Raw genomic sequence first — 72,089 nt, forward strand, 5'->3', positions numbered from 1 at the left:
CAATGCAATATTTTGCTGAAATGTTACCACAAGCATGTTTCTCCCAGAGCCTTGGTTGATCATTATTTACACTGAGGCAGAATCAGGCTTCCATAAGAACCAGAATCAAACTCATAGTCTAGATCTAGACTAACATCAGTTAACAAAAAAACAATAGAAAACCAGAAGTTCGTCTGTAAGCGAGATTTGCTTTGACATCTGACAACAATGAATTAATCCAATCGTTTCATGTAACATGCGGGGGCAGTACCTTAGTCTGCGAGCAGCATGCTGATGATTCTCTCAGTGTCTGTTGCTGCCTAATGAAACGAGATGAAAATGAGTTTGTTTTTGGCTCGAGATAACAGGCCGTGTCATTCACATGCAAACCTCCTCTGAAACGTCAAGTCTCTTTGATCCTAGACATGAAACAAAAACTACAACAGGGAGACGTTCACTTGTACCAGGAGATGAGCTAATTTGGTAACTCTTTTCATGTCTACTCGAGTGCGTGCGAGTTTGGAGACGAAAGCTTGAAAATATTAAGAAAGTCACTTTTAAATGATCAAATAACCATGTGAGACAAATTATCAGACAAAGCAATGGGCAATCATAGTCAAGTCCTCTTCCTAACTACACATGCACCTTGTCAGCAGTGCTGATACAGTGCTGAATAATGACCTGTTTTGAGGCAGGTTTTAGCAGAGGGAGCATAGCAACTGTGTTGGGATAAACGTGTCGGTTGATTTGCTTCTGCCGCTGTAGCAGTGCAAAATCCACAGGTGGCCGACTTGGATTACTCGGATTTACACCTAACCAATGAAGTGCATATGGCATGAAGTAGGTACTGCTTTTTTTAACAAAATATGCACATGTATCTTTGAATTACAGAACCGCTGATCCAACACAATCCAACCACCGTTGGATTTTGGTTTATCAGGGCACTGCAACTTGCCAACAGTTTGTTATTATACTTTTTAAGGGCAAAAAGTGTAATTCATGTCCACATCCAACTGGGTCACTGCACTAACTCACACATCCTCATATCTTATTTGATCATGTTTCATATCTGACCTCATCTGGCACATTTTTTCAGTCTGGGCACTTTATCACCGGAGACTGGAGATCAGAACTGCTGCCAAACATACTTGACCTTGGCAAAGCAGTGGGCAGCGGACAAGCATGCCTGCCTTTCGCGGCTTCCTTTGGCTTCGCTCCATGCCTGACACTGTCCTAGATTGGCATGACAGTGCCCTGCTTGGCACAGATAACATGCTACAGGGTGGAAGTTCACCGTGCCATGCCACAGATCCTGTGCCAATGTGGTTCCAAACAAGCTTGGATTATTGTGTGTGTCAAAGCATGTACACAGGAAATTAAGCAATTATGATATGAAACAAGGACTACAACACACTGAAAACAGTCATTTAAAAATACAAAATGAAAAACCCAGGACAACAAAACTGGCTTATTCAATGTTTTTAGTGTTAGTGCATACCTAATAGCTGACACAATTATCTTATCAGTGTTAGATCATACCTAACAGCTGACAAAATTATATTTTAGGATTTAAAAAAAAATATTATTATTATTATTTATTTTATATATAATTTTAGATTTTAATTTTATTTTTTAAATACAGTTTTATTTTATTAGAACTTATTTCAAGAGAAAATGGACCAAAAACACTGACTGTCCATCTTGCAATTTCCTGTTTTTGTGCTATAAAATTGATTTTATAGGATATTTATCCAAGAGTGGAATGGTTGACATTTTCAGTATGTATTACGAGCAAAAAACAATTACAAGAAATTAAAATCACTGCATGAAATCGAGTCTTAGTATAAAGTAAGCTTTTGGATTTAAGGATTAGCTCTTTTGTTTACATTTCACACTTATATAGAAGACCAGCATGTCTGTTTTCACACTGTGCTTTGAGAATGTTGTTTATCATGAATAAGATTATTTCATCAACTTAACAATTAGCCATGGATTATCAAAATTGTAATTTGGAGAACAACAACAACAGCAGCACATAACAGCAGTTTGCCTAAGTTACAGTTAAGAGTAAAATGCAATAAAAGAAGCATTTTTTCAAAATATAAAAATGAAAAAATGCATGTGATCTTCAATTTGGATTTGATGAAGCCATCTCTGACAGGTAAGTTATTCACAAACCCCATCTCAGCCATGTTCCAAATGCCACAGTAATTTAGACCCCCACCCCCCCCAAAAAAAATAAAAATAAAAAATAACAACTTCCTTTCACAGAAATGTTCTCCTCTGAAGAGACAACCTTTAAGCACATACTTCAAGAAAGCATGTCTTTCATGGGTTTGCTATTTTAATATTTACATAAATATTCTAACTTCTTATACTAGCAAATACAGTGAAATAAAGAAATAAAAACAATTATAGTGAAATCACTAAAAATGTCAACTTTGTTGCCATGACAAACAACCAACAAATTAAAAGTGGACATTTGTTGAAATGTCAGCATTACATTTCCTTTCTAAAAAGCATGAAAAGCAAAGTAGTTTCACTAGCTTGAGCACAATGCTTGTAATGTGAAATTAAACAAAAACGGTCAACCCTGCAACCCTCTTACCTTTCTGGAGCTATAATTATATCCTGGCATATAATAAATGTATTAATTTAGCTTGAGACGACAAAATGCAATTGGGTGACTTTACAGCACATTATTGGTCTGATGAAACATTAAACATCTCACAAAAAAGAACTGGAAACTGGAAAAGGCACACGTTTCATAGAATGACCCAAAGATGGATTAACAAGAAAAGCATTTAGACGTGGGGAATGATTGGAAACAAGCTAGTCTGCCTTCAAGATTAAATTTCTATGGTTTAATTTAAGCTTGAAGTGAAGCCAAACTTACATATGATGTGAAGGACTTTTAGCTCCTTTCATATGCCAGATTGTGTTTGCACATGTTTCCCAGTAAAGTACAAACTTAAATTGATGTTCATGCCGTAGCAGGTGTGTGTTTTATCAGACAATAAGTAGGTTGCATAAGTGAGCTCTCCTGGAATAGAATAAAAGCAGCGGTATGAATCTCTTGTGCATCACGCCATCACCCACGCATGACCTGTGCTCGGCATGACCACACGGAAACGCCACTTAAAACAAACGCTGCTGTGCTTGCAATATCACAAGTGTACATTTGTATGTGATTAAACTTAACAATGCTCTCCGCTGATGTAGACGACTCAATGGCCCTTCTCCATCTGTGATCTGAGTGAAATCTTACTTCTGATCTTCTGAAACGCCTGCACGAGCAGGAAAAAAAAACACTCCTGCTGAGGAACCATTTTGTTCCAAGAGCCAGTTTGTCTCCTTTGAGATGTTTCTGTTTTAAGTTACAGATTTAGTTTTCATTAGCTTTTGATTTTTAAAGACTAGCCTTGTTGGGCTCTGCTCTCCAGTAAATTCAAACGATGCTCATCACTTCATAGTACAATCTGCAAAGTTTTAATTTAAAGTACAGAAAGATATCCTTCTGAAAAAAAAAATACTTACAATATCAATTTCTCCCTGGACTTAAAAGGATACTTCACCGAAAAATGAAAATTCTGTCATTAAGTACTCACCCTCATGTCGTTCCAAACCTGTAAGACCTTCGTTCAACTTCTGAACACAAATTAAGATATTTTTGATGAATTCTGAGAGCTCTCAGACCCTCCCATAGACAGCAAGGATCCTAACACGATCCAAGGTCCAGAAACGTAGTAAGAACATCGTTAAAATAATCCATGTGGCATCAGGGGTTCAACCGTAATTTTAAGAAGCTGTGAGAATACTTTTTCTGTGCAAAGAAAACAAAAATAACGACTTTATTCAATAATAATTCCCTGGCGCCATTTTGGAGAGTATCACATACGTAAATAACGTATGAAACGTATGTATGCGGATACATTGTTTACGCTTTGATCTGAGGGCATGTCCTTACTACATTTCTGGACCTTGATCATGTTAGGATCCTTACTGTCTATGGGAGGCTCAGAGAGCTCTTGGAATTCATCAAAAATATCTTAATTTGTGTTCCGAAGATGAACGAAGGTCTTACAGGTTTGGAACGACATGAGGGTGAATAATTAATGACATAATTTTCATTTTTGGCTGAACTATCCCTTTAATATGAATCCATCTTTTCAAAATATGCATGATACTGTATATTTGTACATAAATGTGCCATTTTAAACAACGCAATGCTTTCCAGCAGACATGCTCTCAAAGATGTACGTGAGACTAGCACGAGTGATGTGAGCACTGCCCTCATCACCACTGCAGCAGACCACAGAGAATAAATAAAAAAAAAATAAAAAAATGTCAGACATATTTTGTTGGGTTTTTGAGTCGTTGGTCCACTTGAAGCTCAGTGGCAATTAAAGAGATGGCTCTTAAACAGATTGCTGTAAGGGGTTTTCAAGTAGCTGTATGGTTATCCTTTCCAGCAGGCTGCACTTTATAATTCTGTGCACTGAGCCTTTCTTTTCAGTGGCAGGCCACTATATCACCACACCTTTCTATAAACCATGTGTGTATGTTCACTTTTCCAATTGACTGGCTCCTGAGACCTACTGAATAGAATGAAAGTATTTTCATTTTCATTTCTGAGTTGTTGTTTTTTTTTTTTTTTTATTATTCCTTTCCATTGCTTCATTTGGTGGAGGAGAGTTAGCAGGCATGCTAGAAATGAAGAGGTACTGTGCGAGTGGGAAACTGCAGCAATGAAAGTGAATGAGGTGTAAAGACATAACCGTTCAGACTGCGACCCTAGGCCATTACATAAGAATTACCTCTAACAGGGGAGTGAATGAGAGAGCGAGAAAAAGAGAAACACTGACAGAAACTGAAAGAGGGAAGAAAACGACATGCCGAAGGTGCAGACCAAAGTGCAGAAAGAACGCAGAGGACAGCTGTACGGTTTATGATTTAATAAACCTTTTATTTTCATTATTGCAGGCATTTGGTAGAGTATTTTATGTAAGATACATTTAAAGGTGGAAAATTATTTCAATAAAAGATTCGTTTTACCGTTAGATTAACATTTTATCAAGATTCTGCATTTTTATCAGTGTTTTTTGTTTGTGTGTTTTTGGTCCATATAATGAAAGTCAATGTAGTCCAGTGTTTTGTCCACTGTATGGACAAAAACAGTTGAAACATTCTTCAAAAATACCTTTTATTTGTGTTCTGCAGAAGATATGGGTTGGGAACAACATGAGGAGGAGGAGTGTAAATTATACCCCGATTTGTCTTTTTTGGTTAAACTATTCTTTTAAGATAACTAGAAAACACAGTTTACAAAATAAATCGACGTCAACATGGTTCCTACAAAGCACACAGTAATTCTCACATTCATGCTAGGTGTCTCTTATAGACATCTCTAGAGTATCTGAACAGCTCTTTGTTATTTTCTAGAGGGGAGATGTGAAGAGCAGAGCCGAGAGAACATGACATCAAGAGATGGCGTTGGCAGCTGACCAGAAGCCTTTGGAGAGCCTCTCTCTCCTCCTGTTTGCTGTCCCTCTCAGGCATAAGATCGACAAACAGCCAGAGTTCTGACAGCTGTCATTCAGAATAATGACATATCCATGCACCTTTGAGTTGGCAAAATAACCCACATACACATACAAAAAAAAAACGTGGATTGGAGCAAGATTGGGAAATTGGGTTTCTATCGTTTTTTTTATTTTTTTTAATTATTATTCCATTGTTGTATAATAACTCACTTGTCTCAGAGTTTCAGCAAAGATGGCGCAGACCTTTCATCAAGTTTGACAACTTGAGAACAAACAGAAGGAGGAAAAAAGGTTCGCCGTTTTCCTCACAAGGGCCGATTCCTCTCCAAATCGATTTTCTCAGACAACATAAGTAGTTCTCTCTATTGAAATGAAGAGAAGTTGTCCCTCTTTTCTCCCCACTCGCAACTCCAGCCATTTTTCCTCGCTTTCCTGGTGTCCGGGACCCTCCTGCTCATAGCAGCTTTGTGCAATCAATCAATCACTATAACTGAACTGTCTTCCACCCCAAGGGTAGTGCCCGCTCTTTCGCTCTGTCTTGTTTTCTCTCTCCCCTCTACGCCAGGCCATGGCAGACCCCTCTCTCCTACGACAGAGCCAACAAATGAAATGCAACAGACAGGTAATTAAACTCAACATCTCCATTATTATATGTTTGCATATGTTCCTATTTGAGTAACGATGCCTTTTTACACTGTTAATCATAACTTCCCCCTGGTTATTTATTGATTGGTTACCCCTCACAAAACATCAAACCACAATTAAAACCTAGCCACTAATGGCATATTGATTCCACCACAGTCCAACCACATTACCCCACTGCCTTAACAACTTAACCATGGGTCATCTGACATTAACTACCATCTACTTAACACTATAATCAGACATAGTTTATTGCAAACAAGCAATTAGGATCGAGCAGCCAGACACAGAGGAATTCTTCAACAAAATGCATGACCTCTAAAATTTCAAGAAAATGGTGGTTTAACTAGCTTTATTTAACCAGGCAAACCACTTAAGAACAATATTCTAATTTACAACAGCCTGGCAATGTATAATGTCCTATTGCAGCAATGGGAACAATTAGGAATAAGTTTTAAAGTTGCCTTTTTTGAGTGAATCTGTTTTTTTTTAAAGGTATTTAAAAAAAACAAAACAAAACAAAAAACACGCTAGATTCAAACATTTTGATTTAGCTGTGTTATTAATAATAAACTGGTAATAAAAGTATTCCATCTTTTTGATGTCTTGCAATTCTGAGATTCAGCTATATTCAGATTTCTGTACTTTGAAAGAAAAGAGCAGGAAAGGTCTTGCTCCCATGCCTGAGGAGAGAGGAAAAGCTGGACACTTCTAATAATACAAATTTGATATTACTCTACTCCCAAAGTATTTTCTCTTTCTTTTTCCTTCTGTCTCTCTCCCTCTCATTTTCTACTTTTCCCATTTATTGTATCTTCCTTCTCTTTAGGGGGTGAGATAAAGGATTATAGAGCTTATATTTTCTCAGATGGAGTGAAGAGCACAACCTGTGAGTGTGTATGTAAGCATGTAAGCTTGTGTTTGCTCCCAAGGCGTGTGAGCATACAAGTGTGTGTGATTGATTTCTTCTTTCTCAGCTCCCTTGAGGCAGCGGAAACCCCACTTTAGCACCATCTCTCCCTCAGGTCAGCTGTGTTCTTCAAAGGTTAAGCTCTCTTTTGCTCTCTCCTTCTTTCGCTATGTTACTATTTCTCTCTCTTTTTCTCCCTCTCTTCTATTTTAGTAGAAACATGTACCCTTTTGAAAAGACTAGCATTTGGTGTGTTTTTGCTAATGTTTTCTCCACCAGGTTTCTTAACCAGAAAGCCTTCCTTGGCCAACAGGTTTCATCAAACAGACCATGCTGGTTAATGTAGGGAATATTAAGCTTTCATGCTAAACAAAAATTGTACTACTAGACTTTCCGGTATTACACTTCAAAATGAACAATATGTATTTAAGTGTGTTTTTTTCCCTCATTATCTCATCAACAAGATGGATGGATGGTAGTTTAATGGTAAATGCTGATAACCAATGAATAGCCAAATACTAAAATTCTATACTATTATGTGTAATAAATCAATAAATAAATAAAGTTGAAAAAGCTGAAATAACTGAAAGTGTGAAATATGTACTTTTCTTTATTTTAACATCTGCTAAAATTCAACAATGGGCAACGATGGGCACAGACTAATTGGAGGATATCAAACATGATAATATGATTTATATTTAGGAAATGTAAATTTAAAAATAGAAATTAGCATAGATAATTAAAGGACTAATTCTGACTGAGATATACTGTGTGTATACAGGATATAGGATATCAACAAAGCTTTGCTAAACCAGAAGAAAATCAGCAAAAACCAGCTTGGACTAAGGCCGAAAGAAGTACGGTCAGATATCCATACTACATGAATGCATGGCTGAGTAGAAATGCATATGACAGACTGTTTAACCGAGCTAGAAACATGTTCTTGCACTAATGCACCTAGTGACAACATAATGAACTTCAAATCCCGCGATACTCAGCGTTAACCTCATTTACTCAAAGCGATTAGGCTTTTGTTGCATATTTTATGTACCATGGAGAGTCTGGACCATGCCAGGGAAAAAAAAAAAAAGTAAGCAACATAAAATGAGAGTTGGTTATTACAAGACCAAATTCTAATGGGGAAATCCAGGAAGAACTATCTTCACTCCAGCGTACAGAGATCAATAGAAGCTCTATCCATGTTTGACTGGCTGGACTATTGAGCTTATTCTTCAAATGTCAAACGCTGGTCTTTTGCTGTTATCGGACGGAAGTTATTGAACCATAGCCTCTGCTAGCAGGTGCTATAGATCTCCAGGAGAGAACTGCATCAACACCTGAGAAATGGCACGTGGACACATCAGTACTCCGCTATCTATCCTGTCCCCTGCTGAATTAAGTTATCACTATGAGAGAAAAAAAAGACCTGTTTACCTTCACTAATCAGCCACAGGCGCGGAACAATTTAACAAACAGGGAAAAAGTCACTGCGGAGTAGCATTTCGCAAGGTCAACGTGACCAATAACGGTCAGATGTTTCCAACACACAGCACACATTCAGGGCAATTAGACTCTGTGCGCACACGTGGTTTGGTCCAGCAAAAGTCCAGTAGTGGGATTATCCCTCCAGCATCTGGACTTTAGCTAATTAGATCACCTCTCCACAACTGCACATGTCTGCGTGTTACCGCAGCCTGCATGTTAAACAGCATGTAGGCCAGTAATTGGGGATTACCTTGATAATATTCTAGTAGGGTTTGCGGTGCCATTACTGGGGATAATAAGCCATTGTCTCTTGAATGAATATTGCATTTTTTATGTGGCAGCCAAAAATGCAGGATTGCCAAATTACAACTTTTTAATGAACATCCAGATAGTTATGCTTAATTTTTATTGTAAATTCTAACCTATTTCAATAAAGAAGGAGAGAAAGAAAGTAAATAAAACACAATCACCCAAATGAGATCTGCCATTTGACTGTAAATGTAATAACTCAAAAGACAACTGACCCACATTATTTGAAATAAATAAATAAATAAATGGAATAACTCTGTTTTAGCAATGTCCTTATATTGCCGCATTAAAACTGCATATTGACAGAGATGATTAGAGTCTAGATTTCATTTCAGTAATGGAAGATTATAATCTGGGTGGATTTAATGTTTGTGAGCACTGTTGTTTTTTGTCTCTGTGGCTTGGAAGACTATCGATATAACAATAAGATTATACGTCAGCTGTTGGGTCGCCATGGAGATTACAAACCCTGTTAGGGTTCATTCCAAATCCTGTATGACTTTCTTCTGAGAACACAAAATATTTAGAAAAATATCCCAGTCTTGATTAAATTGAATTACTATGAAAGCCAATTAAACTCAATGAGGTCCAGTGTAGTTTTAGACCCCGGTGACTTTTTCTGTGTATGGACCTATACAACTGAAATATTCCTACATTTCATCTTATTTTGTGTTCTGTAGAGGAAGAAATGTCAGGCTTGGATCAACATGACACTGACTAAACAATTTTAATTTCTGTATGTAAACCAATTTCTTTACATGTTAAGAGGCTACAGAGTTGGATACAGATAGTAAATGTATTTAAATAACCTGTTAAATGCACATTAGAAGTTGGGCTGAACAAAACAAGCAAAAGCTGTAAAAGAACCTGGGTTTTTGAATAAAATCATATTTCTTGTATTGTTTGGATATTTTTATTCTGTGTAGAAAAGGTAATGGATGAATACTTACATAAACACTCAAAACAAGAACAACTGATGAGCTGTAACATGCAATTTCACAGTGTAGGTGAAAAACACAGTTCAGTTTGCTAGGGACATTTTAAAATCAATCAGTGTTAAAACACAAACCTACAGTATGCCCCTGGAATTCTATATTAATGTGTCAAATTGGTACGTTGCTTGGAAACCATAAATGGCCTACCGTTAGGCTAATGAACTATATGCCAGTGTGTCGTAACCCCTGTCTTGCCCCAGACTGTTTAAGGAGCAGTTGTTCCCATCTCTCTGCACAGACACTTACAGTGATAAAGAGAAGCTAAGCTAAAAAAATGAAATAAGAAAAGCCCCACGCTGCTCACGTATGCAATGCAGCAAAGTGCCTCCTGCCTCCTGCCTCCAGCCCCCTTAATGTTGCAGTAATATCGTTAATGCGTTGTCTATCCCTTGCCTCAATCTGATCTGCTTTGTTGTTAAAGAGTTATAGAGAAGCAGGGGACAGTTGAGTACAAAGCTGTATGCCCGTGGGCCAACACACTGATTCAGACACACAGATTCATGTCAGATCTGGGCCTTTAATCATCAGAGTGCCCCTACGCTCAGAGACACACACCTCATACAGTCCCCCCGAACGGACGCGGCCCACAGCCCAACTCAATTCAAGCACTAGATTATGGATTATGGTAATCCAACCAGCCAAGGGTCAGAGGCAGAGGGCAACGCAGTCTCATTCAATCAAGATAAGGCATGTGAGTGTTTTCAGCATCCTATTTGTTTGACCCACTTTAATCTCCAAAGAAAATAATAAATTACATTTAAAATTTAATACGAACAAACAACAGACATGTTGTTGTTGGTGAATTTTTATTATTTTTCCAATCAGCATGCTACTGACACAATCAGAAAAGTAATGCTCATTCAATTTTTGAGCTAAATGGATTTTACAAGTGACTTGCAAAATAAATGATTTGTACTGAAAATGAGTGTAAATGTTATTCGATGGTAAAAAGCTGTAGAAACAATTACATAATTAAATATCTATATTTTGGTCTATATAGTTGGTCTATCATGTCTCTTGAAACGCAAATTACTGGAACAAAATGTCAATAAAAGAAAAATTTTATTAAAAAATAAAATAAAATAAATTAAAAACAGTTTGACTCAAATATATATACTTACAATGACTGCTTATTTTTAAATGCTATGGCTGACAAACAATAAATGGATGATTTTGTGCAAAAAAAAAAAGAAATACATTTTATATACAGTATGTATATATATTTATATATATATATATATATATAGTGGGCTAATATTTCATTATCTCTACATCAATTAAGTAAAAGGTCTGGAGTTGATTCTAAGTGTGCCATTTGCATTTGGAAGCTGTTGCTGTGAAACCACATCATGCAGTCAAAGAAGCTCTCCATACAAGTGAAATGGAAAATGTTTAGGCTTCAAAAACAAAATAAATCCATCAGAGAGATAGCAGGAACATCAGGACTGGACAAATCAACAGTTTGGTACATTTTGAGAAAAAAAGAAATCAAAGCACTGGTGAGCTCAGCAACATAAAAAGGTGTAGACGTCCACGGAGAACAACAATGGTGAATGATTGGAGGATCCTCTCCATGGTAAAGAAAACCCTTTCACAACATCCAGGCAAGTGAATAACAATCTTCAGGAGGTAGGCGTGTCACTGTCAAAGTCTACAATCAAGAGAAGACTATAGAGAGCAAATACAGAGGGTTCACCACAAGGTGCAAACAAGGACAGATTAGACTTTGCCAAAAAACATCTAAAAACAAGCCAGACCATTTCTGGAAAAGCATTCTTTAGACGGCTGAAATTAAGCTCAATCTGTACCAGAATGACGGGAAGAAAAAATTATGGAGAAGGCTAGGAACAGCTCATGATCCAAAGCATACAACATCATCTATGAAACATGGTGGAGCGGTGTCATGGCATGAGCATGCATGGCTTCCACTGGCACTGGGTTACTGGTGTTTAGTGATGATGTAACAAAGGACAGAAGCAGCCAGAAGAATCCTAAAGTGTATAGAGATATACTCTCTGCCCAGATTCAGTCAAATGGAGCAAAGTTGATTAGACAGCGTTTCATAGTACAAATGGACGATGACCCAAAACATACAGCGAGAGCAACCCAAGAATATTCTGCAATGGCCCAGTCGATCTCCTGATCTCAACCCGATTGAGCATTTCACTTGCTGAAGACAAAACTAAAGGCAGAAAGACCCACAAACAAACAATAACTGAAGTCAGCTGCAGTAAAGGCCTGTCAAAGCATCAAAACGGAGGAAATCCAGTTTTGGTTATGTCCATGAGTTCCAGACTTAAGGCAGTCATTGCCTGCAAAGGATTCTCAACAAAATATTAAAAATGAATATTTTATTTATGATTATATTTATTTGCCCAATTACATTTGAGCCCCCCCACCCACACACAACAAAAAAAAAAAAAAAAAATGGAGGGACAGTATATAACAATGGTTGTAATTCCTAAGCATTTTATCTTATAATTTTGTTCAACATCTTGAATTAAATCTTACAATCTGCACTTCAATTTCATCTTTATTGTTTTATTTTTAATTCTGTCCTGGTGGCATACAGAGCCGAAATTATGATAATTGTGTCAGTGTTCAAATACAGATGGACCTAACTGTATTATTACAGAGACCTCTCTTAGTGTGAGCCCCTCACTGCTAACAGAGAGAAAGACTCCATTAACAGGAGAAAGAAACTGAATGTCTCTCCACTGCTAAAATAAATCACAAACACTGTGAACCTTGAATGCTGTGAGACCAGTAAAGTGAAGAACTGTACAGTACACACCTCATTGTTTTGCTGTTGAAAACGTCAGGATTCTGACAGGAACATAGAAAAGCAACAAGCATTTACACACGGTCAGTGACCCAGACACCACAGGTAGATTTCTTTCAACTGCAGGACAGTTTAGTTGTTTAATAAGCCCATCTAACATTTCAGAGTTTCTCAGTGGAAAGATCAGACATTGAGCTGGGGGCACGACTGCTGTCTCTTACACATACACACTTCGAGAGGTGAGAGTGTGCATGTGTGTGTGAAGGAGAGAAAAAGAGAAGTTTTCTAGTATGCTGTTTTAGCACAACCTTGACATCCTCTGTTACCTTTCCAGCTCATCTCGTGTGAACAGAAAGGTAAGAGAGGAAAAGGAGGGAGAAAAAGTAATAACAGATGAATGAAGGGAAGAGGGTACCATTATGTTTTCCCTTTCACTTTCGTTCTGACATTGGCAAAGGAATACTCATTCCCAGCCCCCTCTGAAGCTACTGCGAAATGAGTGCTTGTCCTAATGTGATATCAGTGACATATGGACATGTTTGCTGTAACTGCTTTCACATCATTTGAACTGATGAGACCATCGGGAGAATACTGCCAAGTACGAGCACACCTGTGTTTCTTAGTGTAGATGAAAGACTGATCTGTGATCACTGGTTCGTGAAACTGAAATTGGCAAAGGGATAGTTCAGCCAAAATGAAAAATTCTGTCATTTACTCACCTTCATGACTGCATGACTTGATTTCCTCCGTGGAGCACAAAAATGGATTTCGGCAGAACATCCTGGGTACTGTTATCATTTAATATAATAAAGGTAATTGAAGACTGTGGTTATCAAGCACCAAAATGACAAAATATGCACCATTAATGTCATCAAAGTGTTTCATATGACTAGTTCAATATATTTTTAGTCCTCTGAACAGAATACAATCTAAGTGATTATTTTCTTTAGCTGTTATTGGGAGTTGGGACACATCATCAACTTTCTGAATGATATATTTTTGAATAGGTTGATACAGCTCACCAAACCAATCTGAATTATTTGTTTACAAATCAGGCAGATCCAGGTCTTGATTTCAGCTCACTGATTCAATAATGATGATGAGTGGAAAATGACAGTCAATCTGTTCATCACACAAATGTATCATACAGCTTCAGAAGACTTTGATTATAGTGCAAGATTTGTACAGAAACACATAAAAAAAAATAATAAAAAAAATTCTTATTTACTTTCATAATGAAAATAATGAATTGGACATTTGGTTACACTTTATTTTGATAGTCCACTTTAGACATTCTACTAACTATAAGTAACTTTGTAACTACATGTTAACTACATGTCAGTTAATTATCATTAATTTGCAACTACATGTCTACTAACTCTCAGTAGGGTAGGTTTATGGTTAGTAGAATAAGTTGACATATACTTGCAACGTTTCTCGTAGTCAGTATGTTGTATGTTGTGGACCCATCAAAATAAAGTGTTAGAAGATATTAAGCAGACAGTCTACTAATACTCTAATGACTGCTAGTTGACATGTAGTTACAAAGTTACTTATTGTTAGTAGAATGTCTAAAGTGGACTATCAAAATAAAGTGTTACAGGACATTTTTTTATAACATCGTGCTAGTTTTGAACAAGGTAAGTATAATGACAGAATTCACTGAGGGGCAAGGCTGTCAAGGTCTTATTACTAGTTCACGAGTGAAGTATCATCAGAATTTTTTTTTTTGGGGGGGGGGTTTGAGTCAAATATTTTCGATGCATCAGTTGATCCAGTTCACCAAACCAATCTGATGATTCATTCCCAAATTAGGCTGATTTGGTTCTCCATTTCAACTCACCGAGTAAATGATCCAGTCACATCTGTTAACAGCTCACTGGAGGGAAAATCATCTGTGATTATCAGTCTGCTCATCACACAAATCAATCGTAAAGCTTCAAAAGGCTTTAAAATATATAGCGTAAAGTTTACAGACCAATTTTACGGTATTTTTGCGCTTTCTGAAGCTTGATAGCCCCAGTCCTTTTTCCATTTAATTTTGAAAAGAGCAGGATATTCATAATTTATAACATCCTACTGTTTTTGAACAACATAAGGGTGAGTAAACAATGACAAAAATACACCATAAAACAATCAAAGAGATTGATATAACCTGTGCATTATATTGAAGCAATACAAGTTTTGTGTAAGAAACAGACCAAAATGTAATTATTCACACTAGCCCCTAGTAGCTCAAAAGTAATGTACTGTATCATCAGATTCCAGCCCAAATTGTTCTTTTGAGTCAAATATTTTTAATGAATGCGTTGATTCAGTTCACCAAGCTGGTCTGAATGATTTGTTGTTTTTACTTGGAGTGTTTTGTGTTACTGGTTTTAAACAACATGAAGGTGAGTAAATAGCAACCCAAATTTTTATTTCATCTGAACCATAGTCTGTCAACGGGTGCAGAATAGCTCATTTAGTTTAAAAACTGATTTGAGAGATTTGTCACTCCACAAGAGGGCACTGCACCATTTGCTGTACGTAATGAAGTATTCTCCATTCTCCTTGTACACTTTCCCATTCCCTTTCCTTCTATCTCTCTCTCTCTCTCTCTCACACACACACACACACACACACACACACATAGGAAATGAATCAAACAGACAGACTGGCTGTCTACAGTATGTGGGAGGCCCTTTCAACCAAGAGAACATCTCCAGGGTAAACTATCTCTAACTCTTTATATCTTCCTCTGTCATTCCAAATCTCACTAGAGGGATTCATTGTAAACAGTCCCAAATTCATAATTCATTCAAAATAATGGAATTGTCTTGCAGAATTGCATTTCAACTAAAATATTCCGGTGACAGGCGGAGGGAAAGAAGCACGCGGTCTGAGGCTGCCTCAGAGTTCACACACTGCGTAGCAAGTCTGTCTATTAGATCTACCACCTAAAGATGGATAAGAGAATTCAGTCAGCTAACAGGCACATCAATTTCTGCCAGTTTAGTATCTTCACATAATCTGAAAGCAGTCGTCCCTGTTTATGAGTCCAACTTCAAATGCATCCAAAAACTTTAAATGTGATGTAACTAAATGTTTGTGCCGCGTTGTCTGACAGGATCAAAGGGTCAGTTAGCTCGGAGGGCTGACGGAATATACCACAGAACCGAATCAATACACACACAGAGGGAGATCAGATACGGCGGAACTGGAAACATTCTGTCAGATCTCAGTCTGCTTCAAAAAGCTGTGCGTTCATACGCACACACAAAGAGTATTTGTGCCATTTTTACAGTTTTACACATGCATCTTGAGGAAAACTGTGTTTGTTTGAAGGTTATAGAGAGTACCGCTTTTCTTTTTTAAACATTTTGCGTCTGGAGGCGTAAACGGGTGCGCGCGGCCCATCAGCGCGGTCATACAGTCGGAGCTAAAAGCCTTGACTGCTGAGAGGATGGGGCGTACATCCACAGAATGCTTATAAATGTTGTATTCCTTGTTGTCCTTTGAGACAATACCTCAGCTTTGTTCTCTTCCATAGTGCTTTGTTTGTTTGTTATTGTGAGTCAGAGGGAGAAAGCACACGAGCGAGAGCGAGCGAGTGAGCGAAAGGGAGGGAGGGAGGGTGCTATTTGCATTTAATTCAGTGTTGATAAAGTTGTACGAACAGACAGCAGTTCAAAGAAAGCCGGCTTGGACATTTTGAATGTGCCAGATCTGACAGACCGCTCTAAACACAACAGATTATGTAAAAACCATTGCGTCTCTCTCTGTTATTACCCCGCCTCGATGAATCCCAGGCCCTGTTCTTTGTACGTTGTTTAATACAGCCAAGATAATACACCAGATTCTGCTAATCGTACTAATTCCTCTCTGGCTAATTTGGTTCTTCAATCACACATGCAGATTTGATTGGAATAGCTGAATTGAGTTGCTGTAGATAATTGCTTATTCTTGTGTTTACTGGAAAAGGCATATTTATCGACATTGGAAATGATGATAAGCAATAAATGTGCTGACACAATATACATTTGAAACATATGTAAAAATGTGTGTGCAAATGTTTGGACAGCACTTTTATAAATTTGCATAATTAATACACTACCCTTCAAAGGTTTGGTGTCAGTATGTCAGTAGTATTTTTTTAAAGAAATACTTTTAAAGGAATACTTTTATTGCACAATAATGCATTTTCACATTGTTACAAAAAAACATAAATAAAGAGAAATATTTAAACAGTCTTACCCTAAACTACTTCTTTTTTTTTTTTTTTTTTTTTGCTCAATAATAAATAAAAGTTTGCTTTAATTTTAAAAATGATAAAAAGAGCCAATGCAACTCTGCCAAAGCAGCCAAAACGAGGAGAAGGAGCTGGCAGAAAGTTGCAGGTTAATTAAATTTGTAAGTGTTTACCTGTTACGTTGTTTCTAATGAAAATCAAGATACATTCGCAAGGGACAGGTATGCTTTTCTAAAGTAACGGCAGACAACTCTTATATAAAGCCAAGATCTAATCTTGTTTACAATTATTACCTTCTCCCACACTTTGAGGTTTGAGTTTATGGACATCTTGCCATCAAGACAACTCAGAGATAAGCTTCAAAGAAAAGAGCAATCCAGGATCATGTCAAATCTTCAGTTACATCCAGATAACCCTGTAATCCATGTACAGAAAACTGATTTGTATCATCCTCCCCCAAGACACCTCATCAAGCACCCATTTTGCATCTCGTCCAAACTCCGGCAAATATGTTCTATAATGCTTTAATTACAAAACTTTTATCACTAAGGGGAAACAATACTACTGTATTCCCATTACCATGGCAATACCATGTTTTTCTTCTTCTTCTTACCTTTGGGTACCGCATCACACATATAAATACTGAAGTCACTCAGTGCCGTGCCATATATCAAATTACCATGGTATTATCCCACGATAATATCACCGCACCATAGTACCACATTTGGAAGTACTTCTCTGTTGACCTTTCAAAATAAAAGCCCACATAGTCCATTTTTTGCATAAATCACCAGAATAAATGTAGTTTAGAAAGTACGTACTCACCTCAGTCAGAGGCTGTTCCATAGAGAACTTTATATATCATCTTAGCAACATATTTTCATACCCTGTTACATCAGTCATTCTGACACTCCTACAGAGAGCAATGGGTAATATTTATGTGACATTTAAGCAATTGATTAACTCTTGATGTATTACAAGGAGAGGTTCCAATTAATTTTCGCCCTTTTTGTTCTTTCGTCTTTACCCATGATCTAAAACAGCTTTGGAATGCAGACTGGTTCTGACTTGTGATTCATTTTGATTCCAAGCACCTTCGCTGATGTGCCCCAGTAACAACTCTCAGACAAAATCAGACAGATACAGTCCACTGCAGACCCTGAAGGGGCTTGATGAGAAGGAGGAAGTTGTGATTGAAACTTGTCAGAGAGATTTGAGTAGTGTCGCTATCGAACGTGAAAAAACAGGCTAGGAGAAAGAGTGAGGGATTGATCCTGCAGATATGAAGAATTGAAAAATCTCCACTGTTCTTCACACTTCTGCTCGAAGGACATTTTGGTAACATTACATCCAACGTAATCCCAATCTCACTTAACACAGGACAAGTTTCATTTTCAGGTGAGCATAGGATCACATGAATCACAACATGGGGTTATGGGGTTGAGCCCTCATTTTATGATATTTTAATTCAAATGTGATAGTAACAGCAATTAAATTATCCAAATGTATTGTTATAGTAGTACACACAGTATATATACACACATAGTCAGAATTGTTGGTACCCTTGGTAAACATGATCAAAGAAGGCTGTAAAAATAAAGGTGCATTGTTAATCCTTTTGATCTTTTGTTTAAAAGAAAGAAAAATCACAAAACTCTAAGCTTTCATTGGAGAATAAGAATTTAAAATGGGGGGAAATATCATTATGAAATAAAGTTTTTTGTTGTTGTTGTTGTTGTTTTTTCTCAAATACATGTTGGACATACTGGTACCCCTAGACATTCTTATGAGTAAAATATATCTGAAATATATTCCCATTCATATTCACAATTTTGAGCATGAAATTATCCAGCTATGGCTTCCTGTTTCACAGAAATATAAATAGGAGGGAAAGGAAAGGCCAAATTTCAAATTAATCACCCATCACAATGAGAAAAAAAACAAAGAATATATGTCTGATGTGCAGAAAAAGATAATTGAGCTTCACAAATTAGAAAGTGTCTTTAAGAAAAGAGCTAGAGCAGTGAAAATACCTATTTCCACCATCAGGGCAATACTTAAGAAGTTCCAATCAACAGAAAATGTTATGAATCTGCCTGGAAGAGGACGTGAGACTAAAAAAAAAAAGCTTTTTAGCAGCAAACACTCAAGATGGGTTTGGTGAACACAGGGATAAAAAGTATAAAAATATACTGCTGTATTTTTGATGTTGTGGGCCTATATTTCTGCTGGAGGTCCTGGTCATCTTGTTTAGACACATGGCATCATGGATTGTATCAAATACCAACAGATAAAAAATCAATAAGTGACTGACTCTGTTAGAAATCTTATAATGGGCCATGTTTGGATCTTCCAACCATACAATAATCCAAAAACAAACCTTAAAAACAACACAAAAATGGGTCACTGAGCACAAAACCAAGCTTCTGCTGGCCATTCCAGTCCTCTGACCTGAACCCTGCAGAAAATGAGTGGTGAACTGAAGAGAAGAAGCACCAACATGGAGCTGGGAATCTAAAGGGTCTGGAGTGATTCTGGATGAAGGAATGGTCTCTGATCTCTTGTCAGGTGTTCTCTAACCTCATCAGACATTATAGGAGAAAACTCATTTTGGCAAATGGAGGTTTCAAAAAGTATTGAACAAAAGGATACCGTTAATTGTGTCCATTGTGTATTAGAGAAAAACATTTATTTCATAATGATATTTCCCCCATTTTAAAGTCTTATTCTCCAATGAAAGGTTAGATTTTTGTGATTTTTTTAAATAATAGATCAAAAGGATTAACAATGCAGATTTATTTCCACAGCCTTCTTTGATCATATTTACCAAGGGTACCAACAATTGACCACGTGTGTATGATATACATGATATAATTTATAAAAACATAATAATTTATATTTATAATAATCTGCTGGTTTGGTGCTCATTAAACATTTAAATTTGAAAAATAAAAAGAACAGCATTTATAGAAAATAGAAATATTGTGTAGCATTACAGATATGTTTACTGTTACTTTTGATTTAATCCTGAATAAAAAGTTTGTGTTTTAATTTGTCCTCACAACAATCCACAGTGCCTACATTTGCAAAGCTCCAATGAAGTGCGTATAGATTTAGGCTGAAATTAAAGGAGACATAACACACAGTTTCACCCAATCTCATGTTAATCTTGAGTACCTATAGAGTAGTATTGCATCCTTCATATCTCCAAAAAGTCTTCAGTTTTATCATATTTATAAAAGAAAGATACAGCTTTATGATTCTCTTCGAAAACAGCCGAGCTCCTGGAGGCGTGCCGTGGGCGGAGTTAAAGAGTGATGAGCCCTCAAGCACCAGTTGCCAACAAAACTCAGACATTTGATGCCGTTTCACTTACCATCTGCAGTTCCGAATCATGACCGGGATCTTTTATAACTGGTACGGCAGATCTTTCATTATCAAATGATCTAGCAAATCTAGCGTCGAACTGGGCCTTTTTTCTAAAACGTTCGTCAACAAACACACTTGCAAAACTCTGTTTCTGCCCCGAAAAACAAATTGCATCCACTGTTCATGTAACGCTGGTTTCTTTGGGAAGCTGAACAAAGTTATCTTTCCCTTACAACCAAAAGCACACTTCTTTAGAGCGAGTCCTGTTCAGCGCTGCCGAATGAAGCGTTGATGGGCACGCTCTCGCTGTCGCTCTCGATGCGGGCGCGTTCTTCCGGGAGAAATAACCATATAAGGAGTTGTACCCTTTCTTTACGTCATGAAGAGCCATGGTCGAAAAAAAAAACAAACAAAAAAATTCATTGTTATTCATTGAAAGTCTCTTTCAAATCTCAGTATTTAACATACTAAGAACTAGACACAAATGACTGAAAAAAAAAAAAAAAAACTAACTTGACTGTGAAAACCATAAGCTTTTGCTAATTATGAAAAGGACATTTGAAAAATGTATGCTTTGTGCAGCTGAATATTAGGTGGTATTTAGGTTGTTATTGAGCATAGTAAGAAAACATAACTTTACCAGAATACGATACAATTACAATGTCCAGGCGACACAACGAAACCCATACTGACAGGATGTGAGACAAGATACAGGCTTATGGTCTAGGGACTGAATTGGACTAAGAAAGATAATATTACAAATCAGTGTGTGTGCGTGTGTGTGTGTTAAATGTCAAGAGCATGATAAGCTGTTCTTTGAGCAGATGGATCTGACAGAGCTACTGAAGGTGTGAAACACACTCCCTCAGCCTTGTCAGCCTATTCACACACACACACAAGCAAACACACACTAACACATTTAAATGTCGCACAGAAGCCAATTATATGAGACATGGTGATATTTACTGACAGCTTATTGGACAGACAATCTGTCATCATCTCTGTATGTTCACGTATGAGTGCATGTACGCATTTAAGTTTTTTTTTTTTTTTTTTTAAACATAGCCTTCATAGCCTGTCTTGGTCATGCACACTGAACACTACAACAAAATTAGTTTTGATGTCAAATCACATATGTAGCGTTTGTCTGATTTGCTGTCTTTTCCTCAACTTTGATCTCTCAAGTATCAAGATAAGCACTTTTTTCTGTATGTCTTAATATATACGCATCTCAGAAGCTGAAGTGCGTGTATGTATGTGTGTGTATTTCTGGTACGCAGTGGTCAGAGAAGAGGGAGAGGATTGTTAAATATTAATCCTGAGGTTTGTTTTGAGGTCTGTGGTGGCAGCTGGATGTCTCCAGTGTGTGTGTGGGTGAGAGAGTGTGTGTGCGCTCTTTTTCTATTTGTGTGTATATCGTGTGTGTCTGTTTGCGGTGTACGCACGCTCCTTTTTGCTGATGTATTGGTGATTCCGAGAAGTAAGTGGCGCCAAGATGGATTTGGTTCAATATGATGGAGTAAACTGATAACGTCTAGGGGTAGGTGTGTGTGTGGGACATAAACACACAGCTAATATCATTTATATTATCCTTATTATACATGCACATGTATCATAAATACAACTTTAGACTGAAATAACGTGATCAAGTGACTCGGAAATCAGAAAATGGCCATTTTGCCCCAGCCTTCAGTAGGCCTACTTTCTCAAACACCAAACAGCATTTAGATTTTATTATACGGTCTCAGGGTTGGCAAAGTGCATGATTGTGCATATATATGCCCACATGAACAGTCTGTAGAACAGAAAGGGTGTGCCCTAATGTCCCCTAAGCTCTGGGGCTGAAACGAATGAGCTAATTTATCTACTGTTAATGCTTAGCCATTTATAGATTTTAATGAAATCATAATTGCCAGATTAATACATGTTTCACTTTCAACAGGGACAAAAGTAATAGAGACGAAACATAAAATTATTTTACCCGCATATTCATCACTCCCGTTGGTTTCTGTGGCGATAAAGTTTAAAATTAGACCCCCGTTAAGAGTCTGTGACGGATGGTGCGGCATGACAGTACTAATTAAAGTGAGTTATCTGTGCATTTTATTTCTGGGCGTGAGAGAGATTGTTTTATTTTAAAAAATCGTTAATAAAACAAAAGACATGGAAACGGATCAAGTGTGTAACGAATATCTGCCCATCATTTATCTATCTGCGAAAGAGGGGGATGAATTGAAACTGTGAAATCTGAAATGGGAAAATATGACTTTAACAGATGTATACTTGCAGAAACATACAATGGGGAGACCGCCATCTTGGATTTAAAATACAAACAACATTGAATATTTTCTTTTTTTGACGCAAAGTTGACTAAAATAAAAAGGTTAAAGTAACTACCTTGCTTGAAATGTTCTTAAACCATCCTGGGAAGAAGAGAAGGGAATATATGGAATAGATGAGAGGCATTATTCTTGACCATCCATGACATACCTGTGGAATCTGGCGAAGATGGCAATTTGCAGACCATGCTGTTTCTTTACCTTGAAGGAAGTGCTTCACGGTTCACGATCCACAAGACAATGGGTTTAAGTGCACCCAAGATTCTGAAGCTGAGTCTCGCAGCACTTATGTATTGGTTTGTGAGAACATAATGTCTCAGGAAAATTAGTTTTATACAAATGTCTCACTTAAAACCAGTCGATAAGCACTTCAATTGTACCTTAATCGATATTGTGATAAAAGTACTTATTCAGATATCAATATCTTGATAAAAGTACCCTAGAGGCAGCTTTCAGGTTCATTACGGAGAAAATGAAAAAACTGTATAAAGGTCAATTATGAACCATCATCATATTCTAATAAGTGAGTCATTAGTGCCAAATGACCTTAAACATATGCTACTCAAATCATGTAAAACATTTCTAAATACCTGACCTACAAGTCTATTATGATCTTTTTATGAAGTCTTTTTATTTTATTATTTTTTTTTATTTATCAAGATGATTGGAATACTTCAAGCATAACTGTTAGTTGTTATTAAATATGTACAGTATTTCCTCTTCTTTCAAACCCTACATCTCATCTAATTGTTCTCGTCTTTACTCTAACATCTTACAGGACCAATACAGTTAATGCATTCTGAGAAGAAGTGTCCTTCCACTGTGGAACAAAAAGATCAATAGATTGATAGATCAATCCATTTGATGCCTCAATTGAAATTCTAAATTCAACTGAATATAGAAAACACATGATGTATTCACCCTCCCTCTTAGAGGTCCTTCGTGTGTCTGTAAAAGCATTAAATGTTGTGATATCTACCTGTTCTCCATCAAACTTCAGTACCTTACATTGTCTTCTCGACACCTCTGTTACATCAGATCAAAGTAGCTGTTTTGTTTGGTTTACTTTATTTGAAGACCTGGGTACACTGTAAAACACTGCTTCTAACACTATATTTGGCAACCCTGCATTTACAGTACATAAATAATATCATCTTTTGTAAACAATTAAGAGGGGTGTGGGTGTTTGCATTTATATTGTGGTGAGCTGAGAGGCTGTTTTCTCTTTAAAGTTGAGTTGTCAACTAGGCACAAACAGATATCAACACTCAGTAAAGAAAACGCAACAGAGATAATTAACAATTTCAGATATAAAAATAAAGAAACTTAAACATTATAAACAAATAATTGAAAATGCCAACCAAATCCATAGCAGTAAAATAATCCAGCAAATAGAGAAAAATGATCTAGCAACCATACTAGCCTACTACAGTTAATGTATAAATGTATGCTACAAGATATGACTGTAATGCAACCACAAATCATCATGGTTCACAGTGGCTAGCGAATGACACATTTTTCTACCAGCCAATTCAAATATGAAATACTCACTACTTCAATGTAATTGAATAAAAAAACGAGCATTAAACGGCAACAGCTGTTATCTCTGTATGTGCTTTTCACAATCAAAGGCTCTTTAAAAGAACTGAATGAACAGAGTGAAATGCAAAGTGGAAATCAACCCGGTCATCTTTGTTTTCAAATGATTCTTTTTAAGTGAACCACACACTGCAGAGAGAACTGATAAAGAGCACAACTCAAATATAAGACAAATCTGTGCTAAACACTCAATGTGTGTTTGATGAATTACTAATAATAGAAAAGTAAACACTGTGATATTTTTGTATACTGATTACTTTAACGGTAAACAGTAAACAATTTAACAGTAATCATAATTTTCTTAGAAATGTTAAAAAATGCTAAATAATCTCTAAGAACTGTTAAACAGAAATAGTAAACTTTGCACCATTTTCAGTGTTGCCAAAATAAAGGTCCTGTGTCCGACACACTGTCAAATAAACAAAAAACAGTTTTGTTTAGTTGCTGATGCAACTATTTAAAAAAAAAAAAAAGGTGGGCAATATATTAGCCTTGGCGATATATCAGCCAATCACTATTGTCAATATGTCAATATTTTATGTTTTAGCATGTATATTAGACAAACTTGACATACTTGTGCTTGAAAAGAGTATCAGAACCACTAAAGGTTAGGAAAAACAGTCAAATGAGTCATCGCATCATCTCTTCTGACTGTTCATCAAAATATATGACAGACAAAGATATTGTTGACATTACACAAAGCAAAAGGTTGACATTCACTCTGTTCCTGTCATGAAGTAAAACAGTGACTGTTCCATCCATTATTGAATTGTTCCAGCTCTATTATGTCTGTCACACTCAAACCAATCGAGGGAAAAATAAAGAATGCAGTGACCTAATGTGATGTAAACAGGGGGAGGGCTGAGAGCCTGAGAATGCCAGTGACCCACATTCAGATATAAACACACACACTCAAGCCCCTCAGCTGAATGAAAATGGGCAGGTAAACAACAAAGAACGAGTGTCTGAGACCTTTTGTACGCTTGTTTGTTTGTCGAAGAGAGAGATGGCTAGAAAAACAGTGGAGGCCAGAGAATGGGGCATTTCACTGACCAGCTGATTTGATGTTCTACTTATTTGTAATAAGAATTAATATTTCATATCTGCCAAATAAATGAAGATTATTAACATTTCACATTGATTTAGCGGCTTCCAACACTCAGAAAACAGCTTTTCATTGCTGCATAAGAAGACTGGATTTCAGAGAAAGAAAGCAAGAGAGATGTTTTCTATGAGCATCTGATCAAAAGAGTCAGAGTAATTAAGCTCTCCTCCAGTCTCTGTGAGAGTGCTCTCCTCAAATGCTCTCATTTAATTGCTTATATTACTGCAACTTCTGAAACAATTAATTGGAAGCAATCTGAGTAAAATGCAGTTCTCTAGTAATGCCAAAAGTGTGATAGTGGGTTATATTACACCTCGGCCGACAAAAATATATGAAACGGTTTACACACTAGCGTTCGCTCTGGATTAAATCCACATTTGCAGACTTGGGTACCTGCTTTTATATAGCCAATAAACAAAAGCTATCATCATACCATCTGTGCTTTGTGAGTCATATAAAATCCTGTGACTGTCATTAGGATAAATCTCACGTGGGGTGTGCAGTCAAACCGGTCGTATATGCAACTTAATGGATGGATTTTTACACAGTTTGCGTAACCATTTGCCTGTAACCTTGAAAAAGGTCAGATTGAAACTAGTCTTGCATAACCAGATTTTTGACTGATGGCATGAGGTCCACAATGCAGCTTATAATGGCAGAGAACCGCCCACTTAGACAGGAAAACACTGAATGGCATGTCAAGTGGCAAACAACAGTTCATTTTGTTTCAATTTAGGGGCTTGTTAATCTGAAATAGAAGATACCACAGTAATAAACCTGTCTATAATATATATATATATATATATATATATATAAAATAAATAAATAAATGAATAAATACATAAACAAACATCATCTGGTAAAACATCTATTATAGCATAATGAAACGTAAGTACAAGAATTGTTTGCAAATAAATAAATCTGGTCATACTGTCACCTATAGTATAATAAAATATAAGAACTATAAAATACTGCAAAATAATCTAGTTGTCACGTGTATGTTCCTGTTTGTCCATATTTGGTTTAGTTCCTGTTCTCATTAGTTAATCATAGTTTATTCTCTTCCCCTGTGTTAATCATCTTGTTTACTCCTTGATTTCCTTGTCTTTATAAGCGTTCAGTTTCTGTTCAGTCTTTGTCTTGGATTATTGTTGATTAATGGAAATCGTGTGTTTATGTTTATTAAAAAATCCTTTTGTCTACTCCTTCTTTGTGCAGTTACTACTACAACCACGTCCTGTAACACTGGTAAAACATGTACTACAGTATAATTAAATATTTGTAAAAAAAAAAAAAATGTTTGTAAATAAATAAATGCGGTGTTACATCAAATTTAGTATAGTGAAATGTTAACTGTATAAAATGTTTGCAAATAAATAAATACATGACTAATTCTGAATGGCCATCAATGGAGAAAGATACTTTTGCAGCCAGGAAAAATAAAAAATAAAAATGCAACTCCCATAAGTATGCCAGTCAGTACGCCAGCCAATTGGATTCGATTTTGCCAGTTTCAATGCAGAACTGCTTTCGTGTGCAGTACTGTAAACATCTGAGAAGCCAATGTGGGTGGTCCGTGGGCATGCCCTCTGAGACCGAGCCTAGACTGGACCAGATGCGAAAGGACGAATGGAGGCTCTTTTCCCATCTAAGTAAGACTTATTGTTGTGGTTTTGTTATGCACACCGGCACAAACAGGAGCTCCTGAAGATGCTCAGACTCAGCTAAATAATTTATTATTCAAGTCTCCCGTTAGTCTCTCTCCCTTTTTCTCCCTCTCTCAGGACCAGTCTGACCCTGACCCATAAGGTGCTCTGGGCCCGAGACTAACAGTAAACCTAATTAGCGGTGATATTATCCAGAGTTTGGTCATTACACCCACTCAATAACTCTCCCTCCAGGGTCTACATGATGTATGGAGCAGGGCATTCAAAGTCTACACCCAACTAAAGACCAGCAGGCAACGCAGAACACACTAAAGGCCGTGGTGAATTTGGAGAAGCTGCACATATGTGTAGGAATTCAAGGAAGCATTATGTGATTTTGAGAAGACATGTCACTCCTTTCATGTTAAAATTGACACCAAGACTAAAAGACGCTGGGAAGGCATAAAAGATCATTGGCTGTTTTTATGTTCCTTGTGCAATCTGCTGCCCATAAGCACAACTCAATATCTTAAACGCAATACCCAGGGTCCTATAATATATTACATGTGTAATCACATAAGCGTGCAAACTTGTGGGCCTGTGTGTACCTCTAAACTGATTTGGAACCTCACTTTCTTTTTTTTATACATTCCATGCAGCTCACAGGTCTCATTCTTCAATTCACAAAGTACAAAACCTGCCGAATCAGGCCACAGCACAACAGCGGCACCATGAAGCCAAAAATAAAAAATAAAAGAAATAGTTTTCCTTTGAAATTTACACTTTAAGTACAAAAGGATGAGGGGCTTTTCAAAGGTAACTCGAAGCAATAAAACACTATAACGCCCTGCATGTCTCTCGAGGCTTCTCCAGCTCTCGGCTTGCCTTCACTTTAGCTCCGTTCTAATAAATTAAGGAATCATCGGGGTTACAGGAGGCAGATCGCTCCGCGCACAGGATTTGATTACGCCGTTATTTCCCCCTGCCGTTATTGCTTGGCGTTCACCCGTGGATGAAGTGTTGGATTTGGCGCCGATAAAGGCAGAGAGGTCCGCGGTCGAGGAGGTTGGTACGACAAGGGGTGAGCAGTTCACCGTTAATAAAAGAGAAAAGGCAGAATCTCAGTGGCAGTGGAAAGAAAAAATGAGTGAACTTTAGATAACAGAAGGAGCAAGTAAAAATCAATCAAACACCACCTCTAACTGATTGTCTGATATCATGTGTCTTTAGCCAAGATAATGGACACTGCTGTTGCAGATGGAGCTCATTTTTGATCGCTTATCTGCTTAAATGGAAAATAATCAAAATAAACACCGGGACTAGATCAGGATAGTTCAGATTTGTACTGGCCATGTCCATATTTCCACTGGCAATTTTGAGCAATTTCTTGTTTAACAGCAAATAAATACTTTCCATAAAAATAAATATTTTTGTAAATTGTTATTCCCTATTTAATTATTCTATTTTTATTATTTTTATTACCTGTGTCTTGTCTTGTCACTGTCATTCTGTTTGTACTTCCTTGTATGTGTAAACGTACCTGGCAATTTTCTGAAACAAAAACTAAAAAAAAGGTTTTCTAAATAAATATGCTATAATGTTACTGCATTGCAAGTAAATTAACTTTCCTTCACAAACAAACAAACAAATAAATATATGTATTTATATTGGCTATAATGTTACTGTTTTGCAAGTAAATCTGCAATACTGTTTTGCATTGCACTTAAATTAAGTTTCCTTAAACAAAACACATACATTATTATATATATTAATCAAATAGTAAATTAAATAGATCACCATATGCTATTGTTTTCCAGCAAAATGGCTATAAATCTGATAATTCCAAGACTATCATTCTCAATTCATTCTTAGCTCCTTTACAGTACATTACAGAAGAGTCAGTTTTATGTTTGTATTTGTGTGGTGATGTCACATCGCAAATAAGCACGTGTATGGTGCTGTGGGAGGTATGAGGTCTAACAGGTTAGCAATAACTGATGAGCAACATTATTAAAACAATGAATCGTTCAAAAAAACTATATGGGGACTTTACAGTTATTAAAACAAAAAAATTTCAAGTTTACAAGCAAAAAAAGATTACAGGTTACATAAATAGTAATAAAACACGTATCAACATTGGATTGTATTTGCTTTTCAGAGAAGTCGGCAACAACTCCAAGATTTCAAAGGATTTAAACCGACCCAGAGATAGCATTCAATGGGTGAGATTATTGAGCTGTCGATATAATTATTACAATTCGTCTTTTTATTATTATTATTATTTTTCTTAATGTTGTCTTTTCTGTTTGAAGGGGCAAGTTTTGACATTATTAGTGACATTCACGCTGATAAAATGGTCACCTTTAACTATGGATGGTAAGCCTTAAATCACCATATTCATCCCTGTTCAGAAGCTAAATATAAGTTATGTATATTACCTAATGGACCTCCCCAAATAAGTTGCGGGTTTACGCCTCAACCGCTAGAGGGTATCTTTTTCTTGATAAATATTATAACCAATAAATACAAATATGCTTAAAATATTCACCAGTTACTTTGAACCAGTGTTATATTTGATGACCCAGCTGTATAGATAGCAGTAACATGATTAATTATTCCAAATAACAAATCCTTAACCTTAAACATCACCCCCAAACACAAATTCTATTTAATGAGACCCCTAAATAAACTCAGTGCTAGAGGGTTGCACATTGTTAGACCCTTCCTCTGACCCTGGAAGCTCGTTCAATCAGTTTCTGCCCTAGGACCCTGATTGAACCAGCTCCCAGGGCCTGAGCCATTCTGAGCCTCATTTACTTCTGCTTTGCTTTCGATCATGGCTGACCACTCCTCCCCTGTACTTTCAAAAAGAGTGAAAGAGGGGAAAAAAAGGGTTTACTTTAATCAGTTTTAAAATAGGATTATTGGTTTTACCCAGAATTATTACGGAAGCATATGATTGCTGCAGGCTGTAATGGTTTTGTTGGCATTTCTTGTATTTGTGCTTCATGTCTTTTATTCTGAAGAATCTTTTTTTTTTACATTTCATTGTTTCCTATTATTTGCCAATTACTGTTGTCCAGTTGATTATACTGAAAATTTGGTGAGTTGCCCTGGTCATTTTATATTTGATTCTTGTTCTTGTTCTGGTTTTGGTTGAAGTTGTGATTCTGACTCTGCTTCTGGTTGTATTCAGGTTCTGCTGCAGTTTTTCTAGCTAACATTTTGAATTACAGTTTTTTCAACTGCTTACACACATTTTCAAAACTATGCCTCTCTTTTTCAAAACTTTACACACAAATCCACGAATTGCACACACAAAATGCAAAATGCCTCACATCTCTTGCAAAATGAAGCACTGCATTCAAAATATCACAAACATATCTCAAAATCAAACATTTGTCTTACATTGCAAACACTTTCACCATAATACTATATTTTTGGATATATCATTAATATATCATCTTAAGTTTTAAGAATTTCATTTTTGATCTAAGAAATGCATCAAAGCGACAAAGCAAGAAAAACTGTATAACTTGACCTGTGGCCTATTTATAGGTCTATTCTAAAGCCATGATTGGTTGGTGTTAAATAAAGCAACGAGTGTTGGTGCATGTGAGAAGTTAGTGTGAAACACTGATGCATTAGTGTGGCATTTTAAATGGTTGTGTTTGAAAAAGGAAATCAAGATACTTCCTGTTAGATTTTTGTGTGTTACATAGAGAATTGTGTGTTGTGTTTTACAAAAAGTGTTTTCTGAAATTGAAAACGGAGTCAAATGCCGAGAATTAGTGTAAGGTTTTGCAGATTTGGTGTGTGGTTCTGGTGTTTGCGTGTCAGGTTTCAGAAATTGAGTTACAAGTAAAGATTTTGTGTGTACAATGATTTAATTCATTCAGTTTGCTGTTGTGTTACCTTGATGCATTTGGCTTGCTCTTCATCACACCTCACTGAATTTGTTACTCAGGGCATCTTATCAAATCATTCTCAAGGCATTCTGAAGAAATGTTGTGCAACACCTTTCCCACTGTTATTGGCCTCTTTTGTGATTATGTAGACAATGTGTGTGTGTGTGTGTGTGTATGTGTTATTGGGTTTCAGAAGATTAGCATTATTGTTTGTGCTGTTACCAATCTGTTAAACACTGATAAGAAAAAAGAAAGCGCATTTGATGCTGATCATAAATTTTGTAATTTCATACTTGAGCGCTAAGCATATGTACTGTAGACACACACAGTCACATTAATTTGAGCCAAAAACCAAATGAGTAAGTTGTTATTTTTAATTTTAGATTCCACACAAATTTTCCACACATTCAGTCACACAAGCCAAAGAAAGTATGATGTCAAGGAAGGCCTTTAACAATGTGTATAGAAGATTAGCACACCTTAATGCATGAGGTGCTATTTTTTTCACCTCTCCTTATTCAGAACTGAGAGAGTGAATGCTTTCACTGTGCATGTGTTTGTATGTATGAAGCTGAGAATTAATGTGTTTAGAGATACGTCTCTTCTTAAGCGGTTACATTTGTTCACATTAAAGATACATTCTGGATTTCTTATATGAGAGCTGGGAAGAGCATTTATGATGCAGCAAAACATATACCACCATCTCTCTTCTCCCTTTGAAGTGTATATGCATGCTGGACAGGCTGATAAATCACAGCCTTTGATGAGGAACCTATGATGGATTTCTCTCCAGCTATATTGATCAATTCTAGAATATTGTGATTTTCTAATATCTTATATTTGTTGATTTCAGACTTTACACTGTAGTTGAAAAAGACAATTAGACAAAAATGCATTTACAAATGATCATATGAGAAAACTCCTATGATAATTTGGTGTTTTGTGTAAGAGAGCTTGAACATGCCAGGATTTATTCATTTGTAATTTTTTTTTTTTTTTTTTGTAATTATCATTAAAGAACGATTTTAATGATTGAAATTTCACTATTATTTATTTAATCATCATCATCATCAAACTAATAATATTTTTCAAAGTAGATTTCCACTGAACTTTTCAGTGGTAATTTGTGAGTCAATAGTTAGAACAAAATGCTATGCATTCATTGAAAATCATTGCTCTCTCTCTCTCTCTCTCTCTCTCTCTCACACACACACACACACATTTGCTCTGCAGCAAAGATAAAAGACTAAACCAAGGCGGAACCACTAAACCACTCTCATTTGCTGTGTAATTTAATGACAACTTAAAGTTCATAGAGCACAATATATGCCTCCCAAACATTTTCAATTTCATCCTAATTAAAAATAGATTATCTTGGAGTCTGACATTTATTATAATCATCGTCACTGACTTAAATAAACTAATGTAAAAATCCATAATCCTTTATGACACAACAGTGATTTGTTTATGGCCAAGTCTATGAGCTGGAGGCTGGCTGATCAATAACAGAGAATCAGAGCAAGAAGGTTATCTGATTCATGCGTGTGTGTGTGTGTGTGTGTGTGTGTGTGTGTGTGTGTTTTAAATCCTATAGTAAACTAGCAAAACTAGACTCACAAAAAAATGACTGGTAAGCACAAATCAACAAATGCTTTCTATGATCCCAACATTTGCAGTACAGTATGTGATAAATCTTTTCATTTGCAAGTAGGGGTGTTTTTTTTTTAACAACAAAAAAAGTCTATTTGTCTTTCTTTTGCTATTGTTTTCTGGTGCATTATTAAATTGTGATTCTCATTTTTTAATCATTTAGCTTCAAAACAGCCTGAATGTAAAATATAAATATTGTTTAGAAGAGGTCTCTTATTGATGGGCGTCACTTGAGAGACACGTGATGAGAGATTTATGCTGAACATACTTTTGATTCCCATTGTGTGTGTGTTTGGACCCATATAGAGCAATTCAGGAGTTGCCCGGAAAACCTCATTAAGCTTTAATTCATCTGCGTATCCTATTTCTAAAATAGAAGATTGATTTTTACTTAGTGCGGCAGACCATAAATAATTCTATTTCAAATCTTTTTTTTTCTTTTCTTTTTTGAGTGAGTGAGAGAAAGACTCTTTGTCTCTGTTTACAACTTTTGCTGAGCATACAAACTGAAATCACTGTATTTTGAAACCTCTTTTCAAAGTCTTTGTCATTTTGTGCTACGTCTCCTTGAACACAGCAAGGGCCCGCAGGCTTGTCTTTGACGGGTCTGGCTATGAACAGCTGTCAATCATCCGTGCTTGGACGAACAGGCAGATCTCAGAGATGGGACAGTGGGGTCAAGGTTAACAGTCTTACTGTAATGGTTTCGTCTGAAGCCAGGCTGAGGAGAATTTCCCCCATTTTACCGACATTCTGTAAATCTACCCTGGCTCCTAAGTTCTCCTCTCTTTGCCCTCATTAATTTCTTATGAGTTGAAGCTGGAATAGCATGCGTGTCTGTGTGTGCGTGTTTGTATGTATGTGTGAAGTGTAAATGAAAAATATGCTAAACGCATCATGTGAGGCCAACTAGGTAGGCTAAATTCATAATTCAATTGGCATAACTGCAGATAGGCTGTTTCAACAGAAAAACAGATTACGTTTATGAAATCAGAGCTCAACAGTAAGAATGATCTAGTTGATGAAATTGTCATTTGCCTCATGAGACCAGTGCTGAATTATGACATGGCGTCTTACATTTGCTGTACATGTACATGAGTTTTTATGTAATGCAAACTTGACAGATTTCTCTCGAAATCCTCTCTGACAGTTAAAAGTTATTAGTATTACTAATTAGTATTACTGATGGTTTATATTGTTTCTGTGACATATCAGTTTAGTTGGTTTCACTCATGTTCAATAAAATCAGAGGAACAGGCATGATAATATCAAAAGCTGACATGTTTGTGTAAGCTAATTGTTAGTTCCTCAACAACTTCAGCCCTTTATTTATGCTTTTGGTCTTGTCATCATGTAACAGCTTGACTAAAACATATTTCTAAATGTCTGGTGTTTCTTTTTATAGAAATACTTGCATTAAACATGTGAGGAATTTCCGATTAAAAAAATACAGTTTAAAAGCTACTGCCTAACAGAGCTGAAATGTGTCCTTGCTTTTATTTCTGGAGCCTTGCATGCAGAGGTGGGTAGTAACGAGTTACATTTACTTGAGTACATTTTTTGCGTAACTGTTACTTTTAGAGTATATTTAAAACGGTACTTTTACTTCGTTACTGTGGGCGACGCTCCTGTCGTTACTTTATCTTAATGAAATACAAGTTAAAAAATGCTTCAATTTATTCCAAACACGTCGTCTACTTTTCTCTGGGCAATGAGTGATGCCCATTCGCGAACAATTCATTATTTTGAGTCAATTCTGTTCAAAGGCTTGATCAAACCAGTTGGCAGACCAGTGAATCGGTTCGTGAATCAAATTGAATGATTCGTTCAATTCCCTGCCACACGCGCTGAGTCGTCTGAAGCGGTTCTATTTACGCTTGCAGAAATATATGCTACATTTGTTTACATTTTGCAGAACAGACGGAAGATCAGTCAATGTGCATTTGTTTTGTTATGTTCAGATGTTCGGTCATGTGAGGAGTTTTCACTCTTCTCCATGTCAGAGGTTACATACATATAGGCTATAATACATAATTAATATACTTTGAAATATAATTTAATTCAGTGATGCAAATCAGAAATTTCATCAGCTGTTACTCCAGTTTTCAGAGTCATATGATCCTTCTGAAATCATTCTAATATATTGATTTATTACCTGTGTTGGAAACAGTTTTGCCGCTTAATATGTTTTGGAATATATTTGGACATTTTGTTCAGGATTCTTTGATGAATATAAAGCTAAAAAGAGCATTGATAATAAATTAACATATTGGAATGATTTCTGAAGGATTATGTGACACTGAAGACTGGTGTAAAGGCTGATGAAAATTCTAAATTGCATCACTAAAATAAATTACATTAAAAATGTTTTTGAATGACAGTGTGTGTGTGTGTGTGTGTGTATATATATATATATATATATATATAGATAGATAGATAGATAGACAGACAGAAACACACACACACACACACTACATAAATGTATCTATATATCTAAATAAAAATAGACTATAGATTTACAGTATATGATCCAAAGTAACTAGTAACTAACTACTTTTTTTTTTTTTTTATCCAATACTTTTTTACTTTTACTCAAGTAACTATTCAGACTATTACTTTTACTTTTACTTGAGTACAGTTTTTGAGTACTCTACCTACCTCTGCTTGCATGTCTCAAAAGAGGAAGTGTGTCAGCAATTGACATCGTTTATTTGGAGACAGGATAAGTTGTGTGGATGTGTTTGGCCTGTTGTGGAAGGAAGTTAATTGATTGCACATGATGAAAGGAACTGAACTGATATCCCATTGATTTGGAAGCACTCACCCAGAGATGCCCCTCGTTGTATATGTTTGTATGTGTGTACACGTGCACGCTCCATCCTCGTGCTCTCCACAGTGAGAGCAACAAGACCCACTGATGATGGCCAATTTCCTTGAGACTCTGCATGGATGATAACATCGAAGCTCTTTCAAATGTAAATTCATCTGACAACATACACACATCAGCAGCAGCAGGTGAGTAGGGACAGTAAATGGTGGCTTTAACAGATGCCTGTAGTCAGATTACTGCTGTTCAATTGTGAGCTTGAACAAAGAGAGCACCAGTCGGGCATCCCATATGGAGCATAACTACACAAGCAGAAATGATCACATAGAGAGAAAAAAAAAATCTGAGCAAAGATGAATGTGGCACTCAAGTAAACAAGCGGTCCCAGCAAGGCAACAATCTCAAAATGCGTGTCATACACAAATATATAAAAAGAGCAGTTTCTGGGATCACTTAAATCTTTTTCACAACTATACAAGAAAAGTATTGTTGTTCAGAGGTTTCTCTTTTGTAGCTTGGGATATTTAAGTGATGCTATGGCTGTTATATTTCACTCACGTATGAACGTTGGTCTCAGATGAGACATTTGTTGACATGAATGTGGATATCATTGCTAAGATAATTTGGTCTTTAGAAAACGTAAACCTTTTTGATCATAGACTTCAGTATCTTGGCAAATCGTGCACAGTTTGAGACACTGTTGAGAACTGTTCTTAAAATTTCGAGGAGATGCATGTTCAGTTGTGTAAATTCTTGAGTAATTGTTCATCATTACTGAGCTAAGTAATGCTAGGGAATTTGAATTTTACTTAAGAACCATAGAATTGCAAGTGTTTGGTACCAAGGCAAAAATTACATTCTTGTTAAAGTTATTATTATTTTTTTTTAAGCCTTGCTTTTTCATTTAGTCTTCCAAATTACCAAGCAGTTTTGCAAGTCATCAGGACCTAAAATCTTCCTCATTTTGTTATTTTTTTCTGAGCACTCAAATTCTAATTACAGACAAAATTGACCCAAATAATGTGTATATATTTCATAAAAACAAAGATAATGACTTAAAAAAAGTTATAAGAAAAAAATGTCTTATTCATTAAAGCTGCAGTCCGTAAGTTTTGGCTCTTTGTCACCATCTCTGTTTGAAAACCTGGAAATGCAGCTCTGTGCGGAATTATCTTCCGTGCGTGGGGTTGTGAGTCGGCACGGCTCCAGTGCGGATGAATCTAATGTTTTGAGGAGTATGTGTGGCAGTCAGTCACCGCACCGGTGTGGATACTGTACGTAGGAATCACAGATTCTAGCCTACGTCTTGGAATATATGACCCAAATAAGAATGTTCACTGGATATTGTCATCTGAACAAGTAAGTAACAAGTCTGCCATGTTTGTTCTGACCAACTGAAGAAAAAAGCATTACAATAAATTGGGCTACCAATGGTGATTAAATCTAACGATCGGTTTGCTCATATCACATCTAAGCGTGCAAATTATTATTATTGTTATACTTTATTCTGAAATTATTAATGTTAACAACATCAGCATTGTGTGACAATGAGTATAGTGTGTATTAGCGTGCAGATTTCAATTTCTGTACAGTCTAATCTCTAATTGTCATACCATTCGAATTTCATATTAAGAAATAATTTTAACCCTATGAGCAAACTATGCTCCCTTCAAAATGGTTTTCTTTAAAATACAAATCCTGTGTAATCCCAGGCTATATGTAATCAGAAGCACATTTAAAACTGGAATATAATTTAATTTCATTCACATGTGTTTCATAAATACTTAATCCTTTCCGCACAATCCGCCATCAAAATTATAAATTTAATTATTCTAGCTGCTGTGAGAAAAGGCTATAAACGTTCCGCCACCTGCAGGATCCTCACATGAGATAGCCTAGTAGCCTGGACAACTTCTTTATGTTTACAGACGTGATGTGATGACACAGTGCCATACTCGAATTTAACTGCGAAAACCTACCCGTACCACTCAAATTAGAAAACTTTATTATAAGATAACCGTTGTGAATTGGGCTAAAGTCCCTTACGGAAAGAAAATATATTTTATTATATATGAACGGTCAATATATTAAAGAATTTTCAGTATATTGGTAATTATATAGAATAATACATTGTGGTAATATATGACAATATACTGAATAATACATCAGGAATTGCCGCCTTCCATATATTGGGGAATATATGTCAACATATATGGTGCTCATATAGTCACATTTATATGGGAATATTTATTAGCAATATATGACCACAATTCAAGGTACATATTTATTTTAATACATTTCCATATATGGAATTATATATTTGTAAACATATAAATATTGGCTACACATATAATTTTACATATATGCAGTATAATGTCACATATATATGTGAAAATATATGCAAAATATATGTATCCAGATACGAATAAATTTGCGTCATGTATGCATGTGTACATTATATATATATATATATATATATATATATATAACGATCTGCTGCTACTATGTCGGAAACAAGGAGCGCAGAGATAAAGGAGATTCAGAAACAATCTTTATTAATCCACACTGGGAAACACAGGGAAGCCAGGAGTCACACACATAGCACAGGGATGTTTAGACATATAACAACAGACAAAGGCAATTAAACAGAACGCTCTTTAAATACACTACACACAAGGACTAAACGAGACTGACTGACATGAAACACCTGGAATCAAATCAACACAAATGGAAACAGGAACAGGAAGAACCAAATAGGGGCATGGAGGGAGAAAACTAGATGATTAATTAAACCCAGCTGAAACAAAGGAACAATCAAAACAAGGGGAAAAAAACTAGGTCAGGGGGATCACACGGAGACAGAAAACAAACTCAAAACATACTGAACGTGTGACAATCATTCTATCTATCTATCTATCTATATATGTGTGTGTGTGTGTGTGTGTGTGTGTACTTGTTTTTCTATTCAGGTGGGGACTTAAACCTGAATACACACAGACTCATGGGGACTCGTGTCACGGTTTTACTTTTAGGGTTCATCCCTCTATCTGATGTGAGCATAAGTATTGGAACAGTTGCCTTACAGGTCTTTCTAAGTGATCAGCTGTGTCCTGTTGCACTAATTTTTCAGATATTAAAGTCACCAACAACTTCCAGAAAGCTGGGGTGATGCTCTAACAATCTACTGTCCTCAGGAGACTTTGACACAGAATTACAGATGCTACACAGCAAAATACAAACCTCTGACCAGCTCCAAAAATTGAAAGGCAAGATTAGAGTTTGCAAAAAAGCACAAAGGTGAGCCAGAAGAGTTTTGGAACTGTGTTTAAGGTCCGATGAGACAAACATGAACCTTTACCTAAGTGACGGAAAAGCAAAAATGTGGAGAAAAAAACTGCAAATGATCCCAAGCATACAGCCTCATTTGTAAAGCATGGTGGAGGTGGTGTCATGGCATTGGCATGTATGGCTGTCTCTGGAACAGGCCCTCTCATCTTTACTGATGACTTATGATGACAGTAGCAGAATGAATTTGGAAGGGTACAAAACCATCTTGTCTACCAATAATTCAAGAAAATGCCACCAGATTCATTGGGAAGTGCTTCATATTGCATCATAACAATGACCCAAAACACCCTGCCAGTTCAGTCTAGGAGTGTATAAGGGCAAAGAAATGGAAAGCCTTAGATTGCCCAAGTCAATCTCCAGATTTAAATCCAATTGAACATGAATTTTACCAGCTGAAGAGGAGAGTAAAGGCAGAAACTCCTCAAAACAAGCAACAATTGGAATTGGCTGCATTAAAGGCTGGGAAAAGTATTTTAAAGGATGAGACCAAGAGTCTGGTGATGTCTATGGGTCACAGACTCACTGCTGTGATTGCGCACAAGGGATCTGCAACTAAATAATAGCTTTTAATCTTTTATATCTGCCTTATGTTCAACTGTCCCAATACGTATGCTTACATCAAATAGTGGAATGAACTGAAAGTGCTGTTCTTTTTATTTGGTAAAACATGTATGTGTTGAAACAGCTAATAATAAAATGTGACATTCTGTAGTTTTGTCTCATATTCATCTTTTAATCACATTTACAAATGTCTTGACTTCACAGCCAACAGAGAAATTGTGTCTTTACTGTTCCAATACTTATGGAGGGCACTGTATATATATATATATATATATATATATATATACAGTATATATATTATGTGTGTGTGTGTGTGTAATGTATTTTCACATACTATATATATTAACACTTACATGGGAACATGTATGTTACATATATATTTAACCAAATCAGACAAATACATTTTGTAATATACAGTATATCCATATATGTATGTATATATCCCATAATGTATGACTATAGTATGTGTGTGTGTGTGTGTGTGTGTATATATATATATATATATAGTAAATATAATAACTTGCTACATGTACTGCGTTAGGCTAACTGAGACTTGTCACAGCACTTACATATTATTGTTGGTTTGATTGCTATTGTCCTCATTTAAGTCGCTTTGGATAAAAGTGTCTGCTGAATGATTAAATGTGGACGTTAATTTGCCTGAATCTGTATAGAATTGGGGACCTTTGTTGGCATATTGGGAATGTATTTTTGAGACATTTAATTTTGTATGTAAACCCATGTGTCAATAAAAAGGAAAAAGTGTTTCAATAAAGCTACGTAGTACTGTATTGCTTCTGTCTCATTGCTAAATATATGTTTTATATGTATAAATACAGGTGCATCTCAATAAATTAGAATGTCGTGAAAAAGTTATTTCAAAAAGTGAAACTTTCATATATTTTAGATTCATTGCATGTAAAATAAAACATTTCAAATGTTTTTATTTTTTTAATTTTTTATTTTGATGATTAGAGCTTACAGCTCATGAAGGTCAAAAATCAGTATCTCAAAATATTAGAATATTTACATTTGAGTTTCAATTAATGATCATCCCTACAGTATAAATTCCAGGTATCTCTTGTTCTTTGAAACCACAATAATGGAGAAGACTGCTGACTTGGCAATGATCCAGAAGACGAACATTGACGCCCTCCACAAAGAGGGTAAGTCACAGAGGGTCATTACTGAAAGGTGTGGCTGTTTACAGAAAGGTGTGGACGAATTTGGGTAAGAAAAGGTGCACAAGCAACATGGATGACCGCAAGCTTGAGAATACAGTCAAGCAAAGCTGATTCAAACACTTGGGAGAGCTTCACAAGGAGTGGACTGAAGCTGGAGTCAGAGCATCAAGAGTCACAACGCTCAGACATCTTCAGGAAAAGGGCTACCAAGCCACTTCTGAACCTGAGACAACGTCAGAAGCGTCTTACCTGGGCTGTGGAGAAAAAGAACTGGACTGTTCCTCAGTGGTCCAAAGTCCTATTTTCAGGTGAAAGTAAATTTTGCATTTCATTTGGAAATCAAGGTCCCAGAGTCTGAAGGAAGAGTGGAGAGGCACAGAATCCATGTTGCTTGAAGTCCAGTGTGAAGTTTCATCAGTCTGTGATGATTTGGGCTGCCATGTCATCTGCTGGTGTTGGTCCACTGTGTTTTCTGAAGTCCACAGTCAACGCAGCCATCTACCAGGAGATTTTAGAGCACTTCATGCTTCCTTCTGCTGACAAGCTTTATGGAGATGCTGATTTCATGTTCCAGCAGGACTTGGCACCTGCCCACACTGCCAAAGGTACCAAAAGCTGGTTCAATGACCATAGTGTTACTGTGCTTGATTGGCCAGCAAACTCGCCTGACCTGAACCCCATAGAGACTCTATGGGGTATTGTCAAGAGGAAGATGAGAGACACCAGACCCAACAATGCAGATGAGCTGAAGGCCACTGTCAAAGAAACCTGGGCTTCCATACCACCTCAGCAGTGCCACAAACTGATCACCTCCATGCCACGCCGAATTGAGGCAGTAATTAAAGCAAAAGGATCCCCTACCAAGTATTGAGTACATATACAGTAAATGAACATACTTTCCAGAAGGCCAACAATTCACTAAAAATATTTTTTTTTATTGGTCTTATGAAGTATTCTAATTTGTTGAGATAGTGAATTGGTGGGTTTTTGTTAAATGTGAGCCAAAATCATCACAATTAAAAGAACCAAAGACTTAAACTACTTCAGTCTGTGTGCATTGAATTTATTTAATACACGAGTTTCACAATTTGAGTTGAATTACTGAAATAAATGAACTTTTCCACGGCATTCTAATTTATTGAGATGCACCTGTATATGGCTATACATGGTTCATGCATATACTGCAGAATATTGAAAAATATAAGCACTATAGTGCCATATATCAAAATATATTATTTCATATATCACATTATATATTACAATATATTCACATATATTTTTGTTTCGTAAGAGGTAAGGCGATAGTTTTGAACACTGGCTAGTTATGTACTTGCTCAAAAATTTATTTCGGATCATTTTTAACCCAAAAAAGTTACGGACTGCAGCTTTAAGTCCATAAAAGGTATATATACTACTTTTCTAGACACTTTAATTGAGTAAAAGTTTTTCACAGTGCCAATAACTTCACATATAGTTTACATTCATTTTCAGGGGCTTTTTTATAAAGGAAAGATCTGAGAAGCTATTCATCTTATCTTCTCATATCTCCATATTAGTTTGTTAGAAAGTAAAGATATTACAGAAATGTCTTTTTTTCCTTCCCATGCAATCTCACCTGGTAAATAAAGTCGTATTCATGAATTTAAAGAGAAGCTAATACGTTAGGTTTTTTTTATATACCAAATTATGCTACTGTTGTTTATTTTCATAACACCTCATGGCTTTACAGGATGCCAGATGAGATCTGAAGTCTTAGCTATGATGTCTGCTTTAGCAGGGTGAGACAGGTGCACCTGTGCCTGACCGCACCTGCACACTAATTAAGACAGTCATGCTGTCACTCACCTCACCTGTCAATCACTGAGCTATAAGGTAGTCCCACTGGGAGTCACCCCCTTAGAAAATAAGCTCAATTCACACCTCGTTATAACTTAATAGATGATTTAACGCTCTTAATAGTGTTACACAATGGAGCTAGGCTTTGATAAAGAAGCAAAATCTCAAACCTTAAATGAACACATGCTCTTTCTCTCTCAAGTACAAGGATGCTTTGTTCAAAGATCAACTTTGTCTAGAACAATTCAAATCGTAATCTTTTGGAGAGAAAAGACAAAACTGGTTTGTGATCAGTAGTCTCGCTTTAATTTGAAGTGATCTGTGGTTTGATAATAATTATAGCAGGCTCTCAAAGCATTCATAAATAACTTATCAGCTCATACAGCGTCTTCCTCATTCCTAGACTTCAGATTTAAAGGGCATCTCTGTTTGCTCCATTCCTTGATGCCAGCATTGTATTGATTCTCAGTGAAGGTGAAGCATACTGAATTTAAGACACAGACAGTATTATGTGTTGCGTCTATGTTGGGCAGTTTTATTTTGTTGTGCTTTTGTCATTATTATTAGTTATTAGTTATATATATATATATATATATATATATATACACACACACACACACACACACATATATATGTGTATATATATATATATATATATATATATATATATACACTGTATGTACATATATATATATATATATATATATATATATATATATATATATATATATATACAGTATACATCTAGATTTCAGCTATTAGTTTCAATTTTACTCATTTTAAACTTAATTCAGTTAGTTACATTTCTCATTTCAATTTAAGTTTATATTTTAAATATTGAATTATATTTTTATTTTTAACATTAAGTTTATATTTTACCTTTAGTCAACAGCAGTAATATTACAGGCATTAAGAAAATGTAATGATCTCAGTGTTATTACAAATCTGCAAAAAAAAAAAAAAAAGAAGAAAATTTCCTGCAGTCCAAGGTGACCATCTATTAACATTCAGCTAACAAACTATTCCACCATTGTACATTCAGAGCACAGATACCCCATGTCAACTGCATCCGAAGGCCAGGCAAGATAAACATCAAATCGCTTTGTGTACGGGGCAACATTCAGTGACTCATATTTTATATTGGGCAGAGGGTTGCACTGCATGCAGCGGTGCTTGAGTTCATATCCACTGAGAGGTATGCATGCAACCTTTATGTGACCCCACTTGCTTTTCAGCCCGGTATCTCATGATGCTTGAGACCCATGAGAATTGCCATTCATCTATATCTATTAGCTAATCCAATTAAAGAAAGGAGGAGTGGGGGGCTGAGTCTTAAAACATCCATCTCATTAAATCATGGTAGTAGATAATAAGAATCAATGATAGACAAACAGTACTTCTGGTGAGCACTATCATGTTAGAACTGTATAGAACTGAAAGCTATTTACACTCTTCGTATGAAATGTTGAGGACTAGTTGCTGTTTCATAATGTTATGAATGTATGATGGAGCTTTGATGATGATCTATACTTGCCTTTTGATACTTAATTGCATAAAACAGGTTATTTTGTAGTTTTACAGAAGTGAAATATACTTTTACTGGAGTAATATGGAGTAATTAGCATATACAACTCAACTTCAGCTCAAGTATATGACTTGCATACTCAGTCATCTACTTGTGTTTTGTGGTTACTGTATCCTATTGTGGCTCATGCTTTGTGTTGGAGTGCTAGAGAATTTAAATGGCTTCGGATTTATCTGAAAACATGTAGGCTGTGCAATGAATGTATGTAGATCCAATACAATTGTGTGTGAGAGCGTTTTGATAGAGGGCTTTTGTGAGCCTGTGCGTGTATGTGTTTTTGTGATGAATGACTAGGTGACAGTGAGCAGATGTGAGAGGCTGATGAATTGCAGGGACATCCGAAGTGAGAGACAAACAGCACGCAAAATGTCCGACTGCTTTTGTATGCAAACAAACACACACAGCTAAACTCTGACGCCTACAAGCTCACTCAGAGTTTGTATATTGTAATGCTATTGCCTCGAGCACCAGTCGGCATGTTAAAGAAATGAAATAAATAATATCTAAATCAATGCACCTCGCCATCTGTCTGCAGTGACCCTGTCAGATATTCACTTGACTATCTATTTTTGATCAATCAGATCCTTGTTCCAAATGCTAACTTGAGAAATACAAGAATTGACCCAATTTAGATTACAATGTCTGCAACTTGGATTCAAAACAGCAGATACCATCATCACAGAAGCAAAAAAAACAGGCCTGCCTATATATAAAATGCTATATTGAAAGCAAAATTATGCACAAGTGCTCAAGGTCATTATAGCTAAGGTAGCATTTGATGGTTTGATTTCTGTAGCAGGGTTGGCTTTTCCAGCTGATTCAAGCCATATATTTTGATTGTGTTTTTTTAAGGTTATAGATGGGGCTATAGTTTTGAATTTCAGTGGAATGAAAGATTAAATTAGCATAAACTGCGTAAGTAAACATGTCCAATGGGCACTTTTGATGTATGGGAACCGTTATGGAGGCTGACGGTTAAGCAAAGCGCATGCTATAGCAAGCTGGAACATTTAAGATTAGGCTGTGTTGCTTTTGTGGACTTGCCAAGAGTATACAAAATGTATTGCACATCTCTAAAGGGACAGAAATTGTGGCGCAGCAGATTTTCTTTGAACATGATTCAGATTCAAAACAGCAAAAAATGTTTACTTGTGAGCAATCAAGCAAAACTCCACTGAGAGGTCATTGTTAGTCTTAAATCCTGCTGTCAAAAAGTTGGGAAAAAGAAAGAAAACAGTTTATGTTCTTTTGATTTATGTTATTTTATGTTTAATGATACGTTTTTAATGTTGATGATGATATTAAGGAATGCTATAACTATAAATGTAAATACACACCCACACACACACACACACACACATGTTCGTTTTTGTGAAAAGTGGGGACATCCCATAGGCGTAATGGTTTTTATAGTGTACTTACTGTATGTGCTATTGCCCTACACCAACCCTACACCTAAACCTACCCCTTACAGGAGACTGTGCATTTCAACTTTCCCCAAAAAAACCTCACTCTGTATGATTTATAAGCGTTTTGAAAAGTGGGGACATGGGTCAATGTCCTGAAAAGTCACCTTCACCTTGTAATACCTATGTCATACCTTTGTCATTATACAAATCTATGTCCTGACTTTTCACAAAAACGTGCACACACACACCCACACACACATATATATATATATATATATATATATATATATATATATTCGGTTTTGGTTTAGCCACATCACTTTTGTCGTTCTATTATTTAGGTATTAAACTAAAGCTTGTAAAGAAAGCTTGTAAAAAGTATATCTAAAATGCATACATTTCTTCGTAGCTGTGCATCACAAGTTCACTCTGTGTTCAACAATGATCATTTGCTCAAGGGTAATTTTTCTCACTGAATGGGAGTCTGAAAGGGAAAAAGGAAGAACAGGCATTTTTCTTTGTTCAGTTTTAAATGTATTATTTATGTAAGACAGTTCTACTTTAGACAGAATTTTCCTTATGTGGATTGATATTGTGAAAGATGTGGGCTTTAGTGGACCTTTTAAAAGTTCCTCATTAGTCAAAATGCCATAAAATGGTAAAAAAAAAAAAAAAGTTGATAACGTGGGCGATCTTTGGGATGGGGAAGAGTAGCCTTAAATTACTTTCATGATACGATTTTAGTATGAACTGTACTGACCACGTTGTTGTGCGTAAACAATTTTTTAAAAATGTGTACTTTTGTTCCACTGGCTTCAGATAGATTTGTAACCACAGACAGGAGTAAATAATTACAGAAGTTTTTATTTTCATCTCATAATTAAATGTCTGACTCCCAATTTGTATTAGTGTAGTATGGTTCTTTAAAAAAACAAAAAACAAACAAACAAACAAAAAAAGGCAATTACCTCCTCCTCATGTGCATTACTTCGGATATAAATATATGTGCTTTTAAATGAATAATGTGTGGCCAAATGATCAGTAACGTCTTATCGATGCATGACTAGCATGTCCTCTTAGCAGCACTATAGGGTGACAACAGGGAGTCTGAACACAGCTGTGAATAGCGTGATTTCAACAGAAATGAAGTTTTGTTTGTGCCAAGTGAGCCACTCATGTTGTTTATGCCAAATGAGCCAAAGCTGGCAAAACAAGTAAAAATAAGTCTATTTTATGAAAAAGTGGTTTTATTTTCTTAATATTTTTTCCCCCATCTTTGTATTGTTTCACAATGTTGTAGTGATATACATGCATCTGGAGGATAACTCTTCAAGCAACCACAATGGCATATTTTGTGGTGGACAATGTTGACACACTTCAATACTTGCCTCTATTTTATTTTTTTTAATGATGTTTTTCCCAATGCATTTATTAGTCGCATAAATTACTGTCAGCATCCACATTTTGAAACCAGAGACCTGTAAGGGGCACATCAATCTTCACACATGTGTGCTGCCTGTTTTTTTGTCATCAGACTGTTTGGTCGAGCATGAGCGGATGCTAGCCTGGAGTGCTAACGCCCACAAGCCGTTTACTCCTTTCATACTAATAATGAAGGAGGGAGAGGCCAGCTCTTGAAAGCTGTAGGGATATACACTCTTAAAAATAAAGGTGCTTCAAAAGGTTCTTCACACCGATGCCATAGAAGAACCATTTTGGTTCCACAAAGAACCATTCAGTCAAAGGTTCTTTAAAGAACCATCTCTTGCTTACCTTTTTATAATCTGAAGAACCTTCTTTCGCCAGCAAATAACCTTTTGAGAAACAGAAAGTTTCTTCAGATGTTAAAGGTTCTTTATGGAACCATTTAGACAAAAAGGTTCTTCTATGGCATCGTGAAGCACCTTTATTTTTAGGAGTGCAGCTGTATTGTAAAGATGTGGCTGAGAGATATAAGTGACTGGAACTTGTACTGTATACACTTTCAAGGTCTGAATTTTTTTTTTTTTGTTACATCCACAAACTGTCAACATTGGCTTTTTTTTTAACCTGCACTTTAGCAATACTTATACCAGCAATTAAAGGTATTATCCATTATGCTAAGTCTGTTTTCAATAGACTTAGCTGGTAAATTAGACAAGCCCCAGTCCCTTCAAAACTAGTGGTGTATGGGATCCCCCATGGTAGTTGCCCCCTCAGTGTGTTTTGATCTAATTACGGTTAAATTTACCAACCCTAGAGCGATTTAACTCTTGAATAAAAGCAGCAAATATACAGTGTGCTTAATGTTGGTATAAATTAATTTGCACAGGAATTACAGAAGCAGGAAACAATGTATCACATGCTCAATGTTGATTATTGATTTACTTGTACAGCTTAGCAAACACATGGTGCATGCTAAGTGACACAAAGCAAGCAGCAGTATAAAGATCCTGTAGGTTCCTCTGACAGTTTAACTTAATGTCGCTTCATTCTGGAATTAAAAAAAAAGAAAAGAAAATGTGTTTGCTCATCCAATGTACTTGTTTGTACAAGTGTTTAATGTCTTTTGTCATGATTCTTCTTTCACTGGACTCATATCTGAGTTCTTCACATTTCACAAGTACAATGCTGTACCAGGTGAGCTACTAAGCAAGCTTACAACTTTAGAAAGCCATACATATGGAGCTGCTTATGTGATGCAAACATATTAGTCTAAAAATAATTTACAATGGTAATAACATAGTATTGTGGGAGGAACCATGTAAAAACAAGTGCTGATTAATTGATAATCTCCCACTGTAATGATATTGTGAACATGAATAAAAGTTGTTCTACTCCCACTAGTGTTAATTTAGCAGTTGAAAAGTGCAGTGAACTGTAGGTATAGGTATGCTTTTGGAGTTTTTCAAAAATAGGTAGAGCAACGTTTCAGTATGTTTTACATGCAGCAAAACAAAACAATCAATCGAACAAACAAATAACTCATCACATTAGTAAAGCTTATAATTAAATTAATAGTTTTCATCAGCCTAACCTCAAGCTTCTCAGCATGCATACATTCTTCTGTGTTCAGCACACCCAATCCTCTTAGTCTACAATTAGCTCTGGAAGAGAGTTGCACCCTTTTACATCTGTTTCAGGAAGACGACCCTGCCAGGTTTATTTGGAATAGATGTGTCAGGTAAACCCATTTTAGCCAGGTGCTATGGTGATGAGCAGCGCAAAACTCAGCTTTTGACTGTGACCAACCACTGTTTCATTTAAAAATTCACACTCCACGATCAGAGCGCTTTACGGAATCACCATGGTGACTAAACTCTGTTTGGAGGGCTTCCAATGGCACATCTCCTGTCTGCTTTACTCTTCCTGGGACTCCATTAAAATATGCTCAAGCTACGGATGTTTACTGGCATGTTTGTGCCTGTTTATTGTTCCGTTAATTTACCTTCATCTACCTGGCTAATGAGTGGAACGCAAAGCAGGGAACACAGAACAAATGGAGCTGCTTTATAATTAAACTTTGCATTAAACGGTCGCTGGCTAATCTCAGCTCCGCCTCATGTGTGCACTAGTGCTCCTCACTCAGCTTGCTAATGTATGCCTTGTGCATCCTCATGCATGGCATCATTAATTTCACACATGCTATATATATATATATATATATATATATATATATCAGCAGTTTCATTTCAAAAAGTGTCTATGTATTTATATCAAGCATTTGAATGAGCTCCTTTTTTTTATGCCTCGTACTTCCTACACTGGTTTGCTAGTGGGCTCTCCCACACATTTAATAACACATTGTGTGCAAAAGCTCTCACTCTCTTTTGCTCTCCTTCTCACCCTTTTGAATGTGTGGACGGCTATCTCAAGGGAAACGGCACATTGTAGAATAAAAGTCTATCTTCCTGCAGTGTTCAGTCTCCCCAGGCATTTCACATTGTAAACATGGAGCTCAGAAAGTGCTTTGCCTGTTTTAAAGTGTCCGTCAATGAGATTTTCTCCATTTGTGGCAAGCCACAATTTGAAGTGCCAATCCCCAAAAGAGCTCTCTGTCTATTTGGACCTGGAAGTCTGTTTGGATTGTGTGAATGTTCTCTTCCATTAACTGCACATTATGTGGGAACAGGTCTATTCTGTTTGAATGTGTGTGTGTGTGTGTGTTTTCATAATGACTGTAAGCCTCAGCCTTGAACTTCTGCAGAGTATTCTCTGTTTTTAAAATCCTTCTGTTTTTGATGTACATACTGACATACTTTATTTTTCTATGGACTGTTTTGTCTGATGGGTTGTTGAAGGTCATTATGACTGGAAATAAGAGGCAAAAAGAGAGAAAAAAAAACTGAGAAAATCCATTTTGAGTGTATGTTAAAGTAAAAACAGTAAAGTCTACTTTCTAAACGCCTAGATCTTTATAACAGATTATTTCCTTTTTTAATTTTTCAAAATATATTCAAAATGTAACTGGACCTTCCAGTGAAAATGATAGACAATCATTCTGTCCACCTAAACTCTTGCCAGCTCGCATTCATCTGCCTTAATTTTACAATCCAGTTAACAACTGATGCTATAGAACCAGTCCTCGTCCTACATTTTTTCTTTCTTTCGATAATTCATTACACTCAGATGTCATAACACAGAAAAAAATAAAAATAATACATTTAAAAAAAAATCACGGTCACACTTTATATTAGGTGGCCTTAACTACTATGTACTTACATAAAAAAATAAGTACAATGTACTTATCGTGTTCATACTGTATTGCAAAACACTTTTGCTGCTATTGAGGTGTGATACGGGTAAGGTTAGGGACAGGTTTGGTGGTATGGGAGGGTTTAAGCGTGGGTTAAGGTGTAAGGGATGGGTCAACAGTGTAATTATAATTGTAATTACAGAAATTAATTACAGATGTAATTACATATAGGTATTTTTAAAAATATAAGTACAATGTAAAAACATGTATGTACACAATAAGTGCACTGTACCAAATGATTAATTCAAATGTAAGTACACAGTAGTTAAGGCCACCTAATATAAAGTGGGACCAAAATCACTAACAGTCTGCAACCCGAACTGTGATGGGTTTTGTTGTTGTAAAAGCATTAAGGGTCCAGCTGAGATATAAATTGCTGTAGCATGTGTATAAATATAGTCAAATATTCAAAGCTGAAGTTTCCTTTTTGATTTTATAAAAGAGCGAATTTTCGTCTTTTAGAGGGAATTTTAGTATAATCCACAGCATATTGTAAAATGACTCAAGGAGCATTGTAAAATCTGTGCAGTCAAAAGGTTCCTGCTTTTTAGGCACCTCTTTCCGTCAAAACACTTGAAGCTATCTTCATGCCTGCCTGTTTCCATCACCTTAACTGTTAGCGATATGGATTTTCCCCTTACAATGCTATCACTTATGGTAATGATATACTGAAATAGCATGCAAGCACCCTTCATGCTTGAAATTCATCATACAGTCTGCATATTTAAACCTTGCCAGGTGTTGACTTGTGCAAAGCTGTTATGCTAATGGATATGTGTTCTGGCTGGCTTGTTTTAAGGGGTGGCTGTAATTTAAAGCAGCGAAGTAAGGAGCGCGCTAACTTACGTTAGCCATCCATCGTGCTGCACGTCACGATCTTCAACGATTTCCCGTCTGCCTTTTCATCCACTGCTAATATACTGACAATATCACTTAGGCAAATCACTAGCCGGCCTTCTGTAGCTGCTCAGGAGCATGATTGTTAGTGGAAAGTTTTAGAGTTCCATCATGGCAAGGAGGAATAATGGCAGATCAGTCGTTTTGTCACTACAGCACCTGCTCAGCACCACCGTGCTTGACCTGTTGTACAGAACGCCAGGTCGATGGCTGGAACTCAATTTAACATTAGCTTGCCATAATTACATCTGCTGTGTCAATGCACTTTTTACTTTGCTGGCCCTTATGAACATTTATCACAGTTTTTGAATGGTAACTACACTTCTGCTGGGATATTAAGTAGAATAAAATGCAGTAAGAACCAAGGACCATGGCTGTAGCCAGGTCTGGGGTGGGGTTAAGAATTGTGCTATAATAACCCCTACAAATACAACTCATTATATACACTAAACACTTTAAATGAGACATACATTTAGCCTAGACATTTGTGAAAGATGTTTTCTCTGTTTTTGAGGGATGAACAGTGTAAAATGATACCATATTTATTGCATCAAAATTTGTTAATATTTTAGTATATGTTAGGGGTGGATAATTTTATCAGTTGTTTATTAATCATGCAACAATACATATTACTATTATAGTTTTCATAAATAATCATTGCTATATGGATTATAACTTTGTCTAGTGCTTTTATGCATGTTTTTAGCATGTTTTATTTCATTCTGTAACCTACTTGTTCTACATATCTGTGTACTAGTGTTAAATGCTACTGTTGTTGATAGCATTGGTATCGTTTCTGACAGAAAATAGCATGATAATTTTTGCATTTCCTTTCATTCTTTGTCTGAGTAGATTCTTTTTAGTGTTTTTTTTTTTAAATTGCAATTAATTATTCCATTTAATATTTGTATGTGTTGTTGTGACTGAGCTAAATATAATAATAACTACTTCTATTTCTAGAATAAGCTATGGTTTATTTTTCTGTCATGTTATAGGATGATCATTTAAATTATCCTTATGCGAATTCAGCACTAATTTACCCTAAACATCCGTTCACCTTTCATTCTTTTTATTTTAGTATTTCCCCCCCTTTAGTATTATATTTCATGATTTAGATGGATTTATCAACAGCAAACAAAGCTGTAATACAATATAAGTCATTCTGTGCAGTTTTTTTTTCAACCTTCTTTTCAACAGTTGTTTCAAAACTTTATGTCAGCATGATCATGATGGATGCTGGTTAGATAAACTGATAAACTGATAATAACACTGTAGAGTTCCCACTGAGATGGTGGCCATGAGATAAGTGTGACACAGAAGCTGCCATCCTTCTGTTCTGCAAAACCATCATTAAAGCGTGATTTCGAAGTGATGTTTTGAAAATTTTCCTACAGTAATTCTCAACAGAGACTGCAAAAGAGAGTGCAAATCTGAGGTTGCTTTAAGGTCACATTAATTTAGGATAGAAAGCATGTATGCATGCAAATGCAAGCTCACAAATTAATGCTGTGAATCTGTAAATGCACAAATGCAGATTGAAGTAAACAGAGAAGATGAGCTGTTCACTTTGATATGTGTGAAGTTAATGGAACTGTTTTATCAGTCACCCTTCCTCCTCTGTTCTCCCTCCTCATCGCAGTCTCTCTTAATTAGCTGTCTCTTTACCGGCATGTTATTTACAATCATGTGTTTTCAGTCTATTTACACATTTAATGAAAGAGACTGTAAAAGCATCATCAGTTTATATTACCCTGACTCCCTCTCTCTGTTTCTCCATTACACCTTCCCATTCCTCATGGTCTCTTTCTGGAGTGCAGTGTTTTCCTGAACGCCGGTGCCAGAGTGGTATGCTAATGTGCATTGATGTGTATGAAATTAGCTAGAATTTGCAGAGGCAGCATTAATGGAATGAGTGTCTACCTCCACCTCGTCCTGCCAGTAACATAGCACCAGGTCTGAGGAGGGGGTGTGAACGTGCGTCAGCGTCTGTTCATATGCTTTAAATTCTCATTCTCAAGATTGTGAGGAACCGATTAGGAGCTGCATTGAATTTAAATGGCCGAGCTACAAAACAAAAATACTCTCTTGCTCCACACAATGCATGACTTGCAATAAGAGTAGATGTTTACCGGACCAACCAATTTGGTGTTTGAAGTTAAAGCAATTGTTTGTCATTTTTTTAAAATCTTAAAATACAAGATTTAACATTATTCTGATAGTACACAGACTTCTAATAAGGTGAATGGCTTCTTTTTCCTTGCAGGCTCCCCACAAACATCTCAGATGTGTCTACAGATATGAACAAGTTAGATTTAAGACTTTTTAAGACCTTTTTAATACCACCATATGTAAAATTTAAGACCAAACCTGTGAAGGAAATACACATTATATTACATACATAAATGTAATATTTAATGTTTTTAAATTTAAAAAGAAAACAAAATATCATCGCTGTCAAAAATGCTATTTATTATTACAATATACACAGAACTTTTCATATCTGAAGACAATATCCCATACAAAATATCTCTCAAAAGCTCCATATCAGCAATATTTTTGGTAATGTAAATGAAGCAATATTTTCATCAGTTTTCTATTCAGCATTTACATATTTAAATCTGCATGTTTTTAATATTTACCCCAGGTTGTTATTTACCTCCATAAAGTCCAATATTCTTTAACCTTATTAAATGTATGCGTCATCTTTCATGTCAAATTCTTACAACTGATGAGGAAATTTAATATACACAACAGGGCTGTTAGCAATCAAATTAAATAATTTGCACTACAAATTTACAACCGCAATAAATAATGTTATGAGATTAATGTTTTAATTCTTTTTTTTTTTTTTTTTTTGAATATACAAATAAGAAATGTTGGTGGAAAAATGCATACTTTTAAACTAACTAAACCACCAGTAGGTGGCGGTAAGTCACTTATTCGTTCAACCGATTCATTCAAAACACTGAATCATTCAGAAACAAAAATGCTAGTGCTGCTTGGAGAATGTGCAACACTTCTGATCTTTGTTTGGAACTATTTTCGCTGGTGAAATAGAACAAAACAGTCAATAGTCTGTCTAAAATGTAAGTAACTACTTAACTACTTGTTTCTTGAGCCAAAATCAATGTAACATATTTAGCAAAATAGTCCCCTTGTCATGGTATGTTATCATCATCATCATGTTATAAATACACTAAACATTTTGAATTTTTACCTCAGTATGTTTGTTCTGTGAGTTTCTTTATGTTTGCCGTTATGCTCATTTGAATTGATTTCTCCACATAAGTCATAAGGCAGCATGAGCCTCAACAGCGCAACATTGATACCAGAAATACACTATCCATTATCAATCGCTGTTTACGCTGAATGTAATAAAATGTCACTTAAGTTTTAATCAAGCTAATTGTCCCGTCGGGCAAGTAAAATCCTTGAGCCATTTTTCAGTAAACTTGCATTAACCCATTTAAAGCAGCTAGGAGGCTTGTCAGCGAGCTGGTGGTATTCGCAGTAACTACAGCGCGCGGGGGATCTTCCGTCTGTCCAATGATTGTAAACAGTCACTGGGTCCGTCAGACTGGTGAAACCTTTGCGGAAATGAGACCGAAGATATTTAAGACCCACTGAATCTGAATTTAATACATTTTAAGACTTTTTAAGGACCCGTGGCCACCCTGATCTGTTCTAGGAATGTGTAAGTTTGGTGAGCAGGTACGAACTTCTGCGAAATGGGCAAATTACTTTACAGCAACAACACATGCACGTGTACAGCTAACCACTGTATTTACAACATGATATGTTCATGACAATGAATTCCACTGACTTAAAAGTTGAAGTGTGTAATTTCAATGTGATCTCGTGATAATTCTTATGTATTTTACATAAAATGTGGTTCTATAAAACGTACATTTACTTACGTTTTTACAGGCACTAAAACGTACAATACTTACGTATTTTCAGCATTTAAACGTACAAAACTGACGTATTGACGACATCTAAAAATTAATCCGGACCTTATGAATATTGAAATCGCGGCATTAATTTTATTATTAGTTGTTTTTAGTTGTCATATAAATTACCGTGTTTTCAATTGCATCATTAAATAGTTTACTCGTTTACTTAATACCAAATGATAACATTTCGTTTTGTTGTGTGATTTCTGCTGCCAGCTCGTTTCCAATAATAGGCCCACATAATGTTAAACAAGACTTCACTTTAAACCTTAAAATAAATAACATATTAAATCGTTTAACCTTTACTTGTCATGTACTTTCGTTGCCACGGGCCTCAAAAGGCGTTTTCTCCGACATGCTGTGACTGACAACAGAACTATAAAAAAACACCAAAACCGCAACAGAAATGGAACGATTTTATTCGTGCGCTGTAATCCAGATCTTCAGAATCCATACGACTGCGAGGAACAGACCCAAATCCAAGCCTTTATTCAACGATCTTCATCTCCATCCCAAGCAGCAAGTCCAGCGACCGTAAACAGTCAAGCCCTCGCTGCCTGACGCGTTCTTTACAAATTCAAATGTTGCCGCTTCTAACTACAGGTTTTACGGCAGAATAATCGTACGCTCATTGGCTCTCGCGTGCATTCGTCACAGATTGCGACACGCAGTGTTTCTGGTGAGGCGTGTATTTGAACAACGTGATCTCACAGAATTCCGTGTAATGTTCACGGACTTAATTAACCTCCGAATCTGTGGTGGCATCACGGAATCGCCGAAAATTATATATATAATGTAGATAACGGCAGAACGATATTGATTTAATTAACAGTATGTTGCGGTCAAGTAAACGATTTATTGCGGCGCTAAATTCATTTTTTTTTTGTACAACAAATATTCCTCTATTAAGATTAAAATGTGTCTAATGCCCCTTAATGTGTATTTTTCATTGTAAGTGTATTTCCAGTAGCCTGCTTTGTACAATACATTCAAATGTAAATACGCATTTCTTTTTTATTTTTTTATTTTTTGTTGTTGCATAGATTTGACAGTTCAGCTTATCAGTTGTAATGATAAAATAATAGAGACTGCAGAGGCCATAGCCAAAAAAGAAAAAGAAAAAGAAAAATAAGAAAATAAAAGAAAAATGACACTTGCCTATGCGAAATTACATAAAAATATAAACTGTCATGGGAAAACTCCACAAACCATTATAAAGTAATGTCTACTATTCTAACGTGCTTTATGAAACTTACACCAACCATTTAGAAGTGTTCTTGACCTTGACACAGGCTTTTCACAATGCAATGTAATGTAGCCTAAGTCTGAAACGTATAATGTAAGTCAAGATGCTATTTAAACAAAATTTCTACTTATTAACGTGTCTGCAGAAAGTCAAATGCTTTGACAAAACATTCAGGCAACTCCAGAAGAAATGCATGCTCATAATATATATATATATATATATATATATATATATATATATATATAGTGTTTCTTGTTACACAGTTATAATTATAAATTGATTATAAATTTAGTTTATATATGATTATTATATTACTATATAGAATATTAAATATTAAGTCATGCCAATAAAGCAATTTTGAATTGAATTGAATATTAAAGCCAGATGATAATCTGGCGCTGGCCAATGTAAAGTTTATACGGACATCCTAGAATGGGTAGTCTGCTCGATCTCCCACATACCATACCGGGCTGTGTCATTTGGATAGACGGTTTTCAGTGGCATGTGTCACAAGTTTTATCTATAAGCAATTTAGACTTTTAGACCCCTTAACCTACCCCCAAACCTAAACCTACCCATTTTACAGCGAATATGCATTTTTATAATATTCGCTGTAAAGTGGGTAGGTTTGGGGGTAGGTTAAGGGGTCTAAAAGTCTAAATTGCTTATAGATAAAATTATAAAAATGCATTGATTCGAATATCTTAATGATATAAAAAATACGTAAATATTTTTACGTTTTTTAGCTAAAAATACGTTTCGATTTGTACGTTTTAAACGTTGAAATATGTCTAAATTGTACGTTTTAGCATCAATAAAAACGTAAAAAAATTACGTTTTGTGTTTGTAAATGTTACGTATTAATACCTACGTATAAACATGAGACCAGGCTGGTAATTTCTGCAGCACTAGCACAGCAACATACTGTGGATATCAAATATTTAGTTATGGTAGTAAATGGTCAGTAGTGAAAGGTTTGCGACCATGCATGTTGTTGTAATTGCATTGATCATGTTAAATTGCATTGTCTATTTATTTATCATCCAATTGTTAGTTATGCAATATTTGTCTCTGCACATTTACCTGAGACAGGAGTGAGTATTTTAATATCAAAAATAGTATACACTTCACCTTTGAAGACATTTTTAACGTGTTAAATATCAAACTAGGTTTCAAGGAGAATGTGTCCTCTGCTTTTTCATATCGTGAAAAATAAAAATAAAGTTGTCTAAGGTGTCTGATTTCTAGCCACATCAGAGAGAGAAGATAAATCCAAAGCAAATAGAGACCATGTGGAAATCATGCTCTCTGAAACGGTAGCTCCTGAGGGTAATCTTATGAAATAGGTAAGACAGGTAGAGCATCACAAGTCTCTTCCATGAAACCTCGGTCCCTTTGGATTTTCCAAGCTTTATGAAAGCAAAACAGCTCATCAGGGGCATCATATGACATGTTATTTTCTCTGCATACAATGCTGGTGTAAGTAATTATGGCTGTCAAATGCAATTTGTTCCCTTTATTATTGTAGCAATCTAGCTTGAACAGGGAGAAAAAACAAAAACAAGGTAACACTTTATTTCAATAGTCCACTTTAGACATTCTACTAACAGTAAGTAACTTTGCAACTACATGTCAACTAGCAGTCATTAGAGTATTAGTAGACTGTCTGTTTAATATCGTATAACACTTTATTTTGATGGGTCCACAACATACAACATACTGACTATGAGAAACTTTGCAAGTATATGTCAACTTATTCTACTAACCCTAAACCTACCCTAACAGTCTACTCTGAGAGTTAGTAGACATGTAGTTGCAAATTAATGAGAATTAGAATTGACATGTAGTTACAAAGTTACTTATAGTTAGTAGAATGTCTAAAGTGGACTATCAAAATAAAGTGTAAGCAAAAACGAAACAAAAACACAGATGTCTTTAAAGAAATATTAAGTCAGCTATGCTGGTTATACATTTTTCAGTTAACAGAATAAAAATACAATATATATATATATATATATATATATTGTATTATATATATATTTTCTTGTAATATTTACTATAACAAGGAAATTGTTTGTAGAATCAGGCAGATAAGATATTTTTTTGTGTGTGTGTGTGTGTGTGTGTGTGTGTGTGTGTGTGCGTGTGTGGACCTAAATGATCTTTGCCAGCGTACAGGACTGCAGCTCTCTTGGCAAGGACCAGACGGAGCGGTAGTGGTCCTTAATGAGAATATAATAACAGATCCGCATATCTCTACTCTAGCGGTACTCCATACAGAAGGTACACCTCGTCAACTATCGACCAATAATGTGAGAGTCTCACTTCTTCATCTCAGAAAAACTCAAAGTGCTCAGCATTGGATGGGCTTGAAATTACAGGGAAAATTAGCACTTCTTCATTCAGCTGACCATTCAGTATCCCATTCTGTTTTGACAAACTTTTCAATCTCAGAGGATATTCAAATTTTTATGATTAAAGCACGACTACAATGTCTTCCAACAATGTACAATTTGTCAATATGGTACCCGTCAAAATACAACTCCTACTGTCTGTTACACCAAAATCAACAGGAAAATGAAACCGTCGCTCACATCTTAAATGGATGTTGTTGTTATAAAGGACTGTATGTGTCCAGACACGATCGACTGGTTGATTTGATTGTAAAGGATTTGAAAATAATACATAAAGATAGTAAGATTTATCAGCATACTACTGTTGAACTGAACTGGTTCTATCACAACGCATCTGACAGAGACTATTTTAAAAACATTCCAAATACTCCTGACATTGTGATAGTAAACGAGGCTTTGAACACTGTATTTGTTATTGAAGTTGGCTGTTGTTTTGACTTGTATTTTGAGACTTGTTATCTTTCTAAATTGTTGAAATATCAGCCATTGGTTGAAGCCATCCATCAACTTGACTATCAGTGTAAATTGATTATTCTAATATTTGGAAGTTTAGGTCATGTGCACAAGAATGTGATTAAAGGACTGCAGTTGGGTGGATTGCAAAAGAAGAAAGCAAAAAAACTTTCTAAATTTTGTTCAGTTTCAGCCATTATAGGGAGTATGCAAATATGGAAACGAAGATGTTTTGTCTATCCTTGAGTGTTGATTGTATAAATATAAGGACTTGTGAATGTATGTTAGCCGAGTGAACCTGTCATCTTGCCAACTGACTTCCCAAAGTGTTTGGATTCTGTTTTTGTTGCTTGTCTTGTGAATCCAAATAAAAGAAGAAAATGTGTGTGTGTGTGTGTGTGTGTGTGTGTGTGTATGTGTATGCATGTAGGGAACAGTGAGAGAGAGGAAGCCACAGACCAACACAAATGCAAAAACTGTAGGGCCCATAATTGTGTCTTTGTGAATAAAGTCAAGCATCAGTTCCATTATGTACACTCTCATTGTGTATTCTAACAACATAAAACATCATTGAATATTCATAAGATAGCCCTAAAGTAGGTTACATTGTAATTTGACCTAATAATTTTGATTGTGCAAATGCATCAGGTCACTCTATTAAATGAAATACATGTCCTGCTGTTTTTTTTTTTTTTTTTTTTTTAGCAAATCCTTTGGGCATTGGACTTCACATTCAGAACAGACATTTATGCAAAAGTACATAAACACAAACAGTTTCAGGTCACAGTCGATCAAACGTTGTGATGCACCTTACTAAACCCCTTCTTTATTACATCAGTGCTATTCCAGTGCAGTACGCTTTTGCCTCCAGTGTGAATACAGGCTTCAGGAAGATAGCACACTTGTTTCAAAGTACAAAAGGTCAAGAAAGCCAAGAACGACTATTCTGACTTTTAAACACTCTAAATGGACTTAGAGTGGTAAACATCCTTTCAAAAGTTCTAGTGTTTCCATATTTCAGTACGTTTCCCAAAAGCCTAAGCAGATCGTACAGACCACTAGTATGTTCAATCTCCTTAGGCTTACAACACTTTTGGGAAACACAGCCCTGATCAGTTTAGGTGAGGTCTTCGAGGGAGTGCAAGCAAGCATATGTTGTTCAGATCCTTTCCCCTTCCTTTTTGTTAAAAGAGATGTGTGTGTATATTTCTCTGTAATTCATGATAAAATTATTGATTTTTATCATCTGTCAAAAATATTAAGAAAACATTTAAATGATATTTTTAGGCAACGTAAAAGTGCACTTTATTTTTTAAGAGGCGAGGAAGGTCTAGATTGCAGTGGTGAAATTATGTTGTACAGATTCAGTAAAAATATAAATCAGATATAAATTTGCTGTACAAATGATAGACCTAGAAGATTGGGAATTTCAGATTTATGCATTAAAACAACATTGTTCTTCTTTCAGGACTTTATAAATTATTAGTATTATTATTTTATGATTTTAGTGTTTGAAAAACATAATGAGGCAGTTAATAAAGTCAAATTTGTTGAATTTTAACTTCAATAATAGTAATAATAATGATAAATAAATAAATATCAAATGACTATACATTTATAAATTAATATTTTATTAAATGTATTATTATTGTTATTGCATTCAGATTTAACACATTTTACATTAATAACTGCCTCATTCTTCTTTCACAGCATGAATAATAATAATACAAATAAATGATAATAATAAAAGTTTAATGAAAATAATAATAATAATTATTATTATTACATAATGTATACATCATTCACAGCACAAATGGGAACACGGTAACTGCTTTAATATTTTTGGAAGGGGATCCTTTGCAAGACAATCATCACATTTGGGGGTCTGTGGCTTCACTTTTTTTTCACTTTCACACTTTCAAAAAGTTTCAACACTCCTGCTTTATATCGCCTCAGTTTACTGCACAGATGTTTGAAGGGGAAGAAAGCATGACATCTCTTCTTTCTCTCTTTCATATCAGACAGGTGTGACGGAATATAGACTCAGCGTCTGCTCTTCTTCTTGACACAAACCTTCATGCACACCCCTCAAGCTCTCTCTCTCTCTATCTCTCTCTCTCAGGTTGCAGAGGTAACATACCCTAATATATTTCATGTTTCACATGTGGCTGTGATTCAGAAAATATGTCAAGTGAAAAGTGCTCATCTGCCACCACAGGGTGCACAAGATGAACCCGTTGCTTTAGATGAAACACTCAGAGAGAGACACAGAGAGAGAAATATTAGTGTCAGCGAGAGTAACGGCCCATTCTACCCCTTCTCAAATGAAGTATGGATCACGGACGGGGAAACGTAAAGGTCACAAGCTGAAGTTTCGTGTCCACAGTCGCGACTTTCTCTCTCTCACCCACGCAAACTCCTGTTCTTTTTATTCACACACACACATGCTCGCACTTGACGTAATGAATGCTCGCACATACGCACTTAGATTCTCGCACACAAACACAGTGCTGTAATAAAGCTCTGGCCTTGTTCCCATTGTATTAATAAATGCTGTGTCCACACAGTCTCTCATCCATTTCTCTCTCATTAAAGTCGGAGCCTTAAAACGCTGTCATGTGTGACCTTTGCAGACTTCACCCACAACTCTCACGTCCCAGAATTAATGGTTTTATCTTCCTGCATAATCTTCAAACTTATTTCTCTGATTAATTAGTGTCTAAATCACGATCCGTCCACTCAAGTGGCTCACCTTAAATCCAATTGCTTTTATTAATGGGATTCAATTCCAATTTACAACAAGGCTGGTAACCACAGAGTTCCTCCAACTGTACTTGTGAACTTTTCTACTCGAGGGAGAGAGAAAAAGTGTGTATGTGAGTCAGAAGCTGTTCTTTTTTTTAATAATACACTTTTTGGGTGTCTAAATTAAGAGAACATTGTTGACAGGGTCCAAAATTAGTACTCGCCAAGCACCAAATGTGAGTCAGAATTGGTTTTGGTAGATGAGACAGAATTCATCCCAGATAGCAAGCACACTCGAGCCGATTCTGGCTGAAATGCGGCACTGTCGGCTCAGTCACGACATCGGTGAGAAGATAATGGGCCAGAGCCGCGCCGACTCTACAAAACACTTCTGGCTGACAGACGGCTTTTTCTCTCTGGGCCGATCTCAGCTGAAAGCTGTTGTGCGGGCGGCAGGTCCACACTCGGTGTAGTTATGTGTATCTACCTTCGGCCCGAGCTGGTTTTGTCGCCGGTGGGCCACTGCTAGAATGAAGGAGATCAGCGCCTGAGAGAAAGATTTGGCGGTTAATCCTGAGGAGATTTCGGCGGGCACAGTTCTCAAGAGGAATACTTCAGATGCTAAAAGGTAAGTTAAGTTATTTAATTTATTTAATGATCAATCTAGTGTTGTTTGATGTTTAAATGCCACGAAGAGTATAGTTTTTAGATGGTTTCTGTTAGGTTTGCGATGATAACAAATATAATTTGCATATATTCAGTGTTGATGAGTAATGTTAGGCCTAACTGTCAGGCGCGGTCTCTTTAGGAAAACAATATGTATTTTTTTAATATGAAAAACCGATGAGCTGTATCCAGTTCACGATAATGTTAGGTAATTAAATTTTAATGAGTTAAATTCTATTTTGTTTGCTAGAATTCATTCAATTCGTCTTTTTCAACGAGTGATTGCTATTGAAGGAGTCGGACTGCGCTGGTGGCGCCATAAACATCTATATGTGTGACTCTGTCTGATTTGATTCACTTAACCATTCAAATGAGTCAGTTGTTTGTGAATCAAACTGAGCATGCTGTTGTAGCATTACACCTGCTAAGACAATTCAATATGTGCAATCTGAATTTAATAATAATATTTTATTTTATTTTAATTTAACACTGCCGTGTGGGAAGCTCTGATAGAGGAAAAACACTATAGATACGTAAGAGGGAGCCGTAAAATGCAAGTGCATTATCTTTTGTTCTTGAACGGAGGCCTAATCTGTCTGCTGCACTTGAGCAGGTTCAGTTTTTAGAGTGAATGAAAACTTTTGAAGCATAGATATGCTGTATGATGTGATTTAAAATGATTGATTGATTGATTTTTTTTGACCCTTTTGTTGAAAAATAAATAAATAAATACGATACACTATACAATTGTACCATACATTAAAACATACAAAAACAAGGTCAAGATAACACAATAAAGCCAAGGGCTTATTTCCATTGTGGTCCCATAGGGGTGGGGGGTTAGGTGGGAGGGACAGAGCAAAGACAAAAGACAACAGATAAAGCATCAGTTATCACATCCATATATATACAGTGGGTACGGAAAGTATTCAGACCCCTTACATTTTTCACTCTTTGTTATATTGCAGCCATTTGCTAAAATCATTTAAGTTCATTTTTTTTTCTTCATTAATGTACACACAGCACCCCATATTGACAGAAAAACACAGAATTGTTGACATTTTTGCAGATTTATTAAAAAAGAAAAACTGAAATATCACATGGTCCTAAGTATTCAGAACCTTTGCTGTGACACTCATATATTTAACTCAGGTGCTGTCTATTTCTTCTGATCATCCTTGAGATGGTTCTACACCTTCATTTGAGTCCAGCTGTGCTTGATTATACTGATTGGACTTGATTAGGAAAGCCACACACCTGTCTATATAAGACCTTACAGCTCACAGTGCATGTCAGAGCAAATGAGAATCATGAGGTCAAAGGAACTGCCTGAAGAGCTCAGAGACAGAATTGTGGCAAGGCACAGATCTGGCCAAGGTTACAAAACAATGTATGCTGCACTTAAGGTTCCTAAGAGCACAGTGTCCTCCATAATCCTTAAATGGAAGACGTTTGGGACGACCAGAACCCTTCCTAGAGCTGGCCGTCTGGCCAAACTGAGCTATTGGGGGAAAAGAGCCTTGGTGAGAGAGGTAAAGAAGAACCCAAAGATCACTGTGGCTGAGCTCCAGAGATGCAGTCGGGAGATGGGAGAAAGTTGTAGAAAGTCAACCATCACTGCAGCCCTCCACCAGTCGGGGCTTCATGGCAGAGTGGCCCGACGGAAGCCTCTCCTCAGTGCAAGACGCATGAAAGCCCGCATGGAGTTTGCTAAAAAACACCTGAATAAGATTCTCTGGTCTGATGAGACCAAGATAGAACTTTTTGGCCTTAATTCTAAGCGGTATGTGTGGAGAAAACCAGGCACTGCTCATCACCTGTCCAATACAGTCCCAACAGTGAAGCATGGTGGTGGCAGCATCATGTTGTGGGGGTGTTTTTCAGCTGCAGGGACAGGACGACTGGTTGCAATCGAGGGAAAGATGAATGCGGCCAAGTACAGGGATATCCTGGACGAAAACCGTCTCCAGAGTGCTCAGGACCTCAGACTGGGCCGAAGGTTTACCTTCCAACAAGACAATGACCCTAAGCACACAGCTAAAATAACGAAGGAGTGGCTTCACAACAACTCCGTGACTGTTCTTGAATGGCCCAGCCAGAGCCCTGACTTAAACCCAATTGAGCATCTCTGGAGAGACCTAAAAATGGCTGTCCACCAACGTTTACCATCCAACCTGACAGAACTGGAGAGGATCTGCAAGGAGGAATGGCAGAGGATCCCCAAATCCAGGTGTGAAAAACTTGTTGCATCTTTCCCAAAAAGACTCATGGCTGTATTAGATCAAAAGGGTGCTTCTACTAAATACTGAGCAAAGGGTCTGAATACTTAGGACCATGTGATATTTCAGTTTTTCTTTTTTAATAAATCTGCAAAAATGTCAACAATTCTGTTTTTCTGTCAATATGGGCTGCTGTGTGTACATTAATGAGGGAAAAAAAAGAACTTAAATGATTTTAGCAAATGGCTGCAATATAACAAAGAGTGAAAAATTTAAGGAGGTCTGAATACTTTCTTTACCCACTGTATATACAATAAATATAATTTACTTGTTACTTTGTGGTTTAAAAAGTGTGAATGTTTATACTGTAGTGCAATCGTTCATATCAATTTATATTAAAGTATTTGGTAATTTTATAATTAAAGCCTTTTTTAATGTTTTTAAATGGTTGTATTTGTGTTTCACTGCTGAATTACATTTAGCAGTTTCTGGGCCACATTTGGCCCAGGGACCAAGCCGAGTCTCAGCCAGATCTGGCTTAAAGTGTCTGGGCCAGACCTGGTCCACATAAAATAATAGAAGTCACTCTACAGTATGCGATAGCCACGTCAATAAATAAGAGTCATTTTACAGGGCGTGGGCCGCATCTGGACCAGAGGAAATAGTTTGAGTCGGTTTTCAGTGTGTGTGCCAGTTTTGGGCCGGGGACCCAGCCAGAACTGGGCCAGAAGCTAAGCAAGGTTGTGGCCCAGAGGTGGGCCAGACACATTTTGCTATCTGGGATTATTTGGCTAGGAACATTATAATTGCAATTGCAAATATAATAATAATAATATGACTAATTGATGTAAATAATTAGGGAAGCATCGATCCGATACTCGGGATCAGTATCGACTCCCATACAGGCATTTTCTGCGGATCGGGTATCGGTCAGGGGTGCGTTTCCCAAAAGCATCGTTAGCCAACTATGGTCACAAGTTCCGTCGTTACCAGCATAGTTCAACGATTCGGTGTTTCCCGAAACCATAGTTCAAACGAACATTCGCAAACAGCGTCACAAACTTACGTGGTTGGAACTGCAGCTCTCGACCTGTGGTTAGACGCATAGTTTCTTGTTAATAAGACATATGGGCTTAAATAAATATACCCTTGGGCACAACACGCAAGCTAACCTGCACTACTATCTGTATCTTCCATTCTATCTAAATATAAAATGCATTTTAATTATGTATTTTTGTAAGTGCCGTTTTTGAAAAGTGCGCATGTGCATAAATGCCTAAGGGAACCCGGAGTGTGACGTAAGAGGGAACTCGCGATGAATCAAACATCAAATACAGCTAAATGACAGGGAACAAAAAATAGTAAATTAGTCAGTAGGTGCCATGTTCAATACAGCAGCATCTTAGAGATCTCTAATCAGTTAAATAACAGAAGTTATTCTTCCAACACATGCGTGTGACGTCATTAACAACGGTCCTATGTTGTTGAACTAATGTGGTTCAAACGACAGAGATGCTACCGTGTTTGGGAGACAGTCGTGACTAGCTAGTTCGTTTCCAAAACAATGCATCGTACTATGGTGGTTAATCAGCGAGTTACGTCGTTGTTCGGGAAACGCACCCCAGATCGACCCATCCAAATCCGATATTGTGCGTATACTATTCTGTGTTATAAGCCCCACAAAAGCACAAAAACATTATAAAGCACCATAAAGTCAAAGTCCAAGTGTTCTGAAGCCGTTCCATAATTTAATGTGAAGTACAGATGAATATTTAAGTCGTTGAATTCAAGTTCAAGTAAACTCTTCTCTGCGCTGCAGCTGTCTGTCATCCTCCGTTCAGCATTCAAACTGCGTGTCATGTTCAGTTACTACAGTCAAAATGTTGAAACTCTCTTCAAGAGCGCACCATAACTGCAATTTAAAACTGTTCAAAGAAAAGTCTCAATAACTATCGTAGATTTAATAAACTACGCATCAATGACTGCGTTTACATGCGCACGAATATTGCGATTATTTCCAATAATCAGAGTAAGGACTTACCCAGATAGCACACGTACGTCTGCAAGATGTCTGTTAAGGATCTGTTGATCTGGAAAGCATCTGCTGTCTACAAACGTCTGACAGACGTCTGTAAGATGTCAATTTTACATACATTCTAAATCATAAACATCTTAAAGACATCTAATAGATGTCTATTTGACATCTAAAAGGAGACGTCCAATAGACGTATTGCAGATGAGCAAACACTCTAAAAAATACGTCTTGCAGATGTAAATGCAGATGTCAAATAGACGTCTCCTAGATGTACGTGTGCTATCAGGGTAATCGCATTTTGATGTTTACATGTCAAGAGCAAAGCTCTTACTCCCGTTTACATGCAATTTCCATTATTCTTATTATTCGCTAAGAATTGTGGTTAATTTTTTTTACTGCCATTATTCACATACCCCACTGGACAGCACAAATGATGGACTCAGAAAGAGCAGTGTTACTGGTCGCTGTTTTAATTTATTTACGTCTAATGCATAATGATTTTGTATGGCTGTATTCCACGCTTTTTTGGCGCCATAGAAATATGATGGAATATGTTTGCCTATACGCTGCCGTCGCGTTGCTCGCCGTTTCTGGATGAGGGTAAAGAACAGAGACTGCTGGCAGCTTGTTGTGTTTTCCTCAGAATGCGATGCTTTCTTCCCCTCCATCGTTTCTAATCTTCGTATTATTACAGGTGCATGTCACGTTATTCATATATGCTTTGGTCAGAGCAGCAATACTGCGATTAAGGTGTTTACATGCCTGTATATTCCGATTAAAATCGGCGTATGCCACTAATACGATTATGCTTGCTGCGATTATGAGCTTAATCGCATTATTTAGATCGAAGTATTGCGTTTACATGAGGTAAAGCATAATCGCAATATCGCCAAAATCTAATTTTCTGGATCTGATCAGATCTGAAAAAATGGATCTCAGTATGGCCGTTGCCATCGTGAGTAAATTACGTCATTTGGAACTCGAGTCTGCGCAGTAGTGTCGTGAGGTGGAGCCCCGGAATCAAAGTCCCGCCCAAACTCCCGCAGACCCAATCGCAAACTCACAATCATGACACCACAACCCATTGTTTATAGCATCAAATAACTAACTACAATCAAACTTAAAAGAAAAATGAACACTTGAACAAAAATCACAATAAGAACTACCTCAAATGACGGAAACCATCTTTGGGATAAATTTATTTAGTTTGTCTCACGTCCCATTAGATTATATGGAGATGGCAGGGTTTATGACCTATGCTGCATCCAGTTACCTGGGGGCGATCGAAATGCTCTGGCTTCACTTTCAGGACTCGTGCGGCACGCTTGAATCAGACATATAAACTGTCTATTAAAAGGGTTATGACATGTCGAGAAGCCAAATTTCCCTTGATCTTTTGAAGAAGAGGTCTTTGTAATACATCATGCAAGTTTCATAGCTTAAAATGTTCTCACCATCAATAAAAAAAATAATAAATAAATAAATAATAATAATAATAATAAACATTAATGTAATAACCCTCAGAAAACGGCTCTTTGGATCTGAGGTGCCAGGTGACAGTCACTTGCATGAACAATGCCGCCAGAGCAAGATATAGTCTAGAATAGAATAGTCTTCTTCTCATCTTAGGCCCTACCCGTTGGTGTTCAGTCACTTAAAGGCTGACAATCGATTATGCTAAATGCGAGTGTTGAGTTGCATTAAAAGCAAATAGAAATTACGACCACTGCTGGATCCTCTTGGATACAGTACACAGATGTGCATTTGCTTTCTGACACAGTCCATGCACTTAAGTCTGTTGTCAATAGGGCAAATGGAGTGAAAGAAAGTTGATGCTCATGGTTTAAACACGACGATTCGCTGGGATTGGAAGGTTTCATGCAGAGAGCCAATCGAATCTCCCAACGTTTATCAGCCTGCCAAACATCCAAGGCCGCACACCAGCCAGTCTCACCTGCCACCAACCCTCCAGTACCAGAGCCTATGCAAGTAGACTCAGCTCGTCTCACCAATAAGGAGAGAGTTCGCCTGGGGCACCCCTGACTTATTATCCACTCACCAGAAATCAGATGGTAGACCAGTGAGGTAACCCAATGGAGTGAATGGTGTCTACAAAACTGTCTCAAGGAAATTCCACGACCGCCTCCTAAGAACCCCACAGCTCAGGTAGCCTCCACGTTGGTTGAAAGCCCCGAGTGATTACCGGGCGTTCCAGGATGTCTTCAGCAAACAGGCAGCCACGCAGTTACCACCTCATCGGCCATGGGACTGTGCTATTGATCTGCTGCCTGGATTAAAACTCCCCAAGGGTAGAGTATATCCACTGTCCACCCCGGAGCGCAAGGCCATGGAGGAATATATTAAGGAGGCTCTTAAACAGGGGTACATCCGGCCATCCAGTTCTCCAGCGGCATCAAGTTTCTTTTTTGTGGGTAAGAAGGACGGGGGCTTGAGGCCATGTATCGATTATCGAGCACTGAATGCCCAAACAGTAAAGCTCCCATATCCACTTCCCCTGGTCCCGGCTGCTCTCGAGGAACTCCGTGGGGCCCGCATCTTCTCGAAGCTGGACCTGCGCAGCGCGTACAACCTCGTTCGCATCCGGGAGGGTGACGAGTGGAATACATCATTCATTAGTCCCTCAGGCCACTACGAATATCTCGTAATGCCGTATGGCCTTGCCAACGCCCTTTCAGTGTTTCAGGAATTCATGAACGAGGTGTTCCGGGAATTCCTCCATCGGTTCGTCATAGTCTACATAGATGATATCCTGATCTATTCCCGGAACCTGGCCGACCATCGCCAACACGTCGCGCAGGTCCTCCAGAAGACAACACCATCTGTACCTAAAGCTTGAGAAGTGTGAATTCCATCGCCCCATGGTGCAGTTCCTCGGGTACATCATAGGAGAGGATGGAATCCAGATGGACCAGGGGAAAGTAACTGCCGTCACCGACTGGCCCACTCCTCAGTCTGTCAAGGAACTCCAGAGGTTTCTGGGCTTTGCCAACTTCTATCGCCGGTTCATCAAGAATTTCAGTTTGCTCACAGCCCCACTCACCACCCTGCTCCGAGGAAAGCCCAAGTCCCTGTCCTTCGATTCCAGCACCTCAAGACCGCATTCAGCACGGCCCCCATCCTTCGTCATCCAGACCCCCAGGTAACATTCGTGGTAGAAGTCGATGCCTCCACCACTTGGGTCGGGGCCGTGCTGTCCCAGCAGTAGGGTGAGCCTCCTCGCCTCCAGCCTTACGCTTATTACTCCAAGAAACTGACCCCAGCGGAGCAGAATTACGACATGGGCAACAGGGAGTTATTAGCCATCAAACTGGCCCTGGAGGAGTGGCGGCATTGGCTGGAGGGAGCCAACCATCCATTCACGGATATCACAGACCATAAGAATCTCCAATACCTCAGAGAAGCCAAGAGACCTAACCCCAGACAAGCCCGCTGGGCCCTGTTCTTCACCAGGTTCAATTTCACCATCACTTACTGTTCCGGAAACCGCAACTGCAAGGCGGACGCCTTGTCCCGTCTCCACTTGCCTGACTCTCCCACAGACCCGGAACCCATTCTCCCTCCAGCCCTTTTAGTCAACCCTATCGTCTAGAATCTGGATAAGGACATCCGTGCCGCCACCCTCACAGAACCTGCTCTGCCGGGAGGCCCTCAGTTCACACGGTACCGGGCTCTGGACATCCAGGCAGCCAACGGACCCTCTCGCTCCTTCAAGCTCGGTACCTTCTGAAGGGTTGAAAATAATCGTTTTTCCACATTTGTTTTTGGTGCAAAAAAACTTTTGTTAAAATTATGAGTAAACCTCAAGGAACATATTAAAATAATAATAAAAATCCATGCCAAAACCCTTTTAAAGATCATATGTCACCATCCAAAATGTATCTAGGATGGCTGAATTTTACATATCCAGGAAAAAGACACACAAATTAAAATAAACTGAAGAAAATTTCATTGGATCTTAAAAATTGGGACAGGTGCAATTTACCAATTTCAAAGATGGAGACTGACTCATTTCAAAGGACACAATGACCTGTGCTTTTTATGCAATAAAACAAGTGGCTAAATAATTCTGTAGTTATAGCAACAGAGTGTATTTTCTTTTATTAAAAACATAAAAAATAAATAATGCAAAAATATCATGGCTGGTAGTCAATTTATTTGTTAGATGTAGAAAAAAATAAATAAATACAATAACACAATAACTAGTTGACTGTGGCTTCATTTATACAGGACAATTTAACCAAATTCCTGATTTAGGCTACTTTGTTTTTATAGAATGTGGTTGTTACTCTCCTTTTTTTTTTTTTAACTAAAATGAGCTTGAAAAGAACTGTATTTAGCTCTTTAGAACAGGACTGACAACTGTATTCTGCTGCTGTGTGAATGTAGCCATTGAGAGCTCTGGAATGAAGCAAAAGGAGGGAGGGAGATCTGATGTATAATAGCAGGTTTGATTGTCAAACTGATGGATTTTGTTTGTTTACTACATTAGTGTTCATAGCTGTTTTTTTTTTTTTTTTTTTGTTTGTATAGCATGTTGAAATTTACCCTCCAACCAAAAAGGCCCACAGCCCATATGCTGAAGACCTAAGACGATAGGTTGGAAAACTTACAATAGATATGAATTTCTCTCTCTCTTTTGCTTACAATTACACACACAAATATCTCAAGAGATCTGGCTGTCATCTAAACAAGAGCGGCTGGCATTGTGTCAGTCATGCTGCTAATGGTGATGAATTCCTCCAGTATTAGAATTTGTACAGTACTTCGGGAAACCATTTCTCCAGAGAAAGATAACGCATCAGTAGTCGCCATTCAGAGTGAAAATACAGGCACGCACTGCTGCATTTTGCATAAACTCCTGCTGAAAGAATATAAATGATTATTATTGTATTAATATTATTATTTTGCTTATGTTATTTGTAATGTCTGAGAATAATATTAGAGTGCTTTCAATCAAATATACAGTTTGCCACCAATATAATGCTATAGTATTTTTTACACAGTTAAGTGTCTTGTAGTAATATGCAATAAATTAAATTCAATTCAATTAATAATAAAAAATAATAATAAAACTGTGCAAACAGCATGCAATTACAAATGTTCATTAAAGTATAACTTACCATTGCCCAGTGTTTGTTTGATCATTTATTTATTTAGGGTGGATTCTTAAAAAGTGTGAAATGGGCTTATATTTTTCAGCTGCCGCTCAGGATTGTCGCTGGTTATTTTCCAGAGTCATAGTCACTTGGCTTTTCAATTCCGGCGGCTGGCTCAAAACATCTATTGCCCATGAGCTGCCATGAGCAAAGATGGCAGATTTCAAATCTGCAGGGTCCTGCACCAGACAAACAGCTGCCGTTGAGATGAATGTGAATGCTAACGGATGACTTTCTCCAGATATTTTACAGATCTCCTCAGTGACCCCAAAAACTGGGTCACTTCCAACCACATTTATATTTCATG

The sequence above is a fragment of the Onychostoma macrolepis genome, chromosome 14, assembly GCF_012432095.1.
Source record: "Onychostoma macrolepis isolate SWU-2019 chromosome 14, ASM1243209v1, whole genome shotgun sequence".
In the NCBI taxonomy this organism is placed as follows: Eukaryota; Metazoa; Chordata; class Actinopteri; order Cypriniformes; family Cyprinidae; genus Onychostoma; species Onychostoma macrolepis.